The 72,089-nt window shown below is 39.9% G+C and overlaps 2 protein-coding genes and 1 pseudogene across 2 annotated transcripts; 1 reads left to right on the forward strand and 2 right to left on the reverse strand.

Moving 5' to 3' along the window:
• Nucleotides 1-653: 653 nt before the first annotated feature.
• LOC122483803 (glycine N-phenylacetyltransferase-like) lies at nucleotides 654-21,330 on the reverse strand. Its single transcript, XM_043581208.1, has 6 exons — nucleotides 21,128-21,330; nucleotides 10,221-10,310; nucleotides 7,105-7,212; nucleotides 3,798-3,924; nucleotides 2,761-2,932; nucleotides 654-1,153 (listed from the first exon to the last, which is right to left on the reverse strand). The coding sequence occupies exons 2-6, from the start codon at nucleotides 10,296-10,298 to the stop codon at nucleotides 751-753; spliced, it is 888 nt and encodes a 295-aa protein (XP_043437143.1). The 5' UTR covers nucleotides 10,299-10,310; nucleotides 21,128-21,330; the 3' UTR covers nucleotides 654-750.
• Nucleotides 21,331-31,597: 10,267 nt separating this feature from the next.
• Nucleotides 31,598-39,621, reverse strand: GLYATL2 (glycine-N-acyltransferase like 2). The gene is made up of 5 exons (XM_043579121.1): nucleotides 39,508-39,621; nucleotides 38,271-38,378; nucleotides 35,938-36,064; nucleotides 35,673-35,844; nucleotides 31,598-32,364 (listed from the first exon to the last, which is right to left on the reverse strand). Exons 1-5 carry the CDS (start codon nucleotides 39,583-39,585, stop codon nucleotides 31,956-31,958), a joined length of 894 nt encoding a protein of 297 aa, XP_043435056.1. The 5' UTR covers nucleotides 39,586-39,621; the 3' UTR covers nucleotides 31,598-31,955.
• A 27,226-nt stretch (nucleotides 39,622-66,847) lies between these two features.
• Nucleotides 66,848-68,354, forward strand: LOC122482827 (annotated as a pseudogene).
• The last annotated feature ends 3,735 nt before the right edge of the window (nucleotides 68,355-72,089 follow it).

The following is a 72,089-nucleotide window of genomic DNA, read 5'->3' on the forward strand; positions in this document are numbered from 1 at the left end:
ATCTTTGTCCTATACTGGGAGCCTTTGCCCCATTTGTCCTATACTGGGGGTATTTACCCCATTTACCTAATCTTGTTTACCCAAACTTGGGTGTGTTCATCCTATGGCTTTCTAATTCTTTATGCCTTATTAACCCATCGGTGCAAGCTCAGGGAATTCCTAAGCTTATTTCCCATAGTTGTGGGAATCCTTCCACAATGTGTGTGTGTGTGTGTGTGTGTGTGTGTGTGTGTGTGTGTATCACCATGTTTCATACTTTAAATAGATTACAATTTTATTTGTCAATTATACCTTAGTGAAGCTGGCTGGGGCTGGGGGACAGAGAGAGGGAGGGTAAAGCAAAAAAGAGAGAGGAAAATTAGACTACACTTAAGGTAATACCACATCTTGGCAAAAGGGGCAAGATATGCTCATTAGCATTATCCACTTGTAAGATAAGAGAAGCATTAGGGTAGCATGCAAATGAATAAAGAGTGTCACTGGTACCCAGAAGTGCAGGAAACTAAACAAAAGCAGGGTCCACTATAGGAGGGTCTGGCCATGGCAGGTCTGCTGGACCCAAAGGGGAGTCCATAAGTGGTTTGACAGCAAGGACTGTGGTGGTTCTGTTGACCATTCACACTGTTTCCCAGAGCCTAGACAACACACACTACTTTAAAGCTAATTACAATTTATTATTTCTCTCCATCCACCCATACACTCCTCCTGCCACATCAGCCCATCCAACACTGTCTTGTGTTCAGGACTGCGTCACAGAGGCTCACAGTGCCACTGGTTCCAGTCACAGGGCATGATGACATGGCACAGACGGTGACTGATTTTCTGTATGATTTTGTTGGTTATGAGTGTATGGTAATATGCAGGGTAGTCAAGTTTGTCCATAGTGCGGATGTGAGCATCCATGACATAGGTGGAGAGACCCTGGGCCCGGTACTCAGGCACAGTACCCCCCATCCGTATCTCTCCTGTCTGATCCATCAGGCTCCAGGATACAGGGGTCCCCTCAGGCCCCAGAAGGCAGAAGGTGGGGAAGGTCCGGATACAGCGCTCGATGAATCTCTGGCTCCTCTCATTCCCACCAAAACGCCAGAATTTATCCACCAAGGCAGTGTGGGTAGCATCCAGGGAGGAGAGTTTAAACATCTCTTGGTTACTATTGAGAACAAGGGAAAAGAACACAGATAAAGGTATAGATTCTGCAACCAGATTGCCTGAAATAATAATCTTTTTTATAAAATGAGACATTAACATAAGTGGGGGATTAATGGCATCTCTGTCAAATAATATAAGAGCTATTGCATGGTAAGTACCTAGGACCTGTGCCACGCAAAAAATAAGAATTACACAAAAATTAAGCATTAATTAATGCTGTGTCACTGAGCATTAGTCACTGTTGTGATTCTCCACTTAAGATGAGAGAATTGATAACATCCCTGTTCTACACATAAGAATAGGTAAGCAGAAAATAAACAAGTGCCCCCAAAGCATATGCTAGCAAGCTGCAAAGCCAGAGCTTAGAATCTTGGGATCTTGGAATGTTGGTGTCACAGAATCCTTAGCCACTGTGGGAAAGCTGAAGTCCAGAGAGAGGCAATGGTGTGAAGTGAAGGCAAGCCTCATGTTACAGAACACTGAAGTCTGAAGGCTGCTGCAGTGGGGTGAAAGGGCTTTGGGAGGTGTCCTGGAAAGATCCCACAAGGCGGAATGAGATCTACCAGTGAGCTCCAGTTATGCCCTTAACCATCCACAGTACCTGAACAAGCTATTTCATTAACTGAACCTATCTTCTGTCAGGAAAATGGGGATAATGTCTTCTACCTTGTTTATCTCATGGGATAGACAAGAGAATCAAATGAGATTGTAGATTTAGAGGTGTCTTTCAGGTGTTAGGTGCAATACAGTATGAATACAGCTTTTCCAGGCATATTAACACACACAGGGCCACAGGATTGGACATCTGCAGATCAAATCCCTATATCAGTTTTAATTCTATTCAGGCATCAGTGGAAGGAAATATATAATATGTTTAAGTTCTCCATATTGGAAAACTTTTGCTCTGCGAAGCAAATTCATTGAATGCATATTTACCAAGCAGTGTTTTCTGTTCTGTTCTGGCTACTGAAAACTTATTGGTGAACAACATAAATAGTGTCCCTCCATAAATAGTGGAGTTTGAAATGTTGCAGGGGAGGATCAAATAGCAAACAGGTCAATAAAATACAAAGAAGCTGATTTTGGATAATGGTAAGTGCACCGAGGAAAATAAAACTTGGGTTTTGTGATGAAGCATTACGGGAAAGGGTTTTAGGTTCCCTTAGTTTTAGGTTGTTCTGCAGAGAACTCTCTAAGGAAATGACTTTTGAGAGAGTGAATGGCAAGAAAGAAGCAGATATGTAAAGATGAGAGGAAAGGACATTTTAAGTAAATGCAATGGTCCAAAGGCATGGGTGAGTGTATGAGAACAAGTCTCAGAAAGAAGGCCAGAGCAACTGGTGGGAGTGAGCAAGAGAAACAAGGTGGAATCCAAGAGGTGGTGGATTACAGGTCTTACAGGACCCGGAAGGTCCATAATAGGTATGTGAACCGAGAAACACTGATGGCTTTTAAGCGGATGAATTGACATAGTCCTTGTCACATACCAAAAGGATCACCCTGGAAATGGATTGTAGGGAGGCCAGAGTGAACATAGAGAGAGAAGTTGGGAGGCCACTTCCATACAGAAAGATGAGAGTAATGCAGAGCATCTTTTTTCAAACTCACATGGCCTTGGGTCTGCCAGATTTAGGAGGTAAGTTCTTTGCCTCCAGCAGGGAAGGGATCAGTTTACTTGCTGTCTCAGCCATCATATACATAATGGCTTGATCTTGCTTGACCTTGACCAATTTAGCAGCTGCAATATTTTGTATCACCTCGTTCAGGCTGGACTGTGAACCTAGAAAGGGGTAAGGTAAGGTGAGAAGTAATTTCCCCTGTAGACACTGAAGAAGCTTCCTGGTGGAAGTATGCAGAGTTTAAAGTCGGACAGTGTTGCTTCTGGTGTTGCCATTAACCATGTGACCATAGCCAAGTCACTCCTTGAGCAACTTCCTCTTATGTAAGACAGATAGTAGTAGAGATCCTGACTTTATCATTGTGAAATCAATGGAACAATGGTATTTAAAAGCAGTAGCCAACCTTGAGTGTGCACATACTTCATGCCAAGGTATTGGTCTAATACCACATTTAATTCTTCCATTGACCCTATGTTTTGGGTATTTCTGTTGTACTATCCTCACTTTATACATGTAAGGAAACTGAGTAACAGATAAGTTACATCACTTGCTCAAATTACAAGGCAAGTAACAGGCAGAGCAAGAATGCCATTCTAGAGAATCCGACTCTGTAAGGCACACTCATAACCATGGTAGTTATCCGTGTGATCTGAAGGTCCTCTGTGGCACAAGGAACTGTCATTCTTCTTCTAGTAATGGATGGCCAGATGGGGAGTTCCACTCTCACACCTAATCATGGTAAGGGATCCTGAATATGTCAGCAAAATATATTATGAATGCTCAGCTAACAATAAATTCCATTGCTCACAGTTCCTTGTATCAACTCCATAGTTTGCAGTGTTTGAATTCTACTCCACTAAAGAGGTGGTAGCAGCTGATGCAAGGAATAAACATCAAGCTGAGTGTCTGGGGTTTGGAAGAGAAAGTAAAGGCTGTAAGGGAATGTGCTCAGGATGAAAAGTGACCCTGCAGATGTAAACATGAACAGTAACAGAAGCCAGCATACCTCCTAGATCCCTTACTTACTTTGGATCTGCAAATGTTGCTTCCAATTGATGACATCTGATGCACCAAGGAATTCTTGGCAGTTTGTGGGATTCTTATAATAGATTTGGTAGGTGTTGGTGTAGTGATCAAAATCATCTGTCATTTCCTGTTTGGTTAGGTAATGTGGAATAAATCAAATGGATCTATACCCAGTGATTGGAACACTTGGCTTTAGTTCATTATACTGTGCTATTTTATAAACTTATGGGGGTGCCTGAGTGGCTCAATCGGTTAAGCATCTGACTTTGGCTCAGGTCATGATCTCATGGTTCGTGAGTTCAAGCCCCACCTCAGGCTCTGTGCCGACAACTCAGAGCCTGGAGCCTGCTTCGGACTCTGTGTCTCCTTTTCTCTCTGCCCTTCCCCCACTTGTGCTCTGTCTCTCTGTCTCTCAAAAATAAATAAGTGTAAAAAAAATTATAAACTTATAGTGATGTTTTTCTTGATATAGTCATTATTCCTGAATCATTTATATCATGTAAACAAGTCAAGGATTTAATCAATCACTCAACCTATGATTAAGAAAAATATACTGAACTAGATATTTATATGTTGCTTTACAATTTCAAATCAATCAAATGTGCACTGTTTAGAAAGCATTCTTCTATAATTCTGTAATCCTCAGGAGAAAGAAAGTATTATTGTCAAAGCCAAGGTTCTGTTGCAAGAGTAAATCTTACTCTATTTAAAGGAGTCTCAAAAAAATAAATAAATAAAAGAATCCCAGAAAAATTGGATTATAAATGTAACAATGTTGAAATTGACACAGGTAACCTTGTATTACAATTTTCACTTATATATGATATAGCTACACAAAATAAAGACACATGGTGTCTTTATTTTTTCATTAAAATTTTTTTAAATTCAAAGTATAATTAATATACATTACATTAGTTTCAGGTATGCAATATATTGATTCAACAATTATATACATTTCCCAGTGCTCATCATGATAAGTGTACTCTTTTTTTTTTTTTTAATTTTTTTTTTCAACGTTTATTTATTTTTGGGACAGAGAGAGACAGAGCATGAACGGGGGAGGGGCAGAGAGAGAGGGAGACACAGAATCGGAAACAGGCTCCAGGCTCTGAGCCATCAGCCCAGAGCCCGATGCGGGGCTCGAACTCCCGGACCGCGAGATCGTGACCTGGCTGAAGTCGGACGCTTAACCGACTGTGCCACCCAGGCGCCCCATGATAAGTGTACTCTTAATCCCCTTCACCTCTTTCACCTATCCTCTCCCCCACCTCCCTCTGGATACCATTTGTTGTCCTCTGTATTTAAGAGTCTGCTTTTTGTCCCTTTTTTCTTTGTTTGTTCATTTGTTTTGTTTCTTAAATAACACATGTGAGTGAAATAATATGGTATTTGTCTTTCTCTGACTCATTTCATTTATCATTATACCCTCTAAGCCCATCCATGTTGTTGTAAATGACAAGATTTCATTCTTTTTTTTTAATATATATATGAAATTTATTGACAAATTGGTTTCCATACAACACCCAGTGCTCATCCCAAAAGGTGCCCTCCTCAATACCCATCACCCACCCTCCCCTCCCTCCCACCCCCCATCAACCCTCAGTTTGTTCCGTGGCAATGAGAAAAAATGAAATATGGCCTTTTGTAGCAACGTGGATGGAACTGGAGAGTGTGATGCTAAGTGAAATAAGCCATACAGAGAAAGACAGATACCATATGGTTTCACTCTTATGTGGATCCTGAGAAACTTAACAGGAACCCATGGGGGAGGGGAAGAAAAAAAAAAGAGGTTAGAGTGGAAGATTTCATTCTTTTTGATGGCTGAATAGTATTCCATTACATATATATATACCACATCTTTATCCATTCATCTATTGATGGACACTTGAGTTGCTTCCATATCTTGGTTATTGTAAATAATCCCACAATAAACATAGGGATGCATATATCTTTTTAAATTTATGTTTTCATTTTCTTTGGGTAAATACCCAATAGTAGAATTATTGGATCATATGCTAATTTTATTTTTAATTTTTTGAAGAACCTCCACACTAATATACATTCCCACCAACAGTGTATGAAGGTTCCTTTTGCTCCACATCCTCTCCAACACTTGCTTCTTGTGCTTTTTATTTTAACCATTCTGACAAGTATAAAGTGACATCTCATTGTGGTTCTAATTTGCATTTCCCTGATGATTAGTAATATTGAGCATCTTTCCATGTGTCGATTGGCCATCTATATGTCTTCTTTGAATAAATGTCTATTCAGATCCTCTGCTAATTTTTTAATTGAGTTATTTGTTTTTTTTAGTGTTGAGTTGTAGAAGTTCTTCATATATTTTGGATGTTAACCTCTTATTGTACACATGATGTCTTTAAAATGTAAACCACATGCAATATTATTTAAAAAAATAATTTACATTCCTCAAAAAAAATGAAATTTGAACACAAAATTTGTTCAAAGAGATCCTCTGAAATTTAACAAATGAAAGATTAGGTTATTTGAAGATGAAGGAAGGGATCAGAAAACAACCACCCAACAAGGGGGTAGAATAAGGTAGAAGGTGTTGCACAGAAATGCACTAATAATTTCATTTATTATTTCAATAATTAATGTAAATGTCTTCATTTTTGTATTCTGTTTAGTTCAGTATTTTTAAACAGCACTATACATTTAAATTTTATTTGAAAAAATTTATGTTAAAATGACATTATATGGTTGCATATTTTGCATGCATAAATTTTTACTTTATATTTTCCAATATGCTTATAACAGATTTGTATTTGAAATGTATTAACCACTTAGTGTGAGTGATAAGTTGGCACTGAAAACGTATTCCCAAATACAGGCATTGCAATTTGTTGTTTACATTTCCTTAAAACTCTTCATATTTACCTTTACATATTTTTAGGTGTCATTTTTCTGCTTAGAATGCCCCTCTAGTCTTGTCAGCCTGTCAAACACCTATTGATCTTCAAAATCCAGTTTTGGTGAAATGTCTACTAGGAAGTTGCTCTGATCCTCTCCTTGTACACCCTGACTTCGGTGGTTTAATCATCTCTTGGATAGTGCTGCTGTGTGTATCTTGTATGTTGTATGTTTTTGTACAATTTTCACCCCATGTTGTAATTTATTTGCTTATCTGTCTTTTCCTCCAAGCCGTGAGTTTCTTGAGAACAAGGACTTTTTCACCATTATGCAATTCGTTTCTATATCCCCCGTGTCTACCACATTGCCAGGTGCATGGTAGGCAAGTAGCAAATATGAACACAAAAGCATATTCATTCCACATCTGGCACCTTACCTGCTCCTGAGGGCGGATAACCGCTGTTGTAAAATCAGGCCATTTGTCCACCACGGCCTTTAACTTGAACGGGTTTCCCTGGTTCATGTGGAAGACAGTTGTATAAACCTGTAGCAACCCAAAAAACTCAGAGGGTCAGCTTATTAAGAAGGGCTGGTGAAGTGCCTTGTTTGATCAGGACAAGGATTATTTCTGCAAAATCAGGGTGATAATTTATAAGGCATATGGTTGAAACCACCTTCAGATTCCACTTCATTACTCCAAATAGAAATAGGGTTGGGAGTCAAACCATGAGAATATTATATGAATATAGTTAAATATCCAGGTAAATAAATTGATTAATTAAAAATCAGGGGTGTCTGGTTGGCTCAAGTCAGTTGAACATCTGACTCTTGATTTGGGCTTAATCATGATCCCAGGGTTGTGAGATCAATACCAGCAGCAGGCTCCATGGTCAGCTTAATTTTCTCTCTCTCTCTCTCTCTCTCTCTCTCTCTCTCCCTCTCTCTGCCCCTCTCCCTGACTCACACTCTCCTAAAATTAAAAAAAATCATCCACTATCACATTGTAGAACTTAGTGTTATAGCTTTCCATTTTATTTCATTCATTTACAAATACACATAAAATTTTTAATGTTAATTTTTGAGAGCAAGAGAGACAGAGTGCAAACAGGAGAGGAGTAGAGAGAGACAGAGACACAGAATTTGAAGCAGGCTCTAGGCTCCGAGCTGTCAGCACAGAGCCTGCTGTGGGGCTCAAACCCACAGACGGCAAGATCATGACCTGAGCCAAAGTTGGATGCTCAACTGACTGAGCCATCCAGGAGTCCCATACACATACAATTTTTAAACAATGAAATTACCTAATATATATTAGTTTAACATGTACCCCCCCACACACACACACTATACTATGGGTATATTTCCATATCAATAAACACAAATCTACATAACCATTTTTAATGACTGCATAATATCCATCATATGAAAGAACTGCAATTCAATTTTCCTATCTCCTATTGCTAGTCATTTCAGCTTTTTGAATTTTTTAGTTTAACGGTTTATTCTTCAAGGAATTTTTTTGTATAAATCTTTGCAAATATGTCTATTATTAGAAATATTAGAAGGGCGATTTCTAGGTCAAAGGTCAATTGCTGTTTAAAGACTTTTTTGGGGGCACCTGGGTGGCGCAGTCGGTTAAGCGTCCGACTTCAGCCAGGTCACGATCTCACGGTCCGTGAGTTCGAGCCCCGCGTCAGGCGCTGGGCTGATGGCTCAGAGCCTGGAGCCTGTTTCCGATTCTGTGTCTCCCTCTCTCTCTGGCCCTCCCCCGTTCATGCTCTGTCTCTCTCTGTCCCAAAAATAAATAAACGTTGAAAAAAAAAATTAAAAAAAAAAATTAAAAAAAAAAAAATAAAGACTTTTTTGTTCTTACACATATCTCCAAATTGCTTTCCAGAAAGGTTGAGTTCTGACCTATTTAATAAGTAAAGACAGAACAGTGCTAAGAACCTGAGTTTTGCTGACCAAAGTCTGTGAATATCACATATTCAGCAATCTGTTTTTTAATATTTTCCACAAGCATTTATTCGAACACCAGTGCTATCAAGAAGGACATTGTAGAGTCTGAGAAAGAGAAATCCTCCAAACTGGAAGGGTCCCTGTGGTTGTGAGGGAAGGAAATACAGCAATGCATACCAGTGTGGACCTTGGGAGCTAAGTGCAGTTGGAAACATGATGCTTCAGGAGATTGTATGGAAAGATGCTAAAGACCAAGGACCAATGAAATGATAAGTTCCATGACAAAGGACCACACCTCACCCTGTACTTCCCTACTCCTGGCATATTTAATACCATATTAAACTTAATATGAGAGGACATACATGGTATTATTTCAATTCTTTCAAAGGTCTTAAAAATATGATCTATCTTTGTACATGTTCCATGTGCACTTGAAAAGAATGTGTATTCTTCTATTGAGGGATGTACGCTGTAAATATCAATTAAATTGGTTCATAGTACTTTCCAGATCTTGTATATAGGTTATAGACTTTCTGCCTATTCTATAAATTACTCATAGAATCTTTAATGTCAAAATCTTTTGTTTTGTTTTGTTTTGTTGTTTTTTTCTTAAATTTTTTTAACGTTTATTCATTTTTGAAACAGAGAGAGACAGAGCATGAATGGGGGAAGGTCAGAGAGAGGGAGACACAGAATCTGAAACAGGCTCCAGGCTCTGAGCTGTCAGCACAGAACCTGATGCGGGGCTCGAACTCACAGACCGCGAGATCATGACCTGAACCGAAGTCGGACGCCCAACCGACTGAGCCACCCAGACACCCCTAATGTCAAAATCTTTAATTACACCTATGGGTTTACCTATTTATTCTTTCAGTTCTATCAGTTTTTGTCCCGTGTTCTTTGAACCTCTGTTGTTAGGTGTATACATTTCAGCATTTTTCATGTCTTCTTGGTGAATTGATACCTTTATCATAGTGCAATGGCACCTTTATCCCCAGTAATATTCTAGTCCCTTTGCAACATGTTATTGCCCCCCCTAAAAAAAGACCCTACCTCTTTATGTACACGATCACTGATCTATTTCTAAAATGAAATTTCTGTCTCATCCCAAATTAAACGTAATCATTTGGGGTTTGACAAAATAGAATTTGGCCTCTTAATTTCAAAGGAGAATCATACTGGTTAACTTTTTCAGGCACTTGATTATTTAGAAAGAATAAATCAAACATTAATGTGTTCAGCCAATTGTGCAATTCTGGGAAATCTTCCAATGTTATATAATGGCACATGGAATGGGACAAAGGGATGTTTTTGGTTTATCACACAGCAAAGATCATAGTGGATTTAAATCACAGGATTGCCACTCACTAGTGGTGTGACCTTGGTCAAGTCCTACAGCTGAGCTTGCATTTCCTCTTTGGTTACATGGATATGAAAGACTTGCCTTGCAGTGAAGTGATGTAAACTAAATGAGATGCAAGATGAGTGAGTGCCTGGCACAGAGTAGGTGTTCAAAGAATACTGATTCTCCCTCCTACCTCTTTCATAGGTCATTGCTAGTCCTTTTTTTTTTCTCCCCATGTGTTTTACTCTCACCTTTAAGGACTCAGGGAGGCTCTTCCTCAAGGATTTCTTTAGCATCTGCAGCACTTGGGGGCCTTGTAAGTGGTACATCTTGGCCTTACCCTAAAGAGAGGATGAGGAAATATCAAGGAATGAGAAGTGATAGCAGACATACAAAGACACAAAACAGACACAAAAGGCTGTTCTAGCTAATGGCCAGGACTTCATTCCTGCTGTTTTATTAGTGTCCCATTCACTGAATTCTTCATTGACTCCTAGGAAGAATAAGACTGACAGAAAGCACAGATCCTTCTTTCTGAAATTATTTTTCAATATTTTCTAAACTTTAAAAAATCTTTATGATATAGTTTTTTAATTTTTTTACATTTATCTATTTTTGGTAGACAGAGACAGTGCAATGGGGGAAGGGCAGAGACAGAAGGAGACACAGAATCTGAAGCAGGCTCCAGGCTCCGAGCTGTCAGCACAGAGCCCGATGCAGGGCTCGAACTCACAAACCACGAGATCATGACCTGAGCCAAAGTCAGACGTTTAACCGACTGAGCCACCCAGGCATCCCTCTTTATGATATCTTTATTTTAATTTTCATATCACCCAGAATACCAATAGTTAAGGATGCACTAAGATTACCATATATATTATCTAAACATGCATGAGCATCTTTGAGATTAAGTTTCCATCCATGACACACCTGAGGTTGCCATTTAGAAGCTGTATGATGTTAGGCAAGTTACTTGTCCGTGTCTTCATTTTCTCATCTATAAAACGGCAGTGACCATAGTGCCTGTCCCATAAAGTGGTTGTGACAATTATATAAATCAGTACAGGTAAGCTACTTAGACCAGTGTGTTTGAACAAATGCTTTTATTTCTCTTGAGTAAACATGTGGAAGTGCACTTGCATGGTCATATAGTAAGCGTGTGTTTAACTTTATCAAATGTTTCCGACATCTTTCCAAAGTGGCTGAACTATTTTATATTCCCTTAACAGTGTATGAGTTCCAATTTCTCTTCATTCCCTCCAGCACTTCTCCAGATGATTTTCTTATGCAGCCACATTTAGAAATCATTGCTATAATAGGCAACAGTTTTATAGGGTAAGTTCTCAACAATATCCTTCAGGGGTCAGAGAGAGGAAGATGATGGCAGAGTAGGAGGACTCTAGGCTTCTTTCATCCCACAAACACAACTAAATAAGTATTCAATCATCCTAAATACCCCAGAAATCTACCCAAAGACTAGCAGAACAAACTCCACAACTAGGAGAGAGAAGAGGCCACATCAAGGAAGGTAGGAAGTGCAGAGACATGGTTTGGGGGAAAATGAATAGTGGGTGCAGCCTTTGGTCATGGACAAAGGCAAGAGAGGGAGGAACACACAGGGGAATGTACAAGGAGAACATTTCCCCAAAGCCATTGGCTTGCAAAATGAGAGGGGCTGATTTTTGTGAATTCTTGCAACCAGCAGCACTTAAAACTTGGAGTTTTAAAGATCAGCAGGCTTGGCAGACACCATTTCTGTCCCCCATGCATAAACACAGACCTACCTACAGAAAGCAGCTCAGCACAGACAGTAGCTGCCTAACCTGCCTAACACCAAGCTCCTCCCTCCTATGCTCTCACGGGTCTGCCTTTCTCAGTCAAGCTTGCCTCATCCCAGAGTGACAGTTCTCTCCCACAAAAGACCAGCACAAACCCCCTCCCACACCACGTCTCCCAACCAGAGAGTCCTGCAGGGTCTCAGTTTTGGTAGAGTTGGTGTGGGGTCTCATTTCACAAGTGGACCAGAGCACACCTAGTTAAAACTCACCACATTTCAGCAAGAGATCAAACACTGCTCACTGCAGGCAAGGAGAGCACCTGCAGATGACTGGTCATAAGAATAAAGCAGCCACAACACGGCAGCAGAGCACACTCAGCACACACCAGAGTCATACCCTGAACTGCCAGGCCCTGGGCACTACATGATCTCTTCTTCATAAGGCCATTACTTTCAGAATCAGGAGAAATTGCTGGTTTTTCTAACACACCAGAAGAACTCAGAGAGACTTAGACAAAATGCCAAGATGGAGGAATTTATTCCAAATGAAAGAATAAGATATGGCTACAGCCAGGGATCTCAGTGAAGCAGATATAAGTAATATGGTGATGGAGAATTTAAGGCAACAATTGTAAAGATACTCACTGGGCTTGAGAAAGCAATAGAAGACATCAGGGAGACTCCTCCCTCAGAGATAAAAGAGTTAAAAAGAATCAATTAGAGGTGAAGAATGCAATAAATGAGATTGGAAGCAGGCTTAATGCAATGAACAGCAGGCTGGAAGAAGCAGAGGAATGAATTTGTGATATAGAAGACAAAATAATAAAAAATAATGAAACTGAACAACAGAGAAAAGAATTATGGAACATGAGAGTAGACTTAGGGAATTCAACAACTCCATCAAATGTAATAACATTGGTATTATAGGAGTCAAAGAAGAAGGAGAAGAGGAGGAGGAAGAGGAGGAGATGGAAGAAGAGAGACTAAACAACATGCTACTAAACAAAGAATGGTATTGGGAAATCAAAGAAGAAATTTAAAAATACATGGAAATAATATAAATGAAACACGATGGTCCAACACCATTGGGATGCAGCAAAAGCAGTCCTAAGAGGAAAGTATATACAGGCTTACTGCAGGAAGCAACAAAAATGTTAAATAAACAACCTGACATTACACCTAGGGAGCTAGAAAAAAAACAAACGAAGGCTAATTCAGAAGAAGGAGGAAAATAATATAGATTAGAGCATAAATAAATGATACAGAAACTAAAAAAAAAATAGAACATATAAATGAAGTGGAGCAGGTTCTTTTTAAACATCAATAAAATTGATAGACCTCTAGCCAGACTTATCAAAAAGAGAAGAGAAAGGGTCCGAATAATATAAAACCACAAATGGGAGAGAATAAATAACAACCAAAAGCACAGAAATACAAAAAAATCATAAGAGAATATTATGAAAAATGATATGCCAACAAATTTGACAACCTGGGAGAAATTGATAAATTTCTACAAGCATATAAATTACCAAAACTGAAACAGAAGGAAACAGAAAACTTGAACAAACTAATAAGAAATTGAATCAGTAAACAATCCAATCTGTAAACTCCCAACACAAAAAGTCCAGGGCCAGATGGCTTCACAGGTAAATTCTACCATTTATTTATTTATTTATTTATTTATTTATTTAATCAATCATGAGTGGTGCAGAGGGAGAGGGAGAGAGAGAATCCCAAGCAGGCTCCACACCCAGTGGGGAGCCCCATGGAGGGCTTGATCTCAGAATCATGACATCAAGACATGAACCAAAATCAAGAGTAAGATGCTTAACCAACTGAGCCACCCAGGTGACCCTACCAAATGTTTATTTAAAAATATTTGTTAATGTTTATTTATTTTGGAAGAAAGACAGAATGTGAGTGAGGGAGGGGCAGAGAGAGAGGGAGACAGAATCTGAAGCAGGCTCCAGGCTTTGAGCTGTCAGCATAGAGCCTGATGTGGGGCTCAAACTCACGAACCATGGGCTCATTACCTGAGCTGAAGTTGGATACTCAACTGACTGAGCCACCCAGGCGCCCCTTAAAGAAGAGTTAATATCTATTTTTCTCAAACTATTCCAAAAAAAAAGAAAAGGAAGAAAGACTTCCAAATTCATTCTATGAGGCCGGCATTACTATGATACCAAAACCAGATAAAGACTGCAGTAAATAAGAGAACTACAGGCCAATATCTCAGATAAACATGGAAGCAGAAATTCTCAATAAAATACTAGCACACCAAATCCACAACACATTTTTAAAAAATCATTCACCATGATCAAGTGGGATTTATTCCTGGGCTGCAGGGGTGGTTCAACATTCACAAATCAATCAACATGATACAACACATTAATAAAAGAAAGGATAAGAACCATATCATCCTCTCCATGGATACAGAAAGAACATTTGACAAAGTACAGCATCCATTCATGATAAAAACTCTCAAGTAGGTTTAGAGGGAGCATTACCTCAACATAATAAAGGCCATACATGGAAAACCCACAGCTAATGTCATCATCAGTGGGGAAAATCTGAGAGCATTATTCTACAGTCAGGAACAAGACAGGGACGTCCACTCTCACCATTGTTATTTAACATAGTACTGGAAGTCCTAGCTACAGAAATCAAATGACAAAAAGAAATTAAAGGCATCCAAATCAGCAAGAAAAAAGTAAAACTTTGTTCATCTTTGCAGATGACATGATATTCTATGTAGAAAAGCCAAAAGATTCCACCAAAAAACTGCTGGAACTAATACATGAAGTTAGTAAAGTTGCAGGATACAAAATCAATGTACGGAAGTCTGTTGCACTTCTGTACACCAATAATTAAGCAGTAGAAAGAGAAATTAAGGAATCAATCCCATTTACAATTGCACCAAAAACAATAAGATATCTAGGAATATACATAACCAAAGAGGTGAAAGACCTGTACTCTGAAAACAATAAAACACTAATGAAAGAAATTGAAGATGACACAAAGAAATGGAAAAACATTCCAGACTCATGGATAGGAAGAACAAATATTGTTAAAATGTTTATAGTACCCAAGGTAATCTGCATACTTAATGCAATCTCTACCAAAATACCACCAGCATTTTTCACAGATCTAGAACAAACAATTCTAAAATTTGTACAGAACTACAAAAGACCCTGAATAGCCAACGTAAAGCTGGAGGCATCACAATTCTGGACTTCAGGTTATATTACAAAGCTGTAGTGATGATGACAGTATGGTCCTGAAATAAAAATAGACACATAGATCAATAACCAGAATAGAAAACACAGAAACAAATCCACAACTGTATAGTCGGTTCATCTTCAACAAAGCAGGAAAGAATATCCAATGGGAAAAAGACAGTCTCTTCAACAAATTTGTGTTGGGAAAACTGGACAGCAACATGCAGAAGAATGAAACTGGACCACTTTCTTACACTACACACAAAAATAAATTCAAAGTGGATGAAAGACTTAAAAAGACCTTTTGAACCCATAAAAATCCTAGAGGAGAATACAGGCAGTAACATCTTTGATATCAGCCATAGCAATTTCTTTCTAGATAGGTCTCCTTAGCCAAGGGAAACAAAAGCAAAAATAAACTATTGGGATTTCACCAACATAAAAAGCTTTTGCACGGTGAAGGAAACAATCAACAAAACTAAAAGACAGTTTATGGAATAGAAAAAGATATTTCATATTTATTTTTGAGAGAGAAAGAGAGAGACAGAGCATGAGTGGGGGAGGGGCAGATACAGGGAGACAGAATCAGAAGCAGGCTCCAGGCTCTGAGCTGTTGGAGCTCGACACAAGACTCGAACCCACATGCTGTGAGGTTGTGACCTGAGCTGAAGTTGGACACTTAACTAACTGAGCCACCCAAGCACCCTGGGAGAAGATATTTGAAAATTACATATCTGATAAAGGGTTAATATTCAAAATATATAAAGAACTTATAAAACTCAAAATCCAGACAATGAAAAATCCTATTAAAAAAATGGGCAGAAGATATGAATAGACATTCTTCCAAAGAAGACATACAGATGGCCAACAGATACATGAAAAGATGCTCAACTATCACTAATTATCAGGGAAATGAAAATCAAAACTATAATGAGATTTCACCTCACAACTGTCAGAATGACTAAACTAAACAACACAAGAAACAACAGGTTCTGGTGAGGCTGTGGACAAAGGGGAACCCTCTTGCACTGTTGATAGGAATGCAAACTGGTGCAGCCACTTTGGAAAGCAGTATGGAGGTTACTCAAAAAGTTAAAAATAGAACTACCCTATAATCCATTAATTGCACTACTAGATATTTACCAAAGAAAACAAAAATAATAATTCAAAGTGATATATGTATCCCGATGTTTATAACAACATAGCCAAATTATGGAAACAGCCCAAATGTCCATTGACTGTTGAATGGATAAAGAAGATGTGGTGTGTATATATATATATATATATATATATATATATATATATGTGTATATATATATATATATGTATATATATATATGTATATGTGTGTATATATATATGTGTGTGTGTGTGTGTGTGTTTGTACACACACACACACACACACACATATATGTAATGGAACATTAATCAGCCATAAAAAAGAATGAAATCTTGTCATTTGCAACAATGTAGATGGAACTAGAGAGTATTATGCTAAGTGAAATAAGTCAATCAAAGAAACACAAATGCCATATGATTTCACTCGTGAAATTTAAGAAACAAAACAAATGAACAAAGGGGGAAAAAGAGGGAGTGAAAGAAAAATCAAGAAACAGACTCTTAACTGTAGAGAACAAACTGATGGTTACCAGAAGGGAGGGGTGGGGGTGGGGGATGATGGGTGAAATAGGTGTTGGGGATTAAGGAATGCATTATTGTTATGAGCACTGGCTGTCGTATGGAACTGTTGAATCCCTATATTGTACAACTGAAACTAATATTACAGTGTATGTTAACTAACTGGAATTAAAATATTGTTTTTAATGTTTATCTTTATTTTTGAGACAAAGAGATACAGAGCATGAGCAGGGAGAGGCAGAGAGAGAGGGAGACACAGAATCAGAAGCAGGCTCCAGGCTGTGAGCTGTCAGCACAGAGCCCAAGGTAGGGCTCGAACTCGTCAACTGCAAGATCATGACTTGAGCCAAAGTCGGACGCTCAACAGACTGAGCCACCCAGGCACCCCTTAACTAACTGAAATTTAAATAAAAACTTGAACACACACACATAATACCCTTCAAGTGTGTAAAGCAAGAAGATGTGTAGAGGTAATTCTCAAGGCAGGCCAAGAGACTGAGATCAAAATGTATTTCAATAAATACAAATCTCTGAGGGACTTACAAAATGGTGTTTTACCCAAGTCCTTGTTATACTGGAAAACAGCAACAGCTGAAGAAATCCTTCCACCTACTTTGTGTTTCTGGAATGGCTAACTGCAAGGAATCTTCCTTCGTCCCATCTGCTTTAATAACATGGATTGATGCCCCACTTGTTTACCTATGACAAAGCCAGACACTGACCCTCCAAATTCCCAGTATTTGCTCTGTAAATGATTAGCTGAATTCTGAATCCCCACTGATAAATCAAAACAAGCCAAATGTTGGTTAAACTTCTCTTCTTCCTGTAGGCTGAGTCAATATGTAACCCCTTCTTAACAGCCCCTACAAAGAATAGGCTGAACTCAGTGTAAAACATTCTCTGAGCTATATTGGTCCTGCCTCTTCTACATCCCTCTTCCCCAGATTGGATTTTCTCCTGCCCTGTTTACTCTTCATAAATGGTTGGGTTGACTGTTTATCCCTACTAATCCTTCAGAACAGTTGACTAAACTTCAGTTAAGCTTCTTCCCTTAACATAGGAATCTGGACTTTGACCCACCCTCAGCCTGAGCCATCATCTGCTTGCAGAAAAACACTCCATGAACTTTGCTTACTCCTCTCTATAAAAGAATATCCCTTCTCTGCTTGACCTTTCATCCATTTGTAGATATTGTGGCCTGAGGATTCTCCCTGTTCAAATTGATCTATTATTCATCCATTCATTTATTCAAGATTTATTCATTAAATCTTGATCAAAAGCTCACTCTAGTGGCTTTGTAGGGCAGTCGCCTGACCTAGGCTGAACTGCCTTTCCTGGAATTCCCTGCCTTGCATATTGCCCTCTAGAGTGGGCCACATGAGAGTTCCTAGGGGAGATTTGTAGGGCAGAATTGAAGCATCGGGCATTTAGTTGCTAACTTCATGACATGAGGCTGCAGCTGGGCTGGCAAATGTTTCACTGTCCCCTGGGTTTACCTTCAGTTTCTCTGTCATCTGGGCCAGGGTGTTTAACTTCCTAATGAAGGAATCTGTCCTTCAGGACATTCAATCCACCAAGGCCAGAGTCGGCAAGAACTAATAAGATTCCTGTCTCTCTGAGCTTCAGCTTTAACATGGTGAGAAATAACGTTTTGGTTTTTTCATATGTGCTCCTTTTCCCCAGATTCTTGTCAGCTATTTGGATTTTTGCCAGTGAAACAGTCCTTTCACTTAACTTAAAGAATTCCTTTTGTGATTTGAAGGGAGAGTCTTGACCAGAACCACTAAGGCAGTGGTTGTATCTTTGTTTTTTCTTTTTTTTCCCTCAGCTTTACTGAAATATAATTGACACTAACATTGTGTACGTTTAATGTGTGCAATGTGATTATTTGATACACAGATAACTTGTGAAATGATTACCACAATAATGTTGGTTAACACCTCCATTATATCACCTAATTACCTCTCTTTTTGTTGTAAGGACATTTAAGATCCACTTTATTAACAACTTTCAAGTATATAATACAATATTAGTTATAGTCCCCATACTGCACATTAGATCCCCAGAACTTATTTATCTTTTTCTAATTTTGTTTTTGTTTATTTATTTGTTTTGAGAGAAAGAGTGAGAGAGTTCATGTGAGCAGGGGAGGGACTTCATGTGACAGAGAGGGAGAGAGAGAATCCTAAGCAGGCCCCACACTGTCAGTGCAGAGCCTGACTCAGGGCTTTATCTCACAAACCATGAGATCATGACCTGAGCAGAAACCAAGAGTCAGACACTCAACCGACTGAGCCACCCAGGTGCCCCTATCTTACAACTGGAAGTCCGTACCATTTGACCAACATCTTCCCATTACCTCCAACCCCCAGTCCTGGCAACCACTATTCTATTCTGTTTCTTTCATTTTGGCTTTTTTTAGATTCTACACATTACTGAGATCGTACAGTGTCTTTCTCTATCTGACTTATCTCACTTAGCATAATGCCCTCAAAGTCCATCCATGTTGTCACAAATGGCAAGATTTCCTTCTTTCTCATAACTGGATAATATCCCATTGTCTGTGTATACCACATTTTCTGTATCCATTCATCTATCTCTGGACACTTAGGCTGTTTCCACATCTTGGTTATTGTCTATAATGCTGCAGTAAACATGTGGGTACAGATATCTCTTTGATATTGTGATTTCATCACCTTCAGATATATACCCAGAAGTGGGTTTGCTGGGTCATATACGGTAGTTCTATTTTTGATTTTTTGAGGAACCTGCATACTGTTTTCCATAGTGTTTTTACAACATCTGAGACATAGTAAGGACTCAGTAAATGTCTGTTGAATGATTGAGTGTATGAAGTATTTATATCAACATAACCATCTAATTAGTCTCTCCACTTACCAGGGGCAAAGACTCATTTATTCATTCAACAGGTACCTATAGACGGCCTACTATGTTCTGGGCATGCAAGCTTGTACCAGATGCTTCTTTGAAAAAAGCCTCAGGCCAGAATAGATGCAGCCATGCCGTATCTTGGAAGCTATCAAGGCAGTAGAAATATAACATTTCTGAAGATTAATCTGACGCTAGATAGAAGCAGCTCACAAGGGGCACCTGAGAGGCTCAGTCAGTTAAGTGGATGGCTCTTGATTTCGGCTCAGGTCATAATCTCATAGTTTGTGGGCTTGAACCCTGCATCGGGTCTGTGCTGAGGGCATGGAGCCTGCTTGGGATTCTCTCTCTCCCTCTCTCTCTGCCCCTTCCAGCTCATGTTCTTTCTCTCTTTCAAAATAAATAAACATTAAAAAAAAATTTTTAAAGAAGCAGCTCACAAAAAGATCACATGTCACTACGAAACCAAGTTGAATTTGATGCCAGATTACTGAGGATATAATATTAATGCCCAATACTTTTGTGACAACCTTCAGCACGCACACACACACACACACACACACACACACTAAAAACACATATGATGTGCAACAAATGCATTTGACTGAAACTGAGGAGATTCAAGGGCACTGGCACATTTTAGTGGTTGCCAGCACTGATAATGGACAAAGTCCTATAAAGGACACTTTGAAACCTTTGATGAAACCATTCCAATATTTGGAATTTATCCAAAGAAAACAACTCAAATGAAGAAAAATTCCCTATCAAAAATTTTCTAAAGCCATACCAACTTGTGGAGAAGTACCAGACACAATCTCAGACAATTTACATAAATAATTGTCTATTATTACTTTACTACTCTAAGACCCATTAACATAGAAGTTATGATATATATGCTGCTATATGAAGACTTAAGACAAACACAAAAAAGGCAGAAAATGACAATATATAAATTCTAATCAGATATGTAAAGTCTTTTTATGTGTGTGTTTATATGTCACATATATAATATGAAAATATAGATGGAAACACCAAATAATATCATAGGAGTGTTACAGCTGAGACTTTTTTTAAATTACATTTTTTATGGTTTTAAATTTACAATTAATCTCATCTGTATTACAGTCCCCTTACTACAATCTACCTTGTCCCTTTGCACCTCTAAGCAGGGCACTTAATTTCCTTGGTCATCATTTATCCAAGGCAAAAAATTTGACTACCTTACAATGTTACTAGGGGGTTAAATAGGATAATGTTTACATAGTGCATCTATAAATTGTGTTATATGTCATCCAAACCAGCAGATTCCTTCTAAAGGCTGTTAGATTTTCTGTCATCCCTCTACCAAGAGCAAGCTCCCAGATCTCTTCACAGTTATTTACCAATTCAAAACAAGAACCTGGTTTTACCCTGTCAAGAATTTCTCTCAGAAGTAGGATATTGCCCTATGCACAGTAGGTGCCTGATACATGTTTCTGAAATGAAAGAGCTTCTTTTTTGTCTGGCATAATTCTCAACACAAACAAGTTGAGAAATTCTTATTTACATCCAACAGTAGCATTTTGATTCATTCTACTTCTGTGGGGAAGCAAAAGGAGATGAGGGGTCCCAGAGCAATGATTCTCCTCTTTCTTACCTGCAAAGCTGTCAATCTTAGTCTCTGGAGAGATCCCAAAGAAAAGACAAGAGGCTGTAGGCTATTCTAGAAGATGAAATATACTATCTGTACAAACTTCTGGCAACAGGGTATGAAATGCAGTCCTTCTCTCATGTTCAGAGAGGCGGCTCCCTAATGTTGATAGGTTGGCAGTATGCCTCCTGAGTCTCTTTCCCCAGAAAGTTCAACTGCTTTCTGGTGGTAAAGTTCCTGTCACTCAGGGCCATGAAACCAGCTGGCCAAACACAGGGAAGTAGGTGGACCTCTGTAAGAAATAACTCTTTCCTTCCCTCCCCTTTCACAAGCACCAACAAGATGAGACTGCTATTGTTCAGAGTTGATGTATAGAATCAGAGTTCTTAACTGTAAATAAAGAAATTCTTTATTTGGAAAGACTAAAGGATTTAGGATGCTCCCCTTTTAGAATAAGCTCAGTGAAAGTCAAGCAAGATAAACAGAAAGAAAAACACACCCAGACACATGATGATTAAACTACTGAAAACCCCGTATAAAGAGACAACCTTAAAAGCAACCAGAGAAAAAAAAGATGTATTACACATAGGGCAATAAAATTACAAATAACAGCTGATTTTTGGAAGATGCATAATATGAAAGAAAAATAACTCTCAACCTAAAATTCCATATCAAACAAAACGTCCTTTCAAAATGAAGTCAAAATATAAACATTTTCAGATAAATGAGGCAGAGCTGCCAAACAAAAGAGAAAGTCTGTAGGCTAGAAGGAAATGAACTTGCACAACATTTTCGGAACTACAGTTAGGAAGGGGGAGCACTGAAAATATTCCATGACTTAAAACCTGTATTTCTTTCTTTTCTTAAATTCCTTAAAAACAATTCAGTATTTTTAATTCAGATATAATAACTGTATAATAACAGCGTAAAATATTTAACAATGGCACCAGTGGGGACAAATGGAATTATACTGTTTTTAAATTCAGGCATCGTATGTGAAGGGGTGTAACATTAACTCAAGTGAAAAAATGTGATAAGTTGGGAATGCATATTCATAATTATTAGAGAGCCACTCATTTAAGCCACGAGAGCGTGACTTTCCCCTGGAAAGTACACGTCTAATGGGATTTTCCCTGTCTGTGTCTCTCTTGCTGCATGTTAACAAGGCCCTCTACTGGCAGCCAAATCACAATCATAAGAAGAAACAACCCTAGGATGAAAGCCATGGTAATCAGACAAAGAGAAAAAACCCAGCTCCTTGATAACACCATTGAGCCTTAAACCAGATTTGGACTGAATTTGGACTCTCAGTTTTGTGGGATAACAAATTTTCTCATTACTAAAGCCATTTTGAATCAGGGTTGTGGGTTTTTTTCCTTGCTTGAAGCCAAAAGCATCTAAATTAATATATGATGTGACAATATCATGGAGTCATTTGAATTGCGCTTATCAAAAGACTTAAATAATATGAAAAATATATAAGTTGCAACAAGAAGTATTAAAAAGTTGAATATAAAATGTTAATACTTTTCTTCTGAGGGTTTGAGAAACCAAGGAATCTAATATTATTTCATAAGCTTCTAATATATGTCATTAGGCATTGTGCATGTTAGGCTAACATATATCCTTTCTTATTTCATCTTAACAACTACCCCATGAAGTTTCATTAATTCATTTATTTTTATTTATTAATTTATTATATATATTCATTCATTATCCATTTGTTCAGCAGGTATTAACTGATAAGTTCCTGGCTAGGTCTTTGAGCTCAATAACTTTAGCTCAATATTTTTGCAGCCTTCAATTTTTCTTTCCAGTGTTGAGGAGAGAGCAAGCATTTAACACATAATTGTACGAGTATTTAATTGTATTTGGGACAAGTTATAGAAGGAGAACTACACGGTTCTAAGAGAACATGCATCGGGGAAAATGGATCTAGGTGAGGTATTAATGGTGGGTGAGTCATGGGAAACTTCCCTCTGGAAGTCACCCATAAATCCATATCTGAAGGCTGCACAGGGGCTTTTCAGGGATTGGGTAATAGCAGTTTTAGAGAACCAGAGGAAAAACCTAAGGGGATTGGAGCAGATAGTTTCTGAGGTCTGTTCCCAGTGCAGACATCCAATGATGTGTCTTAATCATTTCTAAGCTCTGACCTGCACATAATTGGTCTCATTAACTTAGTAGACAAAAGGAAGGGGAAGATGTGATCAAGGTATGTAATAAATATTTTTTAATTCCAAAATATTAGGATGCTTTGGGCCCACCAGTTGGGATGACCTAAGCAGGGGCACATTTCCACTGATGCCAGGCTTGGGAAGCAATTCAGAAACCTGAGTGTTTTATGATCCTTAGGGTTTGTTCAACTTCCTCTGCCTCATGTCCATAAAATGGGATGCCTTGCTGAATGAAGTGTTTCACCATGTGTCCTGTGACCTGCCCTGAGAAACTGTGAAGGTGGATACTGGATGGGTAAAAGCCATTCTCCCTTCTCAGGACTGCTGTGTTGCACTCCAGGAGATGTGTATCTCTCAGTAGAACAGAAAGCACTGGGTTCAGCACTAGTTAATACTCAGACTCCATTCATTCTGACCAAATTTTCAGTTACTATTCACCAACCCTGCATGGGAGACCATTAGCAAAGACATTTTGAAGTCCATGTCTGCTCTGCAAAGAAAAATTTTCAAATGAGAACCATATCATACAGACATGAAGAAAGAACACTTGGATTCTGGCTCATTCTGCCAGATGTCCTGCATGTAATACACTGGATCTTAATCCCTGCCATACTGACCCTCAAAAAGGAAGAAATGTAGGCTAGGCATTAATTTCAGGTCCTTCTCTGTCTCCTATCCCACATACCCGTACATCTTTTTATGGGCCAAGAATTTAGTTTTAGCCTATCTTGAAACTTAAAGACAAAGTTCAGTCCAATTCTGCCAACTTACTATAACTGCTTACGACTATCCATCACACCTCAAATACACATCTATTTGTTCTTTTCCTCTCTTCTTGTCTTAATAAAGACAGTTAAGTATGTGTGTAGGTGGAAAGGTGTTCAGTACACTAAGACAGGACTAGTAGTGGCAAAAATTCAAAATATTTTCGTTTTCTTTTGTATTATCCCTTTCAGTGCTCTTCTCCTAACTCATCCTCTGGGAAACCATCCTCTCCCTTCCTCCTGCTACTTTCTCAGAAATAATTTCTGTCTATTCCCTCATGGTGCACTGTGTCCATATTCCAAGTGTTTCCTACTTATCTCAAATCCCTTTTGTGCTAGGTGTTAGGAATGCAAGCTATGTACATCACACTCTTACAGCAGACTGAGATACAGACCAGCTGTTTGTATTTCGCTAATTGACTCACCTGCACCTCTCCCCCCATTCCTTCTCTTCTCACCAGCTGCCACTTTTAACTATGGCTTTCAATGTTCTTTGGGGCAGATTTTGTTGCTTTGTTGGTTTGTTGGTTTCATTTGGCTTCTGTTATTAGAGAAAGAGATGATCAGACACAGCAAACCCACAAAACCTATCCATTTTGATTTTCTTCCTGGAGTCCCTATACTCTCAGTCATTTTGTGCTTTTGAATATTAGGTCCCTCTGGCCAGCTTGTAAAACAAAACTAGTAGGAAAGAGGAGGAGTCTTCTTGAGGGGCCTCAACTTCTCCCATCTCCCAGCATACACTTTTTTTAAAGTTTTTATTTATTTGTTTTGAGAGAAAGAGACAGAATGAGCAAGTGGTGTAGGGGTAGAGAGAGAGAGAAGGAGAGAGAGAATCCCAAGCAGGTTCCGTACTGTCAGTGTGGACCTGATACAGGGCTTGAACCCACAAATCTCTGAGATCATGACCTGAGCATAAACCAAGAGTTGGATGCTTAACTGACTGAGCCACCCAGGCGCCCCACCCAGCATACACTTTCTGAAACCTTGGCCCACAAGTGGTTGGTCTGCTCTACTGACATAATCCTCACTATTTTCATGTATACAAATTAATGTTTATGCCAAATTACTGTGCAATTTAATGAGCAACATACATACTTTAAAATGCATGTCCTACTTTTTTGTTGTAGTTATATCTCAACATTAAGCTCCACACACTGTCAGCCTTTACAGTCAATGGCAGGTGGCAATCCACTCACAATCCACAATTTGAGCAAACCCCAAGATGGAGCTGGAGGACTCTTCTTCATCCATCCATCTGGTTACCCTGCATTTGGAAGCTTGTTTCAGATGACGACCCTGTGAGAATCCAGGATTTACTGGAGTTTCCAGGATGCCCTGATGAAGATGTGGTAGGTGTTGGTGTAGAAATTTAAATGATCTGTCATCTCCTGAATGATGTGGAGAATAGAGCAGGGGAGGTGTGAAGTAACTGTCACTTCTCCCTCACTCCACATCTATGGATCCAGACCTGTCCTTGTCCATTAGGTCACAGAGCCAGGATTTCAAACAAAATGAATGTGAGGAGATTAAAGAGAAAAGGCTCTGTTCATGGAGGCAGTGTGTCCACTCTTAAGCCCAGAGACCCTAAAACACTGCTTGGCACATAGTAGGCATGCAACAGGTGTTTGTTTTAAAAAAAACTTGAAACATTTGCACTAATAATAGTGCATTGAGTGCTTGTTATGTACTAGGCACTGTGCTGAGCAAACAATGTCTGGAGGAGGCTGATTCCCATTTCACATCTGAGAAAATTGAGACACAGAGGGATTTAAAGTACTAGCCCAGGGCTCATAAATATGTCTAAAACCCACTGGTCTGACTAGAACTCTCCTCAATACTGCTATTTCCATGTCAGCTCTGGGAGCTGATTTCCTTCCATCTCTTGAAACAAACTCCTTCCATTCTTTCCATGAGAATCATCTTTTCTCTCATGGTTGCCTGTTCTTCCCAACATCTTTTCCTCTAATTATTTTCTAATTTCCAAGTAATGTTGAATTTCCTGAAACTGTCCTATAAATGCCTTAACCCTGGGTTTGTCCATTCAAGGGGATTTTTTAATAATGGGCCATTTTCACTGTGTGCACGGGCTTTGGAGCTTGGCCATCACATAAATTGTGATAGAGATTTTCACTAAAACTATAGTTAACACCACTGTATGGTATAGGAGAAAGTTGTTAAGATAGTAAACACTAAAATTTCTCATCACAAGGAAAATTACATCCTTTTCTTTACCTTTTTCTTTTTGTATCTCTGTGAGATGACGGATGTTACTAAAACTTACTGTGGTAATCATTTCACAATATAGGTAAGCCATTCATTTTCTACACACCCTAAACTTATATGGTACTGTGAGTTAATTATATCTCAAAAAAACTAGGGGAAAAAAGTTAAACAGAACTACTGAAGATCCAGCAGTTTCACTTCTAGTATGAACCCATACCTCAGCTCATTTGTCAGTGTTTATTAAGTCTTAGCCATTTGTTATATACCCCAAAGAACTGAAAGCAGGAATCAAACAGATAATTTGTAACACCCATGTTCACAGCAGCATGAGTCACAATGGCCAAAAGGTGCAAACAACCCAAATAAATAACCATCAACAGATGAATGATAAACAAAATGTGGTATATACATACAATGGAATATCATATAGGCATAAAAGGAATGAAGTTTTGATGGATGCTACAACATGGATAGACTTTGAGAGCATTGTTAAGTAAAATAAGCCAGACACGGAAGGACAGATGTTGTACAATTCCACTTATATGTGGTATCTAGAACAGGCAAATTAATAAAGACTGAAAGTAGAATAAAGTTTACCAGGAGCTGGGGGACAAGGAAATGGGATGTTATTGTTTAATGGGTCCAGAGCTCGTGATGAAGATGATGAAAAATTTTGGTGTAGGTAGTGGTGATGGTTAACATTGTGACTATATTTAAGGCCACTGCATACTTTCCAATTACAGATAAGAAAACAGACAGTGGACAGGAATCCATATGTCAGCTTATTTGTCAGTGTTTATTAAGCCTTAGCCATTTGTCATAGGTGATAGCCCAGAGGTTAAGAGTACCAGCTTGGGAGCCACACAAACTCAATTCAGTTCCTGAGTTGGCTATTATAGTTGGGTGGCCTGGGCCTTAGACAAAGATGTAACACTCTCTAGTGTGGTTTTCTCTTCTGATCCTGTCAATCGATGCAGAAAAGGCCTTCGACAAAATCCAGCACCCTTTCTTTTTTTTTTTTTTTAATTTTTTTTTCAACGTTTATTTATTTTTGGGACAGAGAGAGACAGAGCATGAACGGGGGAGGGGCAGAGAGAGAGGGAGACACAGAATCGGAAACAGGCTCCAGGCTCTGAGCCATCAGCACAGAGCCCGACGCGGGGCTCGAACTCCCGGACCCGAGATCGTGACCTGGCTGAAGTCGGACGCTTAACCGACTGCGCCACCCAGGCGCCCCCAGCACCCTTTCTTAATAAAAACCCTTGAGAAAGTCGGGATAGAAGGAACATACTTAAAGATCATAAAAGCCATTTATGAAAAGCCCACAGCTAACACCATCCTCAATGGGGAAAAACTGAGAGCTTTTTCCCTGAGATCAGGAACACGACAAGGATGCCCACTCTCACCGCTGCTGTTTAACATAGTGCTGGAAGTTCTAGCATCAGCAATCAGACAACAAAAGGAAATCAAAGGCATCCAAATTGGCAAAGATGAAGTCAAGCTTTCGCTTTTTGCAGATGACATGATATTATACATGGAAAATCCGATCGACTCCACCAAAAGTCTGCTAGAACTGATACAGGAATTCAGCAAAGTTGCAGGATACAAAATCAATGTACAGAAATCAGTTGCATTCTTATACACTAACAATGAAGCAACAGAAAGACAAATAAAGAAACTGATCCCATTCACAATTGCACCAAGAAGCATAAAATACCTAGGAATAAATCTAACCAAAGATGTAAAGGATCTGTATGCTGAAAACTATAGAAAGCTTATGAAGGTAATTGAAGAAGATTTAAAGAAATGGAAAGACATTCCCTGCTCATGGATTGGAAAAATAAATATTGTCAAAATGTCAATACTACCCAAAGCTATCTACACATTCAATGCAATCCCAATCAAAATTGCACCAGCATTCTTCTCGAAACTAGAACAAGCAATCCTAAAATTCATATGGAACCACAAAAGGCCCCGAATAGCCAAAGTAATTTTGAAGAAGAAGACCAAAGCAGGAGGCATCACAATCCCAGACTTTAGCCTCTACTACAAAGCTGTCATCATCAAGACAGCATGGTATTGGCACAAAAACAGACACATAGACCAATGGAATAGAATAGAAACCCCAGAACTAGACCCACAAACGTATGGCCAACTCATCTTTGACAAAGCAGGAAAGAACATCCAATGGAAAAAAGACAGCCTCTTTAACAAATGGTGCTGAGAGAACTGGACAGCAACATGCAGAAGGTTGAAACTAGACCACTTTCTCACACCATTCACAAAAATAAACTCAAAATGGATAAAGGACCTAAATGTGAGACAGGAAACCATCAAAACCTTAGAGGAGAAAGCAGGAAAAGACCTCTCTGACCTCAGCCGTGGCAATCTCTTACTCGACACATCCCCAAAGGCAAGGGAATTAAAAGCAAAAGTGAATTACTGGGACCTTATGAAGATGAAAAGCTTCTGCACAGCAAAGGAAACAACCAACAAAACTAAAAGGCAACCAACGGAATGGGAAAAGATATTCGCAAATGACATATCGGACAAAGGGCTAGTATCCAAAATCTATAAAGAGCTCACCAAACTCCACACCCGAAAAACAAATAACCCAGTGAAGAAATGGGCAGAAAACATGAATAGACACTTCTCTAAAGAAGACATCCGGATGGCCAACAGGCACATGAAAAGATGTTCAGCATCGCTCCTTATCAGGGAAATACAAATCAAAACCACACTCAGGTATCACCTCACGCCAGTCAGAGTGGCCAAAATGAACAAATCAGGAGACTATAGATGCTGGAGAGGATGTGGAGAAACGGGAACCCTCTTGCACTGTTGGTGGGAATGCAAATTGGTGCAGCCGCTCTGGAAAGCAGTGTGGAGGTTCCTCAGAAAATTAAAAATAGACCTACCCTATGACCCAGCAATAGCACTGCTAGGAATGTATCCAAGGGATAGAGGAGTACTGATGCATAGGGGCACTTGTACCCCAATGTTTATAGCAGCACTCTCAACAATAGCCAAATTATGGAAAGAGCCTAAATGTCCATCACCTGATGAATGGATAAAGAAATTGTGGTTTATATACACAATGGAATATTACGTGGCAATGAGAAAAAATGAAATATGGCCTTTTGTAGCAACGTGGATGGAACTGGAGAGTGTGATGCTAAGTGAAATAAGCCATACAGAGAAAGACAGATACCATATGGTTTCACTCTTATGTGGATCCTGAGAAACTTAACAGGAACCCATGGGGGAGGGGAAGGAAAAAAAAAAAAGAGGTTAGAATGGGAGAGAGCCAAAGCATAAGAGACTGTTAAAACTGAGGGTTGATGGGGGGTGGGAGGGAGGAGAGGGTGGGTGATGGGTATTGAGGAGGGCACCTTTTGGGATGAGCACTGGGTGTTGTATGGAAACCAATTTGTCAATAAATTTCATAAAAAAAATAATAAAATAAAAACATTAAAAAAAATAAAAAAAATTAAAAAAAAAATTTTTTTTTTTAGTTTTGGGGGGGAGGGGCAGAGAGAGAGAGAGGGAGAGAGAGAGAATCCCAAGCAGGCTCCATGCTGTCAGTGCAGAGCCCAACGTGGGGCTTGATCACATGAACTGCGAACACTTAACCAACTGAGCTACCCAGGCGCCCCCTGCTTTTCTCTTCTGCAGTAACCATGCCTGCCTCTCAGAGCAGTTGTGAGCTCCAAGTGAGTTAAAGTGTGCCAAGCACGTAGAATGCAGCCTGGAACCTGTTAAGTAGGATCTAGATATAAGCTATTATTAACATGTGCCCTTTCTCCCTCATTTTATTGTGTCTCTGATTCCTTTGACACTGTCTTGAATAAGAGCTTTCTACTTTCTGTTCTACAGCCAAGATGAGTTGTGGCTGCCACAGAGATTGATTACAAGGAAGGACCCAGTCAGTCCTGGAGTGTAAATTAGGGCAGGAAAAGTGGTGTCCAGAAGGAATCTGAATTCCTAAGGTGTTACCTTAGTGTATAGGTAGGGTGGCTGGAAGCCTATCTCTGCTCAGAGAATGCTGCTCATGGAGTCACAGGGCTGTTAAGGCCTTTGTCTATTGTTAATGTGTGACTCTATCATTTTTTACCAACCTGGGTGGGCATCTATTTTCAAGCACTAAGGGCATTTTCAAGATGAAGATGTTGGTTCTTTTTTACTTAGATTTAAGTAAACATTATCTGTGGTGCCTTTGTCCCCAAATCCCTTATATGAACGGGCCCTCCATATCAATGTTTGTACATGGCCTTGACCTCTAAGTCATAGTTGATAGAATTTTTGATAGACACAGGGTTCAAACTAGAGTAAGTTCTCCCATGAATATGGACCTAAGATATACAAATGCTAGTCAGTCTCTGACTGAGAACATATGAGTTCTGAACGTATGTGGTGACTTTGCTCATAGAGTAACATAGACCTGACACTCATATATGGTAGACTGGATAATGGCCCCCAATGATAGCAGCTCCTAATGCCTAGAAGCTTCAAATGTTAAATTATATTGTAATAAGGACTTTGCTGATGTGATCAAATAAAGATCTTGAGATGGGGAGACTATCCTGACTTACCCAAGTGGGTTCTGAGTTTACTGACAAGTGTCCTTGTGAGAGGGACATGGAAAGAGATGAAGGGTACAGGGGGAAAACAGAAATAGTGGGAGCAAAGGGATGCCAGACCACAGCCAAGGCATGAGGGCAGCTTATTCAAGCTGGAAAAGACCAGAAAATGGATTCTCCCCTCCAAACTCCAGAAGGTACTGACCTTGCTGACACTTCGATTTCCCAACAACAATAGGAAACCATACAGGACAGAAAAGTCATATTGAAAATATGAAGTTGGGGCGCCTGGGTGGCGCAGTCGGTTAAGCGTCCGACTTCAGCCAGGTCATGATCTCGCGGTCTGTGAGTTCGAGCCCCGCGTCAGGCTCTGGGCTGATGGCTCGGAGCCTGGAGCCTGTTTCCGATTCTGTGTCTCCCTCTCTCTCTGCCCCTCCCCCGTTCATGCTCTGTCTCTCTCTGTCCCAAAAATAAATAAACGTTGAAAAAAAAATTAAAAAAAAATAAAATGAAAATATGAAGTTAAGACACACAAGTCAACCTACCCAGCCCCTGTGATTAAAAGCCAATCAGAAAACCAAATGTTCACTGATGGCTACATAATTTAATTCAGTAAAATATCTCAAAACTCTTGAGAGGGCACGCAGGATCAAAAGCTGAGGGCTTTTCAAGGGTCCTTTGGAAAATTTTGTCAGAGGAAGAAGAGAATACCAGAGGAGACACTTCTCAAAACAGTCTTTTTATTCTTAAACATAGAAGCATGAAAAAGTAGTAGACTTTCATGAAAGAAGACTTCAAAGAGGAAAATGTTGCTCTGAAAGGGTTATCTTGGCACTAATGATTGACATTGGATGATTTTAATTCTGAAATGTCTGTCACCATAAAGGAAAAACCTAACACCAAAAGTTCAAGCTTCTAGTTCTCTGTAATGTGGAGGAAGACAAAAATGTTGTACAAGCGTGGGTTAAGTAATGCACGGAACCAAAATAATTGGATGTTTTTGTGCTAATACAAATTATCATGATTGTATGTGAACTGATACTTTTTTTCACTGATGAGGAAGGCTTGCAATAGAAAATGGCACTAATCAACAATATTTCTCAGGACTGCATTTCCACTGATGCCAACCACAAGAAGCAGCCTTAAAGTTCAGATCCCTCAGTGCCTGATTGTATTCTTCTTTATGTTCTGACACATGAAAATAACATGGCACTTTTTTCTGAATAACATAATTCATAAGGTGAACACTGGTTTTCTTCATATAGCCGTGCTTTCGGTATTCGGGGACAGTGTAGCCCATTCTCATCTCACAGGACTGTTCCATCACAATCCAAGAGATAAGGCGCCCCTCTGGACCCAGCACACCGAATCCTGGAAAATTCTGGAGGCAGCGTTCAATATATTTCAAGCTCCTATCATTTTTCCCAAATGCCCACTGTTCATTCACAAGCCCTGCATGGGAGGGATCCAAGGAAATGTTCTGAAAGCTTCCTTTCCTGTAAAGAAAAAAAAATGTGCATTTATTCAGCCAACATTTACAAAACACCAGGATTGTAGAAAATGAATATGACACCAATCCTTTCCTTGAGGATCCCACAGCCTAGAAGAGGAAACAGGTGGACAAAAAACTAACTCTTTGTCCCCTTGAAAATGTTCCCAAATAATTAAGAGGGCTATCACCCTATGTACTTAATGATACATTTCATAACAGAGAGTTAGCATCATATAGTACAGTACATCTCAGAAAAGTCTAACCATTTATCCCAAGGAAGAAGATAAGCATATATCTTAAAAGAGGAAGGCTATAGATACACCAGACCAGTCCTCAATTTTGTTCAAAGATGCATGTGTGAAATATGTAGTTTGAATTCTCTCCCACAAAATATCTAAAGACACAAGGTAATACTTCTTTCAACAGATATTTCCAAAAAACGTGTATCACCGGAAGATGAGAGCCATGTTGATCTTAAGCTTCATGTGTCCCAAAGCCCATCACCACATGCCTCTAGGAAAGTACCAAAAATGAAATTTAACAAGCACCAATACAGGAAAAGAATATCAGATTTTTTGGTGATAACAATAGGATTTCATCCTGATTCTCTCACTGGACAAGTTATCTGAGACTGAGTCTTCTCATCTGCAAAATCAGAATCACATCCTCTGTGGGTAGGGGAGGTTGGGACAGATGGAAGAGCCCAAAGAAGTTTCAACTATCTGCTCCCCGGGAGAAAGAGTTTTCAGGAATTCATCAGTTTTAAGGTCACTTTATGTCTGCCAGTAAGTGGGGTTGCTGCACACTAAATTGTCCACACATGGGTGGGGCCTTCTTTTCTCTCTGCCTGCCTGACCTTTCCTGGCCCTGCTTCTTCAGAGATCTCAAGCATCTCACCTGACCTTGTCTTGTGGCAGAGCCAAACTGAGGCTGGCAAGATATCAAGATATGCATTTGGGTTTAGAGGAAAGAAAGATCACCTTAGGGCAGGTACTCCATTCCAGATTTTCAGAGTTACAGTATTATTGAATCCCCATTTACCACTTTTCCCTATGCATATGTTTCTTCTAAGATTCTCATGGGAACACAGCTGGGCCACAGCAAGATTTGAATATTGTTGGCTCTCCTGGCTAAATTTTTTTTTTAATTTTTTTTTTTCAACGTTTATTTATTTTTGGGACAGAGAGAGACAGAGCATGAACGGGGGAGGGGCAGAGAGAGAGGGAGACACAGAATCGGAAACAGGCTCCAGGCTCTGAGCCATCAGCCCAGAGCCGACGGGGGGCTCGAACTCACGCGAGATCACTCGAGATCTCGCGAGATCGTGAACTCACGGACCGCGAGATCGTGACCTGGCTGAAGTCGGACGCTTAACCGACTGCGCCACCCAGGCGCCCCAATCTCCTGGCTAAATTAGTTGCATGTGTGAGCATATGTTTTGATTTTATTTTATTTTTTGAATTAGCAATATAATTATAGAGCATAAATGGATATTAATGAAAAATAATTCTTTCTTTTTTCTTTGATCTCCTATTATCCAGTTACCTTCTCTAAAGTCTACCAGGAATGCAATATATTTATGTAACCTTCCAGAGGTGTTTGATGCAATTTAAGATGTTTACATACTATGATAGCATACTGTATATATTATTCTATTTGTTGTGTTTTTTACTTAGCATTATATTTTGGAATTCTTTCCATATTAGTTCCTATAGAGCTGATTCCTTCTTGTTAATGGCTGCATATTATTCTTTTGTCTGGATTATACCATAATGAATTGACCTGCATTCCTATTGATGGACACTTTGGTTGTTTCTACGTTATGCTATCACATATTGATTTTATCAAAGTCTTGGGGCGCCTGCATGGCTCAGTCAGTTAAGCATCCGATTTCAGCTCAGGTCATCACCTCTCAGGTTCATGAGTTCAAGCCCTGCATTGGGCTCTGTGCTGACAGCTCAGAGCCTGGAGCCTGCTTCGGATTCTGTCTCCCTCTCTCTCTCTGCCCCTCCCCTGCTCACACTCTCCCTGGCTCTCAAAATGAATAAACATTAAAAAAAATTTTAAATAAATGTATCAAAGTCTTAAAATCCAATTTGAGAATATCTTCCATTTAATATATATATTATGTTACCCAACAATTCCAACTCCAGGATTTATCTTTCAGAAATATTTATACAACTTGTGCAATGATCTGTTTACGAAGACATTTCTTGTAGAATTTTTGTTATTAGGAAGAACTGGAGATAAATCAAAAGTGTGTTAATATGGGAATACATAATTGTGCATCTCCCTCTTATGGAAATCTATGCAGCTGCCAAAATACATGAAGATGCCCATATGAGCTTACATGAAAGGTTTATGTAACATATTGAATGAGAAAGGTTACAGTACAATAATTTCCTATGTTGTAAAAACAAAAGAAAAAGGAAAACAACAAAACCAATTCATACACACAAAGTACTAAAAGCATACACACTAATATTAAGAATATTTACACCTGGGGGCTCCTGGGTGGCTCAGTCAGTTAAGCATCTGACTTCGGCTCAGGTCATGATCTCATAGTTCATGAGTTCAAGTCCCATGTTGGGCTCTGCACTGACACTGCAGAGCCTGCTTGGAATTCTCTCTCTTTACCTCTCTCTCTGCCCATCCCCTGTTCTTGCTCACTCTCTCAAAATAAATAAATAAACTTAAAGAAAAAATTTACACCTGAAAGAAAGATTGCGGAGAATCTAAGTGGGCAAACTTTCGCTTTTTACTTTGAATGCTTGTATACTGGGTATAGCATGCAGTATTTTTTTAATGTTTATTTATTATTTTTGAGAGAGGGAGAGAGACAGAGACAGAGAGACAGAGCACAAGCAGGGGAGGGGCAGAGAAAGGGAGACACAGAATCTGAAGCAGGCTCCAGGCTCCGAGCTGTCAGCACACAGCCCAACACTGGGCTTGAACCCATGAACCTGAACCAAAGTCTGATGCCTAACTGACTGAGCCACCCAGGCACCCCTAGCATGTAGTATTTTTGCAAGAAATTGAAAATAATCTCAGTAAAGATTCTCTATGTCACCATGATGTCCTGTACCCTCCCAGGAAGGCTCCAAGTGAGTTAAATATATATATGGAAATAACCTCATCTAATGAAGACCCTGCCCATGCTCAGCAAACCTCAGCTAATATAGTTCCCTCCCTTTACCCCTACAACTGTGTACCCCATAATTTAGTCTCAAATCTTGCCTTTCCAAGTCTGGCCCTTACGACAACTCAATGATTTCTTATCAGGAATTTGGGAAGCAAAAGGCAAAATCTCACTTGGTATCGTCATCCACTTTGGGCATTTTAAATGACTCCATCACATCCACCTGGTCATCATTGGGTTCCACCGGCATTTCTGTCATAATGAGTATCGTCTTCACGTAATCCACCCGCACTGATTTTGAAGCCGAAATCTTTCTTATTGCCTCTTGCAAGCTCTCTTGGCAACCTGGAGAGAAGAGAAAGACAGCCACTGTCTGCCCCCTTCCACATCTGCTGTGAATGAACCAGAGGTCTTTGCTTCTTAACTCAGATCAGTTACCTTGGATCTGGAAGACTTGGTCCCAATTGATAAGCTGGGGCTGTGCCAGGACTTCCTCTAACTTGTCAGGAGCTTTGGTGAAGATTTGGTAAGTGTTGGTATAATGATCCAGGTCATCCTTCATCTCCTGATACAACAAACGGTCAACCTTATTTACACAGCAGTACAATTTACAAAATGCTCTTGCATATGCCCAGAACGCTGGAGACTCCATTGTTTGATACCCTCTGTTTTTCCCAGAGATGTGGGCAGAAAATGGCCTTGGAATCCCTTGAGAAATGAACCACTATTCACAGATTTATGCTGGTCGCTTTTGGATGGTACCCTGAAGGCACCTGCTCTTGGGATGGTGCTTAAGGACCTTTCTTGCCTGGGATGGGAGGTGCACCAGCAGGGTGTGTTAAGGGTCTAAAAGAGAGAGTGTCTACCTTATAGGGAGAAATAATGGGAACAGGGTTGGAGTCAAGACTGTGGGTCTGTGAGAAAGCCATGCCTGGGCTAATTCTGACTCAGCACTCTGGTGCTAGCATGGTGACTGGCCCTTGCTGTGCAAGTGAACAGAGAGGACTTTTAGAAAGAGCCATCACAGCGGGTTCACAGCAACACCTGGAGGGGAGAGCCCAGTCTCTCACTGCCCTGCATTCTTGCTCATCTTCTGCAGCAGATACTCCCCTGGGGGTTTTTACAGGTAAGGTTGGGTTCTAATTCTCCTGATAACTATGTAAATGGAGAAGTGTGGGAGGAGTGGTTAAAATATCTGGGATATTTTTAAAAATTTTTAAATTAAAAAAAATTTTTTTTTGAGAGAGACAGAGACAGAGCTTGAGCGGGGGAGAGGCAGAGGGAGAGAGGGAGACACAGAATCTGAAACAGGCTCCAGGCTCTGAGCTGTCAGCACAGAGCCTGACACAGGGCTTGAACCCACGAACTGTGAGATCATGACCTGAGCTGAAGTTGGATGCCCAACTGACTGAGCCCCCCAGGCACCGCTAAAATTTTTTTTAATGTTTATTTTTGAGACACAGAGAGACAGAGCATGAACGGGGGAGGGTCAGAGAGAGGGAGACACAGAATCTGAAGCAGGCTCCAGGCTCCAAGCTGTCAGCACAGAGCCCCACACGGGGCTTGAATTCACAGACTGCGAGATCATGACCTGAGCTGAAGTTGGATGCTTAACTGACTGAGCCACCCAGGCGCCCCTATCTGGGATATTTTAACTCTGGGATGGAAGGGATTCAATACTTACACTCCCAAAATCTGAAAGATGGGAAAGACATTTTTATTAAATAGACAGTTGGCTCTACAACACAGGTTTGAACTGCGTGAGTTCACTTTCAAGCAATTTTTTTTTAATTCGGTAAGTGTATTTCCTTTATGATTTTAAGGACATTTTCTTTTGTCTAGCTTACTTTGTTGTAACAATACATATATAATACATGTAACATACAAAATATGTGTTAATAGCCTATGCTATCATAAAGTCTTCTAGTCAACAGTAGTCTATTAGTAGTTAAGTTTTAGAGGAAGTCAAGAAATATATGCAGATTTTTGACTGAGTGGGGGCTGGCGCCCCTAACATCTGCATTGTTCAAGGGTCAACTGTACATGATGTATCTGTAGTTTAACAATACTCTGACATAGTAATTTCTGTCAACTTCACTTTTTATAGTGAAGAAAGCAGCAGTCTTTCCATGCTCACACAACTTGACAGATTTAGATCTCAAACCCAGTACTGATTCAAATGTTATTGGATTATGTTCATTCAGATCCAAGGGAAACAAAACATTTCCTAACCATTTCCAGCCACAAACATCTTGAGGTATATGCCTGTGATTAGAATCTCAATGGAAAAGAACTGACCAGGGCCACCTGCATGGCTCAGTTGGTTGAGCGACCAACTCTTGATTTCAGCTCAAGTCATGATCTCACACTTTGCAAGACTGAGCCCTAAGTCTGGCACCTCTATGAGTGTAGAGTCTGCTTTAGAACTCTCTCTTCCCTCTCTCTGTCTCTCTGTCTCTCTCTCTCCCTCTGCCCTTCTCCCATGTGCTCACTCACTCTAAATAATAAAATAAAATATAAAATAAAAATAAAATAAAATAAAATAAAATAATTGACCAGATGGGTTCCCAATGTTATTAATAAGCCCTGCATCACTGGCCATTTGGTTTACACCCATGCCTTATTTCACTGCCCCCCTCTCCCATCCAAGCAGCCATTCCAAAATCTATATGTATCGGGGATGCCAAGATTCTCAGCTTCAGCCCCCTCATTTACACACAGAGAACATCCTGAACATGACTGGCTTGGCATTCAGTAACTAGTGCTCTCACCTCTCTCTGAGGCCGAGTAATGACTATCTGATAATCTGGCCAGGCATCCACCAGCACCTCCATGTTGAATGGATTTTTATTTTTAATGTTGAAAATGGCACCATATACCTACAAGAGCAACAGATCAAAACAGGAGGAGATGAAGTTTTTCTTTGAGGTAGGGTCTTGGAGGTGGTATGGGCAATAAAGCCAGGAGACAGGAGAACTTGACAAGATCAATCTAGTGCTTTCAGGATGGCTCACTGAACTATCCATCAGGAAGTATGCTGCAAAAAAGCCCAGGAAGGGTCCACAAAAATCTAAGTTAATCAGTGAATCATTAGGAAATGGCTCGTCTGACATTTTTTCATTCATTTTTTAAAAATTCATACCATCTTTTTCATTTCATACTATACCATTTTTGGCACATATTATGTGTCAGATTTGTGTCAAGTGTGGAAAATCCAAAGGTGAGTATGATATGGCCACTGCCTTCAAGTTTACAAGGATGGGGAAGTATATAGTTTGATCATAATAAGACACATATTCTGATAGATGCATGCATATGGTTGTGTGGGATCTCAGAGAGGAAAGTCAATTACCTCTCTAGGAGTGGTAGGAAACTTACAGATAAAGTAATATTTGAATTCGGTCTTCAGAGATAAGTAAAATATTTTCCTGGCAAAGCAGAGAAGAAAGGCAAGTAATTCCAGGTGAGAGAAAAAGCATGCATGAGTGCTTGAAGTTGTGGCAGATTATATCATCCCTGATGAGCTTTGAGGGCTCGGTGATTGTAGCATGTGGTATATGGAAGAGACATGTTGGGAGATTAAGCGGAAGAGGCTGGGACATTTTGTGATAAACCTCAGAATTAAGGAGTGTGGACTTTTGTGCCTTGGACATGGACCACTACTGAAAGTTTAAAACAAGGGAGTGGTATGGTCATATTTGTGTCAGATAGATGACTCCAGTTACCAAGTGTAGGTAAGCTAGTAATATTGTAGAAAGGCAGATATTGTAATAGCCTGGAGCAGATAAGGAATTCCACTAGAGATAGCAGTAGAATGGATTCAAACAATGTATAAAAGAGGAGAAGGAGAAGGAGTAAAGTAGGTGTCTGGATATGGGTATTAAGATCATCCTTGCCAAAGGAGTCTGACTTTAGACTTGTATTTCCATCTGCCTGGAAGGTTCTGAGCCCTGAACCTATATCCCCACACTTTACCCCTCTCTCCCAGATTTCTCCCTACTCTCTCACCTTCAAGGACTCAGGGATGCTCTTTTCCAGGGATTCATACAGAATATGCAGCTTCTGGGATTCATGAAGCACAAACATATTGTATAGCACCTGAGCCTCCTTCTCCCAGGAAGATGACCTAAGGAAACAAACATACAAACAAAAATACCTGGAAAGATGAGACAGGTGTCCAGCAAGAGGAGAAAGGAAAAATCACCTAGGACATCATACACTGACAAAAATAAAGGGCTTTAGAAATTTTCAAGTCCAAACCTTTCATTTTGCAAGTGAGAAACTAAAGCCTGGAACTGCAGCTAGACTCAGGGTTCATTGGTGATCTTTCTACAATTCCATGGAAATTACCGTAACATATTTGGTGAAACAAATATGATTTGAGAGAGATTTGATTTTATTTTATTTGATTCAAATCAGGCCAAGAATCTGAGGAGCAAATGTCTTCAGCTGTCCAGATACAAATGAAGAACAACGAATCTTTTCAGAAAAACTATCCCAAGGGACCCTGAGATCCCTGGGCATTGAAACACTTATGCTAATGTTGTCATAGGATCAGTAGTATTTTCAGACATCATGAAAGAATGCAATCTTCCAGAAAAGATCCTAGAGACTATATTGAGTATAGTCACTTTTTCCTAAGGAACAAAATCATAGGAAGGAAAATTTTGTTGATCAGGAATGAAATTACCCAAGTATAAATTGGCAAAATCTAGAAACTTGAATTATACCCAAGAAATCTTAAAAATAGAGCAAACCCTTTTATTCAACAATTCTGCTTTTAAAAACTCATCCCAAGGAAGCAATAATAGATATCTATAGATATGTAAATATAAGGAAATTCACTGCAGTATTATGATACTATAAATTTAGAAATTATTCCAAAATGGGGTGTTTTCTGTCTCAGTCAGAAAAACATGTGACTGTTGATCTCGGAATCATGAGTTCATACCCCATGTTGGGTGTAGAGATTACTTAAATAAGTAAAACTTTAAAAAGTAGAAATGATCCAAATCCATTATAGAGGAATGCTTAAATTAACGATGGCATATCTAAATTATGGATCACTGGGCAGACATGAAAGTAATGTCTACAAAGTGTGCTTAATGACAGAGGGAAAAGTCTGTGTTAGAAAGTCAGGAAAATATCTAATATAATACCATGTGGGTAATATAAAGATGGATAGGTAAAATGGTTAGCCATGTATGTGTATGTGTGTTTATATTCACCTCGAAGTCTTTCTGAAATAAAGTAGTATAGGGGCGCCTGGGTGGCGCAGTCGGTTAGGTGTCCGACTTCAGCCAGGTCACGATCTCGCGGTCCGGGAGTTCGAGCCCCACGTCAGGCTCTGGGCTGATGGCTCAGAGCCTGGAGCCTGTTTCCGATTCTGTGTCTCCCTCTCTCTCTGCCCCTCCCCTGTTCATGCTCTGTCTCTCTCTGTCCCAAAAATAAATAAACGTTGAAAAAAAAATTAAAAAAAAAAAATAATAAAGTAGTATATAAATAAGATACACATAGGAATTTTTTTCCATTCTTATACCCATGAATATGTATATATATTTATATTACATATACCCGATCGAAGTATATATGATACTTAAAGACATTTATAAGAGTAGCCATATTTTCTAAAAACTAACAAAAAAAAGAGACTCAGAGCAATTTTGATGGCTTATAGAGGAGCCATCATTTTTTTTTAAATCATAACTATCCTGGAAAAATCTAGCACCTATCATATGGTATTGGTGTATGTAGCCAAAATCAAACCAAAAGGAAGTACAGCGATTAAGAACATGGTCTTTGGAGTCAAATAGACCAGGACCCAAACCTTGGCTCCTCTACTTGCTAGCTGGGTCACTTTAGGTATATTACTTTACTTGAAACTCTCTGAGATTTACTTTCTTCATCTATAAAATGGGGATAATCATACCTACTTTGTGGGTTGTCCTAAGGATGACATCATGAAATGTATATGTATATGAAGGGCTTAGTGTTCTGTTGGATGGTGTACAGATGTGCTTCTGAGGGAAATTGTGAATACCTGAAAACCCAATCAAGGGGACCATTCTATTGGACAGGAGCATAACCAAACAAAGCTTCAAATATGGCACTAAATATAAGTTCTCTAAGTAAATCTGTTAGCACGAAAACCAAACAAAAGACATCTTGAGGCAAATCACAGCTCTAGAACAAGCCAGTATATTTCTGGCCCTGTCTAGGACAATGGACATACTAACCAAATGGCAGATTATTCTGCTCATTCTTCAGGCCTTTTGTAGCAAATTTCTCCAGAAGAGTGTAATCTCCTTGGAAAGTAGGACCATCTCTTATTCTTCCTTACAGTTCAAGCATCAAGCACAGCCCTTGGCATAGTATAGCCACCAATGAACTTTTTGTTCAGTGAATGAATGGAATCAGTGAGGCATAGAGAGGGGACTCTTGGGATATTTTGGGGGGAAGACTGAGCAACAATTTTCTTCACTCTCCAATCTTTCAACTCCAGCTCTGAAGACAATGTGGCTGCTAATGGAAGCTTTCAAATAAAGAAGAAAATGTTCAATGATGAGTTGGTTTTAGTACCTTATGTCAGATATATAAGATGTAGGGGGATGCATTAAGAAGGGATGGGAGAATGGTTGTGCATAACTTCCGTTCCCTGCTGCCACATCCCATCATTCACAGCACATGCTCTCCCATTTCTGTGCCATGTTCCAGCCAAGTGCCCTTCAGGGCAAGACCCTTGCTTGGCTCCCACCAGTTGGAGACATCTATTTCCAATTCACTCTGGGGCCTCCAGGTGATAGAATCCTTCTGACTTAACCTAATCCAATAGACACTCTGTTATGATCATCCATAAAAATATGTAGAAGAACATAGATGTTTAATGAAATTAGGAAGGTTCCAACAGAGGAGATTGGGGGAAAGTGGCCAAAGAAGAGTGTGAAAAATAAGATGAGAGGCATCTCAGAAGTCAAAATAGGAGAAAATTTATTTAAAGGTGGGAGTGATTAGAAGAGTCAAATGCTGCTGGGAAACTAAGAGATGAGTACTAAAAATGCCACTGCAATATGGAGTTGGGAATTGATTACTGATCTGGAGAGAGATAGACCAGGAAATGATGGAGAAGAAATCAGGTGAAGAGAATTAGAGACTAAATGAACCATGAGGAAGTGAAGATAAGTCTTTAAAGAGCTTGGCCACAAAAGGAAGGAGAAGAATACAGGAGTATAGAGGGAGGAAGGAGACTGTGGGAGCTCAAAGGAAGAAATTTCTTATTAGATGAGAGTGGTAAGCATATTTATGCTAACTACATAAATCCAGGTATGATGGAGAGTAACTGGATGGGCCCATGGATAAAACAGGAGGTGGAAAGAGGAAAGAAAAATAGCTAAATCCACTGACCAGGCACTGTTCCAAATCCTTTGTGTTTATTAGTTCATCTAATTTGTAACCTTATCTCTAAGAGTAGGTGTTGGGATTAGTTTTGGGTGGGAAGAATACCTCTTCCACTGAGGTGGAAGAGAAAGCTTTTAGTTCAGGCGTATGCACGTGCATGTGTGTGCATTTACTTGGGGCGAGACAAAAGAGCAGGAAGGTGACAAGTTATCTTTGTCCATCTTCTGGAAGAAATAGAATGACAAGTCTTTCTTTGGAAGTGAGTAAGGTGGGAGAGTGTGCCAGGAAAGCATAGAGAAAAAAATAGTAAGTTTTTATGGGAAATGATTAGGGATTGAATGGCATCTGATGTTAGCAGGAGAAAGCACAGACAATGAATACATACAGGGATCTCCAGGCATTGCTTTGGACTAGGTGCAGAGGGAAAACCACTATTTGGGAGTGATATTCATCCACACTTATGAGCTCACCACCCAGAGAGTAGAAGCAGAGAAAACAAATTGAAATGAACCAGGCTAGAGCAGAAAATAAATAAATAAATAAATAAATAAATAAATAAATAAATAAATAAAGGAGGCGAAATATTTGAGAACAAGGAAATAAATTTAAATTGTAGGATTTAGAAGAGAGAAGGAAGGAAAGAAGGTAGGATAGAGACCAATCAAGGGGGACAAGATGGAGAGAGCACACTTTATAAGGTCAAAGAATAGCAATGGTGATAGGGAAAATGTATGCAGACTACATGAGAGCAGAGTCAGAAATTAGGCTGTCAGAGGTTAGGATTTCAGAGGTAGATTAGTTCTGGATATATGGCTGTTGGCTTCAACTTCAAGTCAATAGAGTAGGAGCCAGTAAGGGACTAGGAGTATCATGTATGATAGGCATCACCATGATGTGGCAGGAGTTTGATGAGAGAAAAGTCAGATGCTAAATGCATCCATGAATGGAGAGAAATTTGACAGAAAGCAACAGGAAAGAGGAAGACTTCATCTTAGCCATCTGGCACAGCCCTCAAAGGTTTTTCTATTCAAATGGACAAGTAACACTTTAGAAGATGGGTTAGAGGCCAGGAGAATGCTGATTCTTGTCAAATACTTGATCATGGTATTTTTGTGGATGTCTGGAGAGTTCAGGGACAGGCACATATATCAGTAATTTATGGTTCAAGGAAAGCATTTCTACGGCTTACCAGTTCAAAATAACACAACACTAGCATGGGCAGATTCTTAAGGTATTTTCCAGGTTCAGAGACCTACAATATTTTCGAGATTTGGTTCTCAACATTGGGACTTGTGAGCGCTCCTTCCAAGGATTTGCATGTGGCAGGGGGCAGGGGGGAGTCAATTAGCAAAATACTAATTATTTAGAACCAGGATTCTGATTAATTGAAAGGCTTAGAAAAAAGACTTTGGCTGTCCAAAATAATTCTGCTTACCTGAAGTTTCTTTGTAAACGTGTATACACACCACCTTCTGTCGTTGCTTAGTGTGGCAGTGGAGAGGCTTCCGTAGCTACTAACTTACAGTCATCCACACTAAAACTTGAACTGACTCATGTTGTCACTGGTCAGCATAAAGCTCCAAGAAGCTGTGGGTTCCAGTAAAGCACACTGGAGGTTCTGTTCTTTGACATTAAGTCAGACGCTTTGTGTGGACCAGAGGAAGACCAGGAATATGTTCTGTATGAGCAATTTCTATGATTGTAAGAAGTTTCCCGCTGAAGTTTTTGATTTATATGCTATCACTTATAGCTGATTGGCTATTTCCAAGCAATAATGATGAGGCAACTTTAGAGTTAGCAGAAATGGCTCAGCTCCAGCATTATTCAGGTAGTATCATTAGGGCAAACAAAAGATGTAGAAAATTTGGCTTCACTGCAAACCTCCTGGTTTAATGTCTTCAACCTGGAAAAGCTAGAATACCCCTGGGCATTTGCTGTTAGTATAAGAACTGAGATCATACACCTTGTCCTTTGTATTGTTTACAGTGAAAAGGACAAGTGAGGGGGGTATAGTAACACAAGAAGAATAAACAGCTACCAGACAGAAGCATGGATGGGGCTGGAATTCATTTTGGAGAAGAATGGTGGTAAAATGGTTTCTCAAAGCACTCTCCTCACACCGTCAAGATCATCTGTGCTTGCTTGTTAAAAATACAGGAACTTTTCCAAATCAGTTGAATCATGGCCTCCCAGAACACTTGGGAGTCTGTATTTTATAATAAGCTACCTAAAAGATTCTGGTCTGCATTAACATTTGGAAACATTGAAAGAGAGGAGAGGGTAAAAAAGCTTTCAAAATTTTACCCACTTTCTGAAACGGTGTGGAACAACTTCAAAAATTTTAATCATTCATGAAGTGAGAAAAGCAAGAGGTATTTTCACACTAATCAGGAAGATGGTGTTGAGAGAGAATGAATGCCTTCCACAAAGTCACAAAACTAGCCAACAGCAATGCCTCAACTGAAGCCAAAGACCAGATTCTTTTAATGACACCATGATTCTTCAATGAGTCATTCCTTACCCTTGGCCAGTTTCTGTCTTCTTACAAACATACTTCATTCATTTAGATAACATTTTAAATCCCACAGATGAGGATTTAGCACTATGCATGTGCTTGTTATATAAGGCCTTAAAGTTTTAGTAATTCCATTTTTTGAACCAAAAAAATTTGACATACTTGTAGTGTTTTATGATTAATTTGTTCACAAAATTACATTAGTTACAATATGTTGATTCATCCTCTTTTTTACATATGTTGACCTATTTCCTGCCAATAAAAGTATACTTTCTTTGATAGTTGAGATCATATTGTGGATAGTTGAGATCATACAATTTTTATGTCCCACACTGAGTATCACATAAGTGATTTCTCAAGCCATTAAAATTTTTTTCTAAAGATAGTTTATAATGGTTGCACAATTGAATTGCCCACTTAAGAAAGAATTTTATTTCATGATATTTGGACTCTCCTAGAAACTCAGTATGTAAGAGACATAATTACTAACATTAGGTTCCTGGATGCCCTCTCCTTACTTCTATAGAACTGTATGGACAGTCACTTTTTCTTTCTTATTGTTTGTTCTACCAAATATTCCTACCCCAAATAGAATCACTGTTATTACTTGTGCCTTTACGCAACCTGGACACTTTGGGATCTTTTATATGCAAATTGTCAGTCACCTGTAAATGTGTAGAGAAAGAAAGTTGAAAACAGAAAGGGGGGAAGCCAGATGGTAGAGTAGTATAATGAGAGATCTTGTCATTGAGATATTGAAAAGATAAGTGTATCAGTCAGGGCAGGCCACTCCAAAATTTCAGTGACTTAACATACAAGTAAAGAAAAGTTTTACTTCTTCCCTACATCACAGTGCCATATGAGGTTACCCTGTCCCACACAGTCCTATCAGCACGCAGGCTTTTAAAATTTTTTTTAATTCCAGTTAGTTAACATACAGTGTATTTTTAGTTTCAGGTGTACAATATAGTGATTCATACATTGCCCTGTGCTCATCACAACAATGCCCTCCCTAATCCCTTTCACTGATTTAACCCATCCCTCTACCCCCTCCCATCTGGTAAGGATCAGTTTGTTCTCTGCAGTTAAGAGTCTGTTTCTTGGTTTGCCTCACTTTCTTTAGGATGCAGGCTTTTTTCCATATTGTTATTCTGTCTTCCTCTAAGACTTCAGAGTTCTCTCTGGTCAGCTCATAGTGAAAGAGAGGAAGGACCAGCCACAGAAATGGTGCCATCACTTCACTAAAATTTCACTAGCCATAATTCAGGCACACAACTATACTTAGCTACAACTGATATTGGACAATAGTCTCTAGCTGTTGTCTCAAGATAAAAAAGAGAGAATACGGTATTGATGAGCACATGCAGAACCTACCACCATAGAGGAAAATAACCCATTGTGATAAGGAAGGAAGCTGGGAAATGAATCAAGAAGCCCAGTGGAGAAGGCAATCAACATCTTCCAAATCCTAAAATCAGAAAGGCGTTGGTGCATGGATGGAAAACCAAACACAAGGAAATATGTGTTCCCTACAACAGACTTCAGTGATGCTATCTTAGGGAAAATGGAAAGGAAAGAAGTAGTGATTCTGTCCAGGGAAAGGCAAATAGAAATAACTGCCTTAAGTCCTTTAGTGAACATGGCTAGATACAACAAACCATTCACTTGCCATTCCTTTACTTATCACAAATACTAGTTGAATACCTACTCTGTTACACTGTCCTAGACTGTGAGGTTCAAGACAGCCAGCCAAGTGAAGGAGAATAGGGATGTTGAAGTTGATGAAGACCATACTCCAGATAGAGGGACAGTATCTGTGACTTCTCAGAGCAAGAGAGAATAGAGCACTTCGGAAGATGTACTTGAAGAACTCAGGTAAGACTGGAGCACAGATGGGAGGGTGAAAGAGAGTGCCAGAGGGAAAGGCGCTAATCAGCCCTGTTAAGAAGGACTTTCTAATTCATCCCAAAGGTGATGGAAGGCCATTGGAAAGTCAAGACTGGAGAAACATGGCTGGGAGGGGGATGTCTATTGGTGGGATGCACACAGAGGTGATGGCCACCTGAGCTGATACACTAGCCATTGTCATGGAAAGAGGTGGGTTGTTTTGAGATAATTCAAATGTAAAACTGAGAGTATTTAGTGACTGATTGAGAAGGAGGAAGAAGCAAAAGATGACAGAAGGATCTGTGGACTGATCTAATGGAAGCATCAATAATCTTAATTATTTTAAAGGAAAAATATGTGAGTAAGAAACAATCTTACTTCACTTGAACTCTGTATTATGGTTTTTGAACAACAAATCTTTCTCTGTATTTATGAATGTCCTTACTTTGGGTAGGGTTTTCATGGTCTCAAACCTTCTAAATCCAGTTTCCTCCACCCCATTCTTTCCATGAGACCACACGTTTCTCCACAACAGATTCTGCAGTAGAGGTTATCAGATGCCCAGCCACCTATCCACCCTCCCATCATGCTTCATGAGGAAGGATTTGCTATTTACCAAGGGAACCTTTTAAATCTGCTTATGGACATTCCATTAGAGAACAGTGAGAATGTAAACAACATAAATTTAAAGATGTTCAAGAGTTTCCAGGAATTGCCAGGACTGTAGGTTTAGAATAATAATGGTTAACATTGATCAATTAACAAAATACCAAGCACATTCTAACTGATTAACATACTGTTTTATTTGATCCTCACCTATGAGGTAAGCATTACTAATTTTACTATCACACAGAATGGAAATAGCTGAGCCAGAACTCAGATCTAGATAGTTTGGTTCCAGAGCCTAACACCCCAAAACCTTTGCTAACAGCCTCCAATGAGATGTGGAGGTAAACCTCATTATTGTGCTTCTGATTGCCACCAGCTATTTGAGACCACATTACCTGCCAGTTTCCTCAGGGATGTGGAAAAGGCACAGATATCCAGAAAGGCATCAAAAAGGTAAAAATAGATAAATAACTATTCAGAGATTTGTTTGACTAGTCTTATTGAAAGTGAATTGCCAAAGGGATAAGACAGCACTTGTCTCAAGAATATTCTCAGATCAAAGTAGGTTAGAGTAAAGGTATCAAGCTCCACAATGTTCAGGGGTGAGTATTTGGGGGATATTGGCAAGTAAGCCAGAAGGAACTTGGGCCAGAGGCTACTGTATCCTCCTTTTCCTTTGAGTCTCCCCCACCCACTATTGGTAGAGATGCAATACAAAATAACAGTTAAAACTGGGAGTTTTTGGTCATTGGGCCTAGGTTCTCAAGCAGATCCTGCAACTTAGCATCTATGTGACTTTAAGCAAGACATTTAAACTCCCACAGCCTCAATGTACAGAGCAGTGACATTTAAACAATGATACTATCTACCTCACAGAGTTATTGATGATAAAATAATTCATGGGGTGCACTAAGCACACTTTCTGGAACCTACTGCGTGTTTTTAAATCATGGTTATCTCCCCCATGATGCCAGTGTCCTGGTATTTATGGTTTTATCTGGTTGCCTAGTGCCCATCCTCTTTTCCTAATAATGTCACATTCTTAATTCAAGAAAACATTCTGTTCCTCCAAGCCTCTGGTATGGATGCAACGTCAGCATCCCAGGTACTTTCACTGGGGGGATGTTGAATCCTGAGTGGATGGTGCAAGGCAGATACGTGCTAATCAAAGGGCTGCTTGTGGGAGAATGCTGCTGTACTTCTTTCTTCCTGGGCCTCCAGAACTTTTCTTAGTTACTCTCTATTCCCAAGGCTGGTTCTAAGGTCTCTTCCACCACTATGAATTCCTTGTTAGCTTGTAACCAATAACCCTTATGATGAGGCACCTGTATGTGATAGTGGTACATTTGATATTCATTCATATGTTATACATTCATTTGATTCAGCATAATTTGTACATGTTTTCAAGAATTCCACTCATGTCGTCATTTACTCAAACCCAGTTTTAGCTCTGCCATTTACTGAGCTGTGTGGCTCCAGGCAAAGTGACCTAAATCTCAGCTTCTTTCCCTAAAGTATGGATAATTAGACCAGCCCTGAATGGTTGCTTGCAGGATTTCCAACTATATGAATATATATAATTTTTAAATACCATGACAATAGTATTAACTTGAGCTTCCATACGTTTGGGAGAGAAAAGTCTTTTTTTTTTTTTAGAAAAACAATGCCATGAAGAAGAAAGAATTAATGTTTAGTTTCTTTTTCTCAAGCATAGGACTATGTAGCAAAGCTTTTTTTCTTTCCCCCCTCTTTATCATCTCAAAAATCAAGCTGAAAGACTCCTCAGAGACATCTTCCGTTCTGTTTACGGCATCAAATCCTATGATGTGCTGCCCTGTGGGAGAACATAGGATGACAATGAAGACACCTCTGGGCCCGCCAGGCCTGTGAGAATAAAGGAAGAATGAGGTGCAGGGGGAAGCCAGCCATCAGACCTGTGATTTTTTCCCTAACGGGCTTTTGCTTTGGAGAAGGGACAGGGGGTGTTGAAGAGGAAGGATAATATCACAGGTGAGGGATTCTTGGCTCCACTTCCACGGTTGGTACCTGGGAAGGTCACGTTGTGGGATTCCCTGTACAACCTTGGGAACAGACCATGACAGTGCAGTTGGTGTTGCATCAAAATCACAGGGAGGCCTTGAAGCTAATTGTATCTGCACAAAAGAAGCCCCTGGCCTGGGCACCATACTTCATTTAGAGAGATCAGCATATCACCACCATTCACAAAAATATTAGTTTACTCAAGACCACATAGGCTCCTTCACTACTTGGGATCCAGTTCTGAGTGCTGACATATTTCCCCCTATAAATTTAAACACCTGTCCTTGTGACTAACACTATTCAGTCCCTGGGGAAATGCTTCTCTGCATTTCTAGAACAAAAGGGTACCAATCCAAATGCCATGAAGGATAGTAGGTTGTGCTGTTACTGAAACATTACAAGAAAAATGACTTAATTTACATTGCTTATTACTTAACTTACCAAGTCCTCTTCTAAAAGAGCCTAAATACAATATATGATGACATAAGGTAGCCCCTGTTGCCCATTTTCTTTGCACTCCAAGTCATGGGTCTATAGGTTCTAATGCATTAGTTAAGTATTTATAATAGTTGCATAAAGGAGATAAGGGATATTTTGCAATATTAAGTAATTAATATTGCTCTTCAATTTGTATTCATGTCAATGTAGAAATAATATGCATGAATTGTGACATCAATTCTTTATATTGTTTTAAGGATCCAGGTGTTGCTTTAAGAGATGATAAAAATAATTATGTAAGTGATTGGGATATATATATATATATATATATATATATATATATATATACTGAAATTAAAATAATTTGGAGTATTTTCTACAATAATAATATCTTACATGACTACCTTATTACAGAATCTGAACATAATATATAAAATTCATGGTTTATTTCTGAATTTAGGAACTACTTTAAGAATTTTAATACCAGTTGCTATTGCCTCAGCAGAGCAAGGTTTGATTGATAAAAATAAATCTCGGAGCTATAATGATTCAAGAAAGCTTATCTAATTTATCAATTGTCAAAAGAGCAAAAATTATGTGAAAATTGTTCGTAAAACATATTTTGTAATTTTGATTAAATGAAAGTAAGGGAAATAAATTTTATTGAATAAGTTTGTAGTTACTTATAAATCATATAGCTCCTTATTGTATCAATCACTTAAATATCACTACTCCATGATACAGGACACCCAAAGATATCCAATGTAAACAAATCCAGGTATCTTTGATACATTGTCAACTTTTAGTCATCTTAAAATGTATTTACTAGGGTTCTTTTTATTGTGTCATTATGCAAGTATATTTGTCAAGGTGGGAGCACAAAATGTTACTTAATAGTTTGATTACTGACTTATAAAATATAAATATTTAGACATAGACATACATATTTACACATTTAGGCATGTGGTCCTCCATCTGTCCCCTTGCCCTCAGTCCTATAAACGTGGGGGTGTGCCTGCTTGAAGCTTACCTCTCCCCAGCGGTGTTCAGTTTTTGCGCAGCAGGGATACTGAGTTTATTAAGACAGGACTGGTGGAGTCTTCTAGGTAAGAGCAGGTAGAAGAAGGACATAGGGGCAACTATAGGGTCTGCAGCCAAGCAGATGATGCAGGAGGCACCAAATCAGTAAGAAGGAGGTTGCCAGTATTCCCAAGGAGCATTGCATGAGTCAAATAATGGCCTACCAGTTCCCCATATAGTAATGCCAGAAAGGAAAGAAGCTACCAGACAGATGGGGTCTAGAAAATCATGAAACTGCCAGCCCAAAAACTCTGTCTTAAGTTGCAAAAAGCTACTCTCCTCCTCCTGTACACTGAGACAGCATCTTGTAAAATTTCAGGAAGAGTTGAAAAAAATTAGAGACTGAATAACCTAACCTTATACCTAAAAATTAGAGACTGACAACCTAACCTTATACCTAAAGTAGCTGGAAAAAGAACAGTAGGTAAAGCCCAAAACCAGCAGAAGAAAGGAAATAAAGATTAGAGCAGAAATCAATTATATAAAAAAGAAAAACAAAAACAAAAAAACAGTGGAGCAGATCAACGAGACTAGGAGCTGGTTCTTTGAAAGAACTAACAAAATTGATAAACCCCTAGCCAGATTTATCAAAAAACAAGAGGAAAGTACCCAAATTAAAACAACAACAACAATAGCAGCAACAACAACAACAACAACACGAATCACAAAGAGGAGAGATCACAACCAACACTGCAGAAATACAAACAATAACAAGACAATAGTATGAGCAATTTTATGCCAACAAATTGGGCAATCTGGAAAAAATGGACAAATTCCTAGAAACATACAAACTACCAAAACTGAAAGAGGAAGAAATAGAAAATGTGAATGGACCCATAAGCAGTAAAGAAATTTAATCAGTAATCAAAAATCCCCCAACAAACAAGAGTCCAGGGCCAGGTGGCTTCCCAGGGGAATTCTACCAAACATTTAAAGAAGAGTTAATACCTATTCTTTTGAAAGTGTTCCAAAAAATATAAATAGAAGAACACCTTCCAAACTCATTCTACAAGGCCAACATTACCTTGATTGCAAAACCAAAGGCACCCTAAAAAGAATTACAGACCAATTTCCCTGATGAACATGGATACAAAAATTCTCAACAGGATACTAGCAAATTGAATCCAACAATACCTTAAAAGAATTATTCACCATGGTCAAGTGGCTGCAGGAACGGTTCAATATTTGCAAATCAATCAATGTGATACATCACATTAATAAAAGAAAGGATAAGAACCATGTGATCCTCTCAGTAGATGCAGAAAAAGCATTTGAAAGAATACAACATCCTTTCTTGATAAAAACTCTCAACAAAGTAGGGATAGAAGGAACATAAAAGCCATATACAAAAGACCCACAGCTAATACCATCCTCAATAGGGAAAACCTGGGAGCTTTCCCCCTAAGGTCAGGAACATGACAGGGATGTCCACTCTCACCACAGTTGCTCAATATAGTACTAGAAATTGGCCGTGGCAATCAGACAACAAAAGGAAATTAAAGACATACAAATTGGCAAGAAAGAAATCAAACTTCCACTGTTTACAGATGACATGGTACTCTACATGGAAAACCTGAAAGATTCCACCAAAAAACTGCTAGAACTGATACGTGAATTCAGCAAAGTCATAGAATATAAAATCAATGCACAGAAATCAGTTGCATTTCTATAAACCAATAATGAAGCACCAGAAAGAGAAATCGAAGAATTGATCCCAATTACAATTGCACCGTAAGATACCTAGGAATAAACCTAACGAAAGACGTAAAAGATCTGTACACTGAAAACTATGGAAAGCTTATGAAAGAAATTGAAGAAGACACAAAGAAATGGAAAAACATTCCATGCTCATGGATTGGATAAGCTTTCTGTTTTGATTCGCAAGCTAGATGCATCAGAGAAGTTGATTTGAAGTCCTTCAAAGAGACTACTTTCTATGAGATAGTAGATGTTCTGAAGAAAAGAAGCATAAGGATCTGGGAGCCCTAGCCCTCTGTACCCCATAAGCCTAGGCTGAGCTCCAGAGACTCTAGAGATGATTGTAAGGGCTAGTGCAAAGAAGACTGGTCTGGCCAAATGGCCAAAAGGAACTGGAAAATTCTGCAGCCCTGCAAACAGTGTGGGAGCCCATAAGGAAGTTATTCTCCTGGCCAAGTGCCTGAGATACTGTATTCAAGAAACTCAGGCAGCCTTGAGGCAGATAGGAGCTAATGCTGGGGTTGGAAATACACAAGATGGTGCAGATCTTGTTACCACCACTGTCTTAATCAAATGACCTTGAATAACTCACCATTTGAGATTTGGTTTTCTCATCTGTAAAATGAGAATAACTTGAACTATAAAGAATATTAAAGAAGATATTGTATGCAAAGGTTACTAACACATAGCAGAGGCTGAATAAAGGCTGGCTCTTACATGTTTCTAGAACAAAATATTAACCACTCGTGATTCCCAATTTCCATTCTTGAAATGTAATTAATCTAAGGAAATAACTGTGGCTATTTACAAAGATTTGGAAGTATGGAAGATTAATTACAGAGATATTTGGGAAAGCGAAAACCCAGAAGAATATTTAAATGCCCAACCATGCGGAGGTGGTCAAATAAGTTTTGTTGTACTCATCAGTAGTATTAAGTAAAAAGTGCTCGATGTCAAGAGCCTATGTTTTTGAAAATACTGTTAAAGGAAGAAAGCAGACTGCAAAACAATATGGAGAGCATATCATTCTTACAAAAATGTTACCTATGTGAGTTTTGTTTCTCTTCAAGGACCCCTGTCTGGATCCTGTCCCAAGCCCAACACATTGCCCCTTTACCAAAATTAGGAAGCTGCCCAGACACATCTGGACCCCACAAGTACATATGCTTCCTGGGCACACCTCTGCCCTATTGCTGAGATCGATCTGTGGACAAGTCCGTGTCTCCCGCTGGAGGACACCCTAACATTTGTGGCACTCAGGACAAAAATATAGGTGCAAATATAGATACCATGTAAGGTACTCTAAATATTCAGGCTCTTAGTGTCAACCTTGACAGTTTTATTTTCTTTTTTGTAATGCAAGTGTCTGGCCTAAGCTTTGATTGCTGAGGCATCCATTTCAAAGAGGCATCCACTTGAAAGAAGGCTATTTTGAATATACACATTGCCCTGCCACACATCTAGATAAAGAGCCAGGCCACCTCCCCTCACTGCATTTCCTTCATTTTAGAGATCCTGGTTGATTTTGATAACTGACCTTTTGAGCCACTTGCTTTTTCTCTTCTTGTGCTTTAAATTCCTGCTCTTCCCCAAAAACTTAACTAATAGCCTACTATTGACTGGAAGCCTTACCAATAATACAAACAATTAATAGATATTTTATTGCATGATATGTGTAATGTATATTGTATTTTTTACAATAAAGGAGACTAGAGAAAATAAAATGCTATTAAGAAAGATCACAAAGAAAATACATTTACAGAAAAAAATTCCTGCTCTTACATTATAAATTCACCAATGAAGAGTGAGATCCTTAATTCCCAAGCCCCCAAACCTTAACCCCTCAAAAAAGCAGAACCCCAGGCATCTGTTCTCTCTCTCTCTCTCTCTCTCTCTCTCTCTCTCTCTCTCTCCACCTTGACCTCAAGTTGTGGCCCCCAGTGTGTAATTCCCAGGTCCATGAATAATAAGACTCTACTTCTTTCAAAGTTCCTTGATGGTTATGGCCGAGGGTATCTTGCAATCATAATAGGAACCACAAAGGCCGGTCCAACCACAATATTGGTTATTGATAGGCTGATACCGGCACAAAACAAGGCTACAGAAAAACCCTGAAAACTGTTAAATAAAATGTCTCTCCCCTATCTTGACAAATATACCTTCATAACTAAAGTATCAATCATGGACAATAACACTGGAATAACGTACATCACAGTGTTCGCAGTAGCTCTCTCTAGATAGTGGGGCTGTGAGTGGTGTATTGGTCCCACAATTGCCATATTGTGTGAGGAACTTGACACCCAAGAGGTCACATGGCCATTGTGCAAAACAGTATGGTGACTCCTTGAAACCTTTAAAATAGAATGACCATATGATCCAGCAATTCTACTCCTAGGTATATACCCAAAAGAATTGATAGCAGGGACTCAAATACATACTTGTACACCAATATTCCTAACAACACTCTTTATAATAGGCAAAAGGTGGTAGTAACCCAATGTCCATCAAGAGGTGGATGGTATGGGGCACCTGGGTGGCGCAGTCGGTTAAGCGTCCAACTTCAGCCAGGTCACGATCTCGCGGTTCGTGAGTTCGAGCCCCGCATCAGGCTCTGGGCTGATGGCTGAGAGCCTGGAGCCTGTTTCCGATTCTGTGTCTCCCTCTCTCTCTGCCCCTCCCCCGTTCATGCTCTGTCTCTCTCTGTCCCAAAAATAAATAAACGTTGAAAAAAAAAATTTTTTTTTAAAAGAGGTGAATGGTAAAAAAAATGTGTGTGTGTGTGTGTGTGTGTGTGTGTGTATTCATACATGAATACACACACACACACAATGGGACTTTTCTCCACCTTAAAAAGAAATGAAATTGTGAATGAAATTTTGAAATGAAAACATGGGTGAATTTTGAGAGCATTATGCTAAGTGAGATAAGCCAGACACAAAAGGATAAATGCTACATGCTTGCAGTTATATGAGGTATGGAGAGTAAGCAAGTTCATGGAGACTGAAATAGAAGAGAGCTTACCAGAGGTTGGGGGGAGGAGGAATGGGAATTATTGCTGAATGGGCACAGAGTTTCTTTTGGGGATGATGCAAAAATTCTGGAAGTGGATAGTCATGATGTGGTTGTACCACACTGTCAATGTCCTTAACATGGCTGAACTATAATATATCCTTAAAACTTGTTAAAGAGATGACTTTTATATTAGGTATATTTTACCACAATAAAAATAGAGAGTTTAGAAAAGGGTCTACTCAGGGGTGCCCGGGTGGCTCAATCAGTTAAGTGTCCAACTTCAGCTCAGGTCGTGATCTCACGGTTCGTGGGTTCAAGCCCCACATCAGGGTCTGTGCTGACAACTCAGAGCCTGAAACCTGCTTTGGATTCTGTGTCTTCCTCTCTCTGTGCCTCCCATTTGCCCTCTGTCTCTCTCTCTCTCTCTCTCTCTCTCTCTCTCTCTCTCTCTCTCAAAAATAAATAAATGTTTAAAACATTAAAAAGAAAAGAAAAAGGTCTACTCAGATTTTTCAGCAGTTTTCTTATTTAGAAAGAAAAATCTGATGGTGAAGCTCAAGAAAACTTGTATTTGGGCAAATGTTGGAGGCAGAACCAATGTGAGGAGGTAAAGGGTATATCTGATGTAAGGAGGAGGCTCTGGACTGAGGCCAGCCAGGACAGAGTGTGACGGAAGGAGAGGGTATGCAGGGCATCGTGGAGGAGGACATAACTGCTGACAGATGTGTGTGGGGAATAACGCTCTGTTCTCCAGTGTCAGCCGGGGCCACCGTGTTCTCGGCACAAATGGAACCACAAGTTCTTTTTGCAGGCTGCACAAGCATGATGGACCTGTAATTAAAACTTCTAAAACCTTGGGGCGCCTGGGTGGCTTGGTCGGTTAAGCGTCCGACTTCAGCTCAGGTCATGATCTCATGGTCCGTGAGTTCGAGCCCCGCGTCGGGCTCTGTGCTGATAGCTCAGGGCCTGGAGCCTGTTTCCGATTCTGTGTCTCCCTCTCTCTCTGCCCCTCCCCTGTTCATGCTCTGTCTCTCTCTGTCTCAAAAATAAATAAACGTAAAAAAAAAAATTAAAAAAAAAAAAACTTCTAAAACCTTAACCGAAAGTTAGAAGGAGAAACTAATAGCGAAAGACATGGGACTGGGCAATTTTAGATAAATTGAGGGGGAAACAGGGAGCGAGAAAAGTTCATGGTGGTGGAAAATAAAGTAGCTTTTTCCAACAGCTACAAGAACAGCGTAGGAAATTTGGTTCAAGCATTCTGAAATTCTGAGGTCCAGCAACAGGATGTGTTTGTTTAGAGATTGCTTCATCAAGCCACAGCATATACCACAACCTTAGCCCCAGGGGAGGCAAGGTATATTTAATCTTGCTGGTCTGTTAACACATATTTGTTAACTATTTCACCTCCAGGACTGAAACATTTTTAAACATCTATATTAGCTAGTTGGCTAGTGATTGCTTTACATATCTGGTCCCTGGGCTCTTTCTCTTATGTTGAGTAACTTAATAAGTTTCTCACATTTTTAACAATTCTTTGCATCACTGAATATAAATGCTGACTCTATAAATTAGCATGTTGATGATGTAATCAATGCAAGGATCTAACATATGTTAGTTACCAGGCATAATGCTAAGCATTTTACATGCGCTGCATCGTGTAATACCATACTTCTGAAAAGCCTGCACTCTCATTTTTGGTTTACTGATTAGAAAACATTTTGAGACTCTGATTGGTTAGGCAACAAAATCTGAACCCATCTTGAACCACCCTCAGTTACGCCAGTGGCCTTCTCCAAGTAATTACTAAATTGTTGGCATGTTTCCGACAACTGTGAATGTCATTTCAGCCGAACTTCATAGATAAGGGTCAAAATTTGTCCTTGTATGTAAAATATTGTCATGGAACAGGCAACTTCTGAAATGGCCACTAGGCCTTAAATATTTACTAGCTGGACCTTTCAGCAAATGTTTGCTAACCCTAAGTTTTCCTTTCTCACCTGCCCATGGAAAGCTGACATTCTCTATTCCCAATAAAAGAAGGCTTGTTAGACATCGGGGACCAAGTTATAGGAAAGTGGTTATGGAGGTGGCAGAGGGTTCTGTTGTGGGCATTTGGGAACCTCATAGAACATTTAATGCTCCCTTTTAATATTCACTCCTTTAGGGAGGAAGAGCGTGGGTTTCAGTCGTTCATACATGGTCTCAAAATCTGCCTCTGCCCCTTCTTTCTGGATGAACTGAAGGAAGTTGCTGGGTATCTCTGAGCTGTGGTGTCTTCAAAATGAGGATGATAACAGCCTCATGAGGGTTACTTGGTGGGTATGTGTCAAGTGCAGTCTTCAGTCCCTGAACACTCTCCCTTTACTTACCTTGTCAGAGTTTTGCCTCGAAGAGCTCAGACTGAAGCATCCATCCCACAAAGTGCTTCTGCTGCATGATTCCCAGGAGCTGCTGACCTCATGCAAATTCCTGGCCAGAAGCATCCCATAGTCCCCAAAGGTGAGGCAGTGGTGGGAGGTCGGGGTGTTGAAGTGCGATATTGAGGGTCAGAAAGTAGCAGGCTTGTAATTCTGGTCCTTCCCCACTGCCTTTCTGCAAAGGGTTGGAGCTGCTAAGAGGATGGTGGGGGAGGCCCATCTAGACCTAATGCTGCCTCTCAGCGCATTCTGCCAGTTCTGTCATTCACCTGGGGAGGCAGCGGAGGATGACGGCTAAGGGCATGGGTTTTGGAGCCAGACTGAATGGATATGCATCCCAAGTCTGCCACTTTCCAATTGGGTGGTTTTGGGTGTGTTACTTTACCTTCCTGTGCCTTGCTCTCTTCCCATGTGAAATGGGAATAAAATTAGCACCTTCCTCTTAAAGTTGTTACGAGCACTACAGTCTGTAGGATATAAGTACTAAGAGCCTAGCAAATGCCTGCTCAGCGCACACTGGCTGTTCATGATCATGAAGATGCCTGTGAGTTCTTCCACCTGCTTGCTGGTAACTTCACTTCCATCAGTGTGGTCCTGGAGACACGGCTCATCTGTCCTGTCACTGACTTGGTCCCAGGACCCTCTCCTGACCTCTGTGTCTCCCTCACTCATCACATCCAGGCCCCCATGTCTGAGGATGCCAGTGCTACCTTCCCAACCCCTCCTAATCCCTTCTGCTCCTCCAGGCATATGGCTCTGTTTATCACATCAGCCATGGAAATCCCTTCAACTTGGATGTGCTGGTGGACTCCTGGCCTGAGTATCAGATGGTCATCATCCAGCCTCAGAAACAGGTAGATGCACCAACCAGGACAGGTGGGGAACTGGTCAGCATCAAAAGGCTGGAAGAGCCAACCCCAGTTCAGACTCACCATGGCTGCTTGTAGCATTGAAGAGAAGTTGGAGTGTCTTAAAGACACTTCATCAATGCTTGGAACCTTGGATGAGTGCCACATCCCCACGCTTCCTGTCATGGCATAGAACTCATCTAAGCAATGGTAGGATGTGAGGAGAAGAAGGAGGAAGAGAAGGAGGAGGAGGAGGACGAGGAGGAGGAGGAGGAGACCGGCACTGGAAGGTCACCTCTAATCTGATGGAAATTTGGGACTTACTGAGTAGCAGGTGTCAGTGACAGGGGCTGAGACAAGGCCAATCTAAAGGGAAAGGTGGATGTCCAGGATATCAGAACAGTGACTTGGAAACAAACACCAGGCAGAAGTCCACTACTAAAAACTGTCTCTCAGAAGCCAGAGACAAGACTCATAATGACTGCAGTCAATTATGTGGAGACACTTCTCGTGTTAATGGGTGTCATCCTCAGGACAACCTTGGAAAGTGAGCCTTAATATCTCTAATTTAGAAAGAGAAAACAATGCCAAGGGAGGGGGTGTCAAGTCACATGGCTGCGGGAGACCATGTGTTAAAGCATGGTCTTTGGCTTTGTCTAGTGTGACCTGAATTCAAATTTGAATGCCGATTTTACTAGGTCTGCCACCACAGGTGCAAATTTTTCTGAGCCTCAATTTCATCCTCTATAAAATGGAGATAGTAATTTCACAGAATTGAGTAGTTTAAGTGAGAGACCATATATCAAAAACTTAAGTCTATGGCGTATGCTGGTAAATATTATTATTGATACTGGCTGAGGACCCACAAGGAGCAAATCATTACACTGACGTGCAAACCTACATCGGCTTTTGTCTGAAAGCCTCTGAACTTCGCCAGACATGCAGTCAGTGAACTGACACTTCAAGGCCAGCTGACTTTATTGTGGGTGCAGAAGTTGGGCCCCCAAATATTAATAATCTAAGCCAGGTCGAGCTGACCTTGCAAACCAGGTTGGGCCTGGGATGCCGAAGGCAATGAAACTGTCCCAGCTTGAGGACACCAGGGAAGCAGACTGGATCAGGTGTTCTCCACATCCTCTTTGTTACTTCTTTCCCTAGTGCTGTGCCTTTGGTCTCCTGCTTCCTGATAGTATGGGTTTGGAGACTGACACTCAGTTTAGTACATTCCATAGCCCAATTCCTTCAGAGTGTGAAGGGTTCCTATTCGTTTTTATTTCAATAATTTCATATTTGGGATGTGTATTAGAGCAATAGAACTATGGCATCAAACCCATGCTTTCACTAGAACTATGGCATCAAACCCATGCTTTCACATCTACGTTGCTTTGGGCGAGGCCAGTTTTTAAAAAGTGAGTCAATAGGGGCGCCTGGGTGGCGCAGTCGGTTAAGCGTCCGACTTCAGCCAGGTCATGATCTCGCGGTCTGTGAGTTCAAGCCCCGCGTCAGGTTCTGGGCTGATGGCTCAGAGCCTGGAGCCTGTTTCCGATTCTGTGTCTCCCTCTCTCTGACCCTCCCCCGTTCATGCTCTGTCTCTTTCTGTCCCAAAAATAAATAAACGTTGAAAAAAAAATTAAAAAAAAAAGTGAATCAATAAATAACAATACTGAATATGTGCAAGTGCCATGATACACACATGTGACAAAAATTGAGAAGATTCTAAGACAATACAATTTATTTTGAAATCCATTTGCCTAGCCTAATTCCATGACATATGATGTTCCTTTTGGTATTAAAAGTCAACCCAATTGTCATGAGATTATGACCAATTTTTTATTTTTATTTATTATTTTTTTAATGTTTTATTTATTTTTTGAGAGCAAGAGACAGAGTGTGAGTGGGGGAGGGGCAGAGACAGAGGGAGACACAGAATCCCAAGCAGGCTCCAGGCTCTGAGCTGTCAGTGCAGAGCCCGCCGTGGGGCTGGAACTCATGAACCACGAGATTGTGACCTGACTGGAGCCGAAGTCGAATGCTTAACTGACTGAGCCACCCAGGTGCCCCAAGACCATCTTTCTTTATTCACTGGGCCAAATTCCTTTTACTTTATGGTGTTCTAAAAATTCAAATTTACATGCAGAGGCGCCTGGGTGGCTCAGTAGGTTAAGCATCAGACTTCGGCTCAGGTCATGATCTCGCGGTGCGTGAGTCTGAGCCCCGTGTGGGGCTCTGTGCTGACAGCTCAGAGCCTGGAGCCTGCTTCAGATTCTGTGTCTCCCTCTCTCTCTGTGCCCCTCCCCTGATCACACTCTGTCTCTCTGTCTCTCTCTCTCTCTCTCTCTCTCTCTCAAAAATAAATAAACATTGAAAAAAAATTACATGCAGATACCTTACTCAGACTATCAGAGGACGTGTCCCACAAATGTTTGTGATGTTATCCAAAAGAAGATCAAAATCCTGTTAAACACTGAAGTACTTAAGGATGAAATCATCCATTGGAGGGTCCAGATGAAACAAGGTTGGTCCTAGGTTGCTAATCACTGAAGCTGGGTCATGGGTTCATGGGGGTTTATTACACTTTTTTTATTTTTGTCTCACTTCCACATTTTCTATTACAAAATGTAAAAAAAAAAAATTAAAAGAACCAAAAAATCTGTTAACTTCCTCACCACTTTGGAACAGTAGCCAGAAGAGCAGAACTAACCCTGGTCCAGTCCTCCCTCTAAGTTGGCCACTCACTTACTAGTTGACCCTGGGAATCTTTCCACTACACAATCTTGTTACTGACCTTCCTTCAGTCTTTCATTTGAAAAACAGGGGGTCCTCGCCGCATCTGAATCCAGTGAGATGCTAATTTAAGCTACAGGTTTTGAAGTCTTCCCCAGATGTAATGACTAAGAAGCTTTAGAGAGGCGGGATGCAGCAGAATTCATGTAGATAAGGTTCCAATTTTTCCTTTGTTAATCTTTTTTTTAAGTTTATTTATTTATTCTGAGAGAGAGATGGACAGGGAGGGAGAGAGAGAGAGAGAGAGAGAGAGAGAGAGAGAGAATCCCAAGCAGGTTCCATGCTATCATTGCAGAGCTGGATGCAGGGCTCAGTCTCACAAACCGTGAAATCATGACCTGAGCTGAAATCTAGAGTCACATGCTTAACCCACTGACCCACCCAGGCGCCCCACTTTTGTTAATCTTTAATCACAAAGATAATATATGCTGATTATACAAGAGGGACAATCCTGTGTTGCTTTAAGAAGCTACTCTCTGACCTCTTCTCTTCCCCTCCTTTCCTACTCCCTGAGGTAATCAGTGCCCTACCTCATTCCAACACACATGGGGGTATTGTTATCTCTTCTGCCAAAACTTTCTGGTTTGTATTTAACTCAGCATGCACATCCCTCCAAGTCAATCAATGCAATAGTAATTCTTTTCAATAACTATGTAATATTCTGAAGAGTGAATGCACTGTCATTAAGTCAGCCATCCTATTGCTTCAAATTGCCCATGGTTCTTTGCCACTACAAACTGTGTTTCAACAAACATCCTTGTACCTGTATCTTTACATCCTGAAAATCATTTCCTCAGTAGAACTGATTCCTGAAAGTGGTCAAAAGGTATGTGTATTTCAAAGTCTAGTAAGTGCTTCCTGATTACTTTCCCAAAAGATTGCTGCTCTTTAATTTTGTTAACCATGACTAGAAGAACTGTTTCCCCAGCACTGGATGTTACCCTCTTTTTAATTTAGGCCAAATTCGTGGATGAAAAATAGCGTGTTATCATAGTTTGCATATCATATCATAATTTGCATTTCCCTAATGAGATCGGACATATTCTCATATGTTTATCAGTCATTTGGGGGTTACTTCTGAATTGTCTGTTCATATCTTTTGAGCATTTTTACACTGAGTTTTTGTGTCTTTCTTAAAATTCTGTAAGAATTTTTAAAAGTTAAGGTTACTAACATTAACGGTGTATGCCACAAATTATTTCCCAATGTATCATTATTTTTATTTTATCAATGGGGCTTTTCATTCCAAACTTTGTGAATTTTCATGTCATCAAATACACTTTCCTTTCGCTATGAGTTCTGAGGTATTTTTTTTAATGAAAAGGCTTTTTCCTACTCTAAAGTTATACAAATATTTAAAATGTTTTTCTTACTGTAGGCTTCTTTTTACATCTTATGTTCCAATCTTTATTTCATCCAGAATATATTTTTGAATAGCATTAAGTTTCTGCTACATCTTTCTTCCATATGGCTAACTAATGATGCTAGTACTATGTATTAAATAAATCATCCCACTGAAACTTAAATATCTCTTTTTCCCTATAACAGATTTGTATATTTTGTATCTATTCTTGTACTGGAGTTTAATCTTTTGTTATGCTGTGTCAGTGGCTTTATGGTAAGTTGTAATATCTCATCAAGGACATCTCTTTTCACCATTGTTTTCCTTTATTTTCTTTTTTTTTTCTTATGGATTTATGTTCTGTGTGAACTTAAATTGAGTTTTCCAGTTTCCCACCAACTATTCCAACTACCTACTGCAATTGTCATTGGCACTGGACTCATTTGTTAAAATAATTCTGGGAGGATTCAGATTTTCATGACACTAAATCTTTTCATCTAGAAACATGATATGTATTTCAATTTTCTGTTTCTGTTTTAATACCATTTGGCAAAATTTAGTGTTTTCCTACAGTAAGCCAAATGAAATAAAACCCATTCGGGGCACCTGGGTGGCTCAGTCGGTTAAGCATCCAACTTCAGCTCAGGTCATGACCTCTTTGAGCCCCGGCACTGGGCTCTTCGCTGACAGCTCAGAGACTGAGACTGCTTCAGATTCTGTGTCTCCCTGTCTCTGCCCCTCCCCTGCTCATGTTCTGTCGCTCTCTCCCTCTCAAAAATAAATAAACATTAAAAAAAAACACATTCAGTTTACTCTTGGGTATTTTATGCTTGTCACAACTGTTGGTGGAATTATTTGCCTTTTCCATTTCTGAGTACTATTACTTTGCTATTGATTTTTATTTCTGTTCTTAATTTCTAAACATGCCTCACAAGATTCTTTAAGATCCTGTTTATTTGTTTTTGGTTGGAGTCTCTTGGACTTTGTAAACACATAATACTGTAATATGCAAATACAGATCCTTTGCTTCCCTTTTCCTATATAGTATTGGTTTTCTAGTTTCTTGCCTAATTATTACATGTGCAGAACCTAGCAAAATAATACCAATTAAGAGCAGCAATATCTCCATCCTTGTCTCATTCCTGGCTTTAATGTGATGGCTTTAATAATTCACATTTGTAATTATATTTGGTCTGTCTTTACATGGTTAGAGTATTTTCCTACTATTCTTATTTTCTTAGAATTTATATTTGGAGCGACTGAAATTTTATGGGTTTTTTTGTATATGTTTCTTTCTATGAGAAAGTTTCTTTTTGGCAATTGATACACTCACACAATTTTTCATCCTTTAACTTAGACTACACTGAAAGATCTTCTGAGTCTTCGCCATTCTTGCCTTTCTAAAATAAACTCCATTTGCTCCTATCTACTATTCTTCTGATTTACTCCTGGATATTTTATTCAGAATGCTTGCATCTGTATTCATAAGTGAAAAGGTTCAATAAATATCTTTTATTCCTTTTTTTTAATCAGATTTTGGATTGGGGCGGGGGGGGGGGTCTTTCCAGCTGTTACCATGGCTTAATATTTAAATTGTGTGTTAATTTTTGGTTTAGGTAGAAGTTAAATATAAAAGAATCTGATTTGGGCCACTTTTTAAATGGTAAACATTTCCAGTTATTTCTATCAGTCAGCTGAGGTTATTTATTTCTTTGAAGATCAGTTTTGAACATGGAGGGAAATTATCTATTTCTTTTATTGGTAAACATGTTGCCTAGAGTCACATATAAACTTCTTTTATATTTCTCTTGTTCCCTTTGCTATCTCCTTCCTCATCTCTAGTACTGTCTGCCTTTTGCTTTTGTTTCTCTTGTTTTTTCCGTAAAATGTCTTTTTTTGCCATTTAAAAAGGAGTTTATGGTCTTGTCTATTCTTTGTTCTATGTCTCATTTTCCACTTCATTATTTTCAGCTTTGATTTTTATGAACTGCTCCCTTTGCTTTCTTCTGGTTCACTTTGATATTCTCTTTACAATCCGTTGAATACTTTGTCTATCTCCAGTCATTCTTTCAAAATAAGGTTTCTTAACACATCTACTATTCTGAATATATCAAGGTTTTGCTTTGAGCCACACTGAGGAATCTGCATTTATTTCTACTAGCACCCCCCAATTCTTGAAGGATTATTTTTTAATGTTTATTTATTTTTGAGAGAGAGAGAGAGAGGGAGGGAGCACAACAGCAGGGGGAAGGGAATGGAGAGAGGGAGACAGAGAATCCCAAGCAGGCTCCATGCTGTCAGCACAGAGCCAGACACGGGGCTTGAACTCACGAACCATGAGATCATGACCTGATGACCTGAGACAAAATCAAGAATTGGATGCTTAACTGACTGAGCCACCCAGGCACCCCTTGAATGATTCTTTAAAATTAGTTACACTACTTTATGTTTCAGTTTTCAGCAATATACTTTTCAACAAAATATACTTCCAGCTGAAACTCTCAGCCTTACTGTTGATATTTACTTTCAGAAACAAATATTATCTTTCCATGGAAGCTGTGGCTTGCAAGAATGGGATTCCAAGTCTCTTTCTTCCAAGTCCACGAGAAAAATATGACAGCAAACCACCTAGAGTGCTACCAAAACTCCTGATGACCTTATTCCTCTACTTCTGGCTTTGAATGAGGTGTTCCTGTTCTCATAGGTTGATAGTCCTTTCTTTGACTCTGGGCAAGGGTGATGTCTTTGGGCAAGGGTAATGTCTCATTCAGGTTTATTTTCACTAGAGCATCTTGCCCATGCTTTAGACACTGTAGATTCTCAGTACATGAAAGCTGAAGAAAAAGTTCAAGGTCATGAACTGACCTTTCACCATCCCATACAGGAGCTGACATAGATACTTCATGTTCTCCAAAGAGCCTCAATAATTATAAGAAGTTCTGAAAAATTATGAAGTCATCAGCCCGAAGATGCTCCAAAGCCATGGCAACTAGTCAGAGGCAATGGGTATCTGCATTGGTGACCCAAAGTGGGTTCCCAAGAAACAACATCAGCAGCACCTGCGATCTTGTTTAAAAATGCCAATTCTCAGGCTTCCTGAATCAGAAACCCTGGGAACCAGAAGGGGAACCGTAATCTTTGGTATAGGGAGTGCTCCATTGGATTCTGATACAAGCTCAAGATTGAGAGCTACCAAGCACCTGTAGTGAGTTACTAAACAGGTGGAAGCTGAAGAAGCAGAGAGCTCTGAATCACTGACAGGGCTGCTTTCTTACCTTTCTTCCCAGGTTGTCAGGAAAGTTTGGGTGAGGAGACAAGAACTGTTATATTATCAAAGTCAATGACAGTGAAGGGCACTGTTCCAGCTGCCATCTAGACTCAGAGCTCACCCTAACCCCCCAGTGAAGACATCCCAGCTATGGCCATGCAGAAAATCTTTACCTGGGAAATCCTGGACTCCAGGGACAACCCCATGGTAGATGTGGTCCTACACATGGCCAGGGGCCAATTCCAAGCAGCTGTGCCCAGAAGAGCTTCCACAGATATCTATGAAACTCTGAAACTGAGAGATGGAGACAAATCCTGCTCCCTCAGGAAAGGGATTCTGAAGGCTGTGGGACACATCAATAAGACCCTGGGCCCCACTCTGCTGTAAAATAAACTAAGCATTGTGGATCAAGAAAAAGGTGACAAATATATGATTGAGCTGGATGGGACTGAGAATATGTCCATGTTTGGGGTCACTGCCATCCTGGGTGTATCCTTGGCTGTGTGCAAGGCTGATGCAGCCAAGAAGGGGGTCATGCTCTACTGGCACATCACAGACCTCGCTGGGAACCCAGACTTGGTCCTCCCAGTCCCTGCCTTTGATGTGATCAGTAGGGGCTCCCATGTTGGAAACAAGCTGGCCACACAGGAGTTCATTTTTCTGCCCATGGGAGCCAGTTCCTTAAAAGAAGCCATGCACATTGGCACTGAGGTCTACCACCACCTCAAGGCGGTCATCAAGGCCAAGAATGGGAAGGATGCCACCAATCTGGGCAATGAGAGCAGATTTGCACCCAACATCCTGGAGAACAGTGAAGCCCTGGAGCTACTGAAGACAGCCATCCAGGAAGCTGGTTACCCAGACAAGGTGGTGATTGGCATGGATGGGACAGCATCTGAGTTCTATTGCAATGGGAAGTACGATTTTGACTTCAAATCACCTGATGACTGCACTGCACACCACTGGGGAGATGCTGGGGGAGCAGTATGAGTTTCATCAAGAATCACCCTGTGGTCTTCATCAAGGACCCCTTTAGCTAGGGTGACTGGGTCACCTGTATCTCATTCCTCTTGGGGACTGACATCCAGATCATTGGGGATGACCTCACAGTCACCAACCCCAAGAGGATTGCCCAAGCCATTGAGAAAAAGGCCTGCAACTGGTGCTTCTGAAGGTCAACCAGATTGGCTCAGTGACCGAGTCCATCCAGGCCTGCAAACTGGCCTAATCTAATGGCAGGGGTGATGGTGAGACACCACTCCGGGGAGACTGAGGATGCATTCATTGTTGACCTCATGGTAGGGTTCTGCATGGGATAGATGAAGACTGATGCCTCCTGCTGCTCAGAGCACCTGGTCAAATACAACCAGCTCATGTAGATTGAGGAGGCTCTTGGGGACAAGGCTGTCTTTGCTAGACACAAGGCCCCAAGACCCCACAGGACAGATTTGACCTTCAAGCCCCTCCCCTGGAAATAAATACTGGTGCCAACCAAAACCAACCAGAAGGAGGGAGCCAAGATGGTGTAACAGCATGGAAGTTTTTTGTGTGTCTCACATCCATGAAATACAACCAGACCAACACTAAACCATCCTGCACACCTAGAAAACTGATCTGAGGATTAACACAACAATATGCACAACCTGAACCACAGAATTCAGCAGGTATGTGGCATGGAGAGGTGAACTTGGAGAGAGAGTAGCTGTGGAGGACAGGAAGCCGCTTTTGCAGGCAGAGAGAGGACAGAGACAGCAGGGGCTGGGGTGGGTGGAGAATACAGGAAAAGCACCCCTCCCCAAAAGCAGCTGGAGAGAAAGTGGAAAATTGGAAACAGCTGCAGGGACTGAACTAAAAAGGGAGAAAGGAGAAAGGAGAGGGTTTAAATTCCATTAAGACTGTAAACAGGGGGAATGCAGAGAGTCTGCAACTCCACAGCTCGGTACCTGGCAGTGCTCTGGTGGGAAGGGCAAATCCCCAGGAGCAGAGTGGGGTCCGGGAGTTCTTGGGCCATACAGGGAGAAGTGGTTCCACTGCTGGAAGGATACTTGATAGAGGCTGTGAGGCAACCTGGGCCCAGCAGACCCCAGAGAACGGCCACATTCGCTGGTGCTGGAACAAGGTCATTAAGAGTGAAGCCTGGTGCCAGATATGTGTTGTGATTTTCCATAATCCCTGAAACGCTGCTGCTACACTATCTCACGAACTTTTTCTGCGGCGGGCTATCACCTGGCCACAGTCTCTGGGCATCAGCATCAGCACGGTCCCTTGAACCTTCCTGAGTATGGCTGGCATTCGGCCATTGCTCGGTGAGACCCTCGGCACAAGGGTGGAACAGGTCAAAGCCGCAGTCCCTCAGAAGTAAGAGGCCGGGGAAAACAGCCGCATCTGAGACAAAACTCGGGAGAGAGGTACTGCCTGGGGCCTGGTCATGGACAGTGTACAAGCAGGGAGCGGACAAAAGCTGAATACAAAGGATGGATGTGTGATTGCTGATTGGGGAGAATAGATCTGGATACTAGAGTCTGGGTAGCTGAGTGCTGCTATTTTCACCACTCCCACGCATGTGCATAAGCACCTACAAGCGCCACAACAATCCATCCCAGTAGGCTAGCAGCGCCATCTAGTGGAGAACAGAGCCCTTACACTAGGCCCCACCCAACTGGGCCAAATGCGCTCTTCAAGAACGCAAGTCTAACCGCCTACTTAGTTTATGGACTATAAAGCGCTTCATAGTCTGACTCCTAGGGGAAAACAAAGTAATTTCAGTCTGGTAGCAAGTCCATCTATTCAATAGTTTTTCTTTTTTTTTTTTCTTTTTCACTTATTTTCTTGAATACAGAAGAGAAAAATTCATTTTTATTTTCAATTTTTATTAAAAATATTTTTCTTTAATTTTTTACTATATTTTTTATTTTTGTGTGAATTTTTTCAAATTCTAGCTTACTTCCATCATTTCATTTTAGTCTACTTCAGTGTATTCATTTTTTCAAATTTTCAAATGGTTTCCTTTTTTTTTTCTTATTTCCCCTTTTTTATCTAGTCTGTCAAGACACTTTCAACACCCAGACCAAAACACATTTAGGATCTAGCATCATTTATTCGATTTGTGTGTGTGTGTGTGTGTGTGTTTAATTTTTTAATTTTAATGTTTTTTTATTTTAATTTTTTCTAGCTCATTAATTCCTTCTCTCCCTTCAAAAGGACGAAATGAAGGAGTTCACCCCAAAAGAAAGGGCAGGAAGAAATGACAGCCAGGGACTTAACCAACACAGAAACAAGCAAGATGTCTGAACCAGAATTTAGAATCATGATAACAAGAATATTAGCTGAAATTGAAAATAGATTAGAATACCTGTCTGCAGAGATAAAAGAAGTAAAAACTAGTCAGGATGAAATAAAAAATGTTATAACTGAGCTGCAATCACATGGATGCCGAAGCGTCAAGGATGGATGAGGCACAACAGAGAATCAGTGATATAGAGGAGAAACTTTTGGAGAATAATGGAGCATAAAAAAAGAGGGAGATTAAGGCAAAAGAGCATGATTTAAGAATTAGAGAAATCAGTGACTCATTAAAACGCAATAACATCAGAATCATAGGGGTCCCAGAAGAGGAAAAGAGAGAAATAGGGGTAAAAGGGTTATATGAGCAAATCATAGTGGAAAAACTTTCCTAACCTAGGGAAAGACACAGACATCAAAATCCAGAAAGCACACAGGACTCCCCTTAGATTCAACAAAAACTGACCATCAACAAGGCATATCATAGTCAAATTCACAAAATACTCAGGCAAGGAGAGAATCATAAAAACAGCAAGGAGAAAAAAAAGGTCCTTAACCAACAAGGGAAGACAGATCAGGTTTGCAGCAGACCTATCCACAGAAACTTGACAGGCCAGAAAGAAGTGGCAGAATATATTCAATGTGCTGAATCAGAAAAATATGCAGCCAAGAATTCTTTATCCAGCAAGGCTGTCATTCAAAATAGAAGGAGAGATAAAAAGTTTCCCAGACAAACAAAAATTAAAGGAGTTTGTGATCACTAAACCATCCCTGCAAGAAACTTGAAGCAGGACTCTCTGAGGGGAGAAAAGATGAAAATATAAATAAATGAATAAATAAAGACCAAAAGCAACAAATATTAGAAAGGACCAGAGAACACCACCAGAAACTCCAACTCTACAAGCATCATAATGGCAATAAATTCATATCTTTCAGTACTTGCTATAAACGTCAATGGACTCAATGCTCCAATCAAAAGACATACGGTAACAGAATGGATAAGAAAACAACACCCATCTATATGCTGTTTACAAGAGACCCACTTTAGACCTAAAGACACCTTCAGATTGAAAGTAAGGGGAGGGAGAACCATCTATCATGCTAATGGTCAACAAAAGAAAGCCAGAGTAGCCATACTTAAATCAGACAATCTAGACTTTAAAATAAAGACTGTATCAAGAGATGAAGAAAGGCATTATATCATAATTAAGGGGTCTATCCACCAAGAAGACCTAACAATTGTAAACATTTATGCTTCAAATGTGAAAGCACCCAAATACATAAATCACTTAATCACAAACATAAAGAAACTCATTGATAGTAATACCATAATAGTAGGAGACTTCAACAACTCACTCACAGCAATGGATAGATCATCTAATCAAAAAATCAACAAGGAAACAATGGCTTTGAGTGACACACTGGACCAGATGGACTTAACAGATATATTCAGAACATTTCATCCTAAAGTAGTGGAATATATATTCTTATCCAGGGCACATGGAACGTCCTCCACAATAGACCACATACTGAGATACAAATCAGCTCTCAGCAAGTACAAAAAGACCGAGATCATACCGTGCATATTTTCAGACCACAGTGCTATGAAACTCGAAATCAACCACAAGAAAAAATTTGGAAAGGTAGCAAATACTTGGAGACTGAAGGACATCCTACTAAAGAATGAATGGACTAACCAAAAAGTTAAAGAGGAAATTAAAACGTATATGGAAGTCAATGAAAATGATAACACCACAACCCAAAACCTCTGGGACACAGCAAAGGCGGTCATAAGAGGAAACTATATAGCAATCCAGGCCTTCCTAAAGAAGGAAGAAAGATCTCAGATACACAACTTAACCTTATGCCTTAAAGAGCTGGAAAAAGAACAGCAAATAAAACCCCAAACCAACAGAAGACAGGAAATAATAAAGATTAGAGCAGAAATTAATACTGTCGAAACAAAGAAAAC

This window comes from Prionailurus bengalensis, chromosome D1 (genome assembly GCF_016509475.1).
Source record: "Prionailurus bengalensis isolate Pbe53 chromosome D1, Fcat_Pben_1.1_paternal_pri, whole genome shotgun sequence".
NCBI lineage: Eukaryota > Metazoa > Chordata > Mammalia > Carnivora > Felidae > Prionailurus > Prionailurus bengalensis.

What these genes read in the sequence shown, in the direction of transcription:
- LOC122483803 (XM_043581208.1), bottom strand. Translation starts at nt 10,298, where the DNA reads ATGTACCACTTACAAGGCCCCCAAGTGCTGCAGATGCTAAAGAAATCC. An exon ending in TTATCCGCCCTCAGGAGCAG is followed by an intron (nt 3,925 to 7,104) that starts GTAAGGTGCCAG and finishes CTAACCAAACAG; the next exon opens with GAAATGACAGATGATTTTGA. An exon ending in GCAACATTTGCAGATCCAAA is followed by an intron (nt 2,933 to 3,797) that starts GTAAGTAAGGGA and finishes ACCCCTTTCTAG; the next exon opens with GTTCACAGTCCAGCCTGAAC.
- GLYATL2 (XM_043579121.1), bottom strand. Translation starts at nt 39,585, where the DNA reads ATGTTTGTGCTTCATGAATCCCAGAAGCTGCATATTCTGTATGAATCC. An exon ending in GCATCCCTGAGTCCTTGAAG is followed by an intron (nt 38,379 to 39,507) that starts GTGAGAGAGTAG and finishes TTGCTCTTGTAG; the next exon opens with GTATATGGTGCCATTTTCAA. An exon ending in TTACTCGGCCTCAGAGAGAG is followed by an intron (nt 36,065 to 38,270) that starts GTGAGAGCACTA and finishes TTGTTGTATCAG; the next exon opens with GAGATGAAGGATGACCTGGA.